At 36.7% G+C, this 72,089-nt stretch overlaps 2 protein-coding genes and 1 long non-coding RNA gene across 6 annotated transcripts in view; 1 reads left to right on the plus strand and 2 right to left on the minus strand.

The window, feature by feature from the left end:
- Positions 1 to 7,200: 7,200 nt before the first annotated feature.
- LOC131155681 (E3 ubiquitin-protein ligase CHIP) lies at positions 7,201 to 39,590 on the minus strand. 4 transcript variants are annotated; one of them, XM_058108983.1, is made up of 8 exons: positions 39,006 to 39,590; positions 38,772 to 38,839; positions 38,578 to 38,641; positions 30,460 to 30,531; positions 8,385 to 8,518; positions 8,087 to 8,231; positions 7,878 to 7,988; positions 7,201 to 7,782 (listed from the first exon to the last, which is right to left on the minus strand). In XM_058108983.1, exons 1-8 carry the CDS (start codon positions 39,120 to 39,122, stop codon positions 7,657 to 7,659), a joined length of 837 nt encoding a protein of 278 aa, XP_057964966.1. In that variant the 5' UTR covers positions 39,123 to 39,590; the 3' UTR covers positions 7,201 to 7,656. The 4 variants fall into 4 exon arrangements, with proteins under 4 accessions (XP_057964966.1, XP_057964965.1, XP_057964969.1 ...); XM_058108982.1 differs by having other exon boundaries at positions 7,201 to 7,988; positions 39,006 to 39,460; XM_058108986.1 differs by lacking the exon at positions 30,460 to 30,531 and having other exon boundaries at positions 39,006 to 39,456.
- Positions 22,101 to 22,957, plus strand: LOC131155682 (uncharacterized). The gene is made up of 2 exons (XR_009136873.1): positions 22,101 to 22,196; positions 22,703 to 22,957. It is a non-coding gene; the product is annotated as an uncharacterized LOC131155682 (long non-coding RNA).
- A 31,624-nt stretch (positions 39,591 to 71,214) lies between the features above and the next one.
- Positions 71,215 to 72,089, minus strand: part of LOC131155982 (uncharacterized) — a 1,866-nt gene continuing 991 nt past the window's right edge. Inside the window, exons 4-5 of the mRNA XM_058109436.1 lie at positions 71,665 to 72,089; positions 71,215 to 71,469 (exon numbers count right to left, since the gene is read on the minus strand). The exon at positions 71,665 to 72,089 is cut by the window's right edge and continues 177 nt beyond it. Coding sequence (XP_057965419.1) covers positions 71,215 to 71,469; positions 71,665 to 72,089 — 680 coding nt within the window. The remainder of the gene's footprint in view (positions 71,470 to 71,664) is intronic.

A 72,089-nucleotide genomic window follows, 5' to 3' on the forward strand; every position in this document is an offset into this window, starting at 1 on the left:
CGTAGAGGACCGAACTTATAATTCATACATACTTGAGGTGCATTGATTAGATATTGTGCGTAGTGGTACATATCCGCTTGTGTAAGAAGCATTTGTTTGTACACCAATTTTTATATTCGTTGTATTCCAGGCGTGGACGTGAAGAGGGAGACTAGCCCTATTGAATAGCCCCGGACTGGTTTAGACCCAGTTAGGAAAGTTAGGTGCTCCATCCTGATAAGGCATGTTGGTTGGGGTCAACCCCTTGAATTGACCTGGTTGTATTAGGTGCCGCTCTACTCATTAAGTGAGCTTTAGTAGAATCCTCGGACTTGCAAGCTAGAGGCGGGGACGTAAGCACAGTTGGCCAAACCCCGATAAAGTATCTGGTATTGATTTTATTTTCCGCAATTTACTTTCTGCACCTATATATTTATGTTTATCATTTAAATATGATTGGGATTGTGAATGCATAGAAAAACCCTAGGTTTGTGAAATACTGCTTGCTAGATTAGTTGAACCTAGGGGAATAATTTTTAATTACTCAATTCAACCCCCCCCCCTTCTTGGGAATACACCAAAGCTAACACATTCTATGATTTTGCTTGTAAATCAGCACTTTCGAGTCTTCATATCTTGACCTGGTCACCCTTTGTGACTACTGGTCGCACCACATGGTCGAACAGGATCATGTTGCTTTAGCTGGATCAAAGCCTTGGAGACTTGGTTGAGCCTTGTGCTTCCCAGTTGCTTCATTGGCTGTTTGCATTGCTTAACTCCTCAGTTTAAGCTCCAATTTCCTGAAACATGAAACACACCACGTGGAACTCCAAACAATGATAAAAATGGATAATTACAAAGAAAATGAGAACATTGCATAGCTAAATAGGAGGCTAAAATAGCACATTTTAGGAACACATCAATCAACTTTCGATCTATAGTTCAAATGTAATTTAGAAATTTTCTTCTTTTTTTATTTTTTCTTTTTCCAAAGTCACATGGTACTTAAAAGCTCAAGGTGAATAAAAAGAACGTGCACTTTATTGATTGAATGAATAGTACATTGTCATCAATATAAGACAAAAATTAAGGATATAACTTCTATATCACATCTAAATTACATGGTTTATCTACAATCCCATTGTCCATATTAGCTAAGATTACTAAACCTCCAGAAAAAGCTTTCTTTACTACATAAAGCTCTTTGTAGTTTGGAGTGAACTTTCTTCTTTGGTCATTTTTGTTGTCTACAATCTTCTTCAACACAAAGTCTCCCTCTTTGAAGGTTCGAGGTCAGACCTTCTTACTATGAGCCTATGCAACCCTTTGTTGGTATAATTTTCTATGGTGTATTGCCTTCAACCTTTTTTCATTGATGAAATTTAATTGATCAAGTCTATTATGAATCCATTCTACTTCTGTTAGCTCAAAGTCCATGAATACTCTGAGAAAGGGTATTTAAGCCCATTTTATGAAATAGTCAATAGCCATTGGGAAGAAACAATGGTCATTTCAAACCTTGGTTGGAATTAGTCAAATTAAATTCATGTTTTACATGGAGAATGGCCAAGGGACCACCATGGAATGTAATGGATCAAATGAAGCTTTTAGCTTATCTACACATATTTGGCACATGTAACATCATCTGACGAAGTCTATGTAATTAGTTTCCACCGTGGTCCAATAGTAACCAACTCTCAAGATTCTTTTTGCTAGAATATGTCCATGTGGGTGTGTTGGCCTTACAAGGCTTAAAATCTTGTTTTGATGATAACAAATCAAAGGAACTTAACATATTTGGTTAAGTGATGATATTTCAAGACTCAATTATGTGAATATAAGGTCAAGTGCTCTCAAGGATCATTGAAAACTTATACTCCAAAGAAAGATGATCAAATGAAGTTTAAAGAATATTAAGGCGTGAATTCAAAGATATCCAAAGATAGCTCAAGCAACATCAACATGAGTAAAGTGTGTGGAAACTTAAAGTTGACTCAAGCTCAAGTCAAAAGGAGCATAAAGCAAAATACCATGGAAGACTTGAAGATTAGAGTTTTAGGCTTTAAGACCATGATGTAAGTACTTCATGTTTAAATATCTCATGAAATATTTTGAAGCTCCTAAAGGGTTAATTATGGACTTAGAGAACTTTATTTCAAATGCCGAAAAAATGTTTCTGAAAAATCAAAACAAGAGAGCAAAAAGATTTTTGAAAACTAAACTAAAAAAACCAGAAAATGGATTGCCCAAAAGACTAAAGTTTCACTTCAGAAGACTAAAGAATAAGTTCAGTCTACTGAAGAATTTCCTATTGAAATACAGAAGAGGCAATACACCCTCAGAAGACTAAAGTGGTCAGCCCAGTCGACTGACCCTGTATCCAGTTAAAATTTTCTGTGTTTTAAAGTACTTTAGAAGACTAAACCCGACACTTTAGTCTACTAAACACTATTAATGGCTAATTTTTTTAAATGTTTTAAAATCCAAATTAAGGTTTCTTGTGCCCCAAATTTTATGAAAACTTGGGAAATACTCCAAGTAATCTTGGGCAACACAAAAATACTTTTATTAGCCTATAAATACATGATTTTAGAAAATCAAACAAACCAAGAATTAAAAAATCAACAATCAAGCTCTCTTTACTTTCAATCTTCAAAGGCTCTCTTGTACGCATCCTTGCTGAAGTTTTGCTACTAAGTATTGTTGAGATTTAATCACTGAAGTTGAGCACAATTCTGAATCTTTCAATCAAAGAAAGAAGATCCCAGTGATAAATTCTTTTAAGCTTCAATCTATTTCAATTTGATATTTGAATATTGAAGTATATAGTGCTTTAAATTGTACTAATTGCTCTTGTGAGAGTGTTATTGTACACAGGGATTGTTTCTTGTTTCCTTGTACTGAATTGATGGTCCAGGTTGTTGGATCGTTGTACCGAGCGTGGGGTATCACTTGGAGAGGCATTGCTCTAACCTATTGAAGGAGTGACTACGCATGGGATATCGCTTGTAACGGTTTGCTCCGCTCAGAAAGGAGTGTTCTAGTGGGAATCCTTAGGTGGTATTGGCCTAAGGCAAGAACATAGGTTGGGGAGAAGTCGAACCTCGTAAAAATCTCGGTGTCATTCTCTACCCTTTCTCTTTACTTTTCAGCATATATAAATTGTGTGGTGTATGCAAAGTGCAGGTTGCTGAAAGTTGAAAACTGAGATTAAATAAGACTCTTAATATAAGAAAGTGCGTTTTTTATTAAACTTTTGCGGAAACCTAAAAGGGAGTACGTTGTTTAATCATTTGCGAAAATCTTAGTTAAAAGAGTGCAAACAAATTTTATTTGCTGCAGGGCTTACATATATTCACAGGGCTACTTACAACTAAATATCTTGAGTTCTTGCAAAAATCTGAGAATTGCCATAGAGCTGAATATTACATTTTGATTGGGTAGTTGATTACTTTAGTTGCTTAATTGGTTGTTTGATTGTTGAAGTATTACTTGTGTTGTGTTGAAGTATTGGTTTATGGATTAAATAAATAACAAAGCTTTTGCTGTGTGTTTCATAAATCAACTAGAGATTAAGAATTCATAAAAAGAATTAAAATAAAATTTTAATAATCCAATTCACTCCCTCCCCCCCCCCCCCCCTCTCTCGGGACAACTCCTTAACTTTCAATTGGTATTAGAGAGGGGTTGTAGCAAATCCTAACTAGAAGCTGCATAAAGATCTATATGGCACACCTAGGAGTAGCTTCCTTTGGAGAGGGTCAATCCTCAACTAGGCATCCCATCTTTTGTGGTTTAAATTATACATCTTGGAAACAAAGAATGATGATATATATTCAAACCATGGATTGGAAAGCATGGAAGGTTGTCACACATGGTGTCTACATTCCTACTAAAATCATAGATGGCAAAGAAGTTCCTAAAGAAGAAAAAGACTTGATCGACATTGATTACAAAATTATGCAAGTAAACTCCAGTACCATGAATGCACTATATTGTGCCTTAGATGTTAATGAGTTTAATAGGGTCATGGCATGTAAGTCAACCAAAGAAATTTGGGACAAGCTAGAAGTAATCTATGAAAGAACTATGGATGTTAGAGATAGTAGAATCAATATGCTCACAAGCGAGTATGACGCTTTCAAGATGAACCTGAATGAAACTATCACTAATATGTACACTAGGTTCACTCACATAATAAACTCTCTCAATGCCTTAAGGAAAAATTACTCAACTTATGAAATGATCCGGAAAATCCTTAGAGGACTTCCTCCAATATGAGAACCTAAAGTTACAGTAATTACGGAAGGAAGAAATCTCAAAAAATAATCCCTAGATGAACTCATAGGATCCCTTTCACGTATGAGATGACTATGAATGAAAGAAGTGGAAAATCTAAAGCTCAAGAATCCATTGTTTTTAAAGCATCGAACGAAAACTCTAATGATGAAGATGAAGATGAAGAATAGATGGATGAAAATGAAATAGCCTTCATATCCAAGAAACTTAAAAAAATTCTTAAAAGGAAGAATAAATTTACAAGAAAAATCTGGAACTCAAAATCAAATGAAGAAGAAGAAAAGGAAATTAGTAAAAAGAAAACAAAGGCTGAACCTCCAACATGTTATAATTGTAAGAAAGTTGGACATATAAAATCAGATTGTCCACAACTTAAGAAAGATTCCAAAAAGAAAAGGAAAAAGGCAATGAAAGCCACTACTTGGGACGTAGGCTGGTTTGGCCAAACCTCGATAACAAATATTATGTTCGCTTTCTCTTCGCTATGCTATTTAATTTCAGCACTTAAATGTCTATATCTTTATTATTGTGAATGATTAGGAAGTACTGAGTTTGCTTTATCTGTTTTATTTATCTGTTCGATTTTATATTATTGGGTAATTGGTATTTGCTTAGACAAACCTCAGGTTATGTAATACTGCTTATGGTTTAACACTAAACATACCTAACCTAGGAAGAATTTTTTAAAATACCCAATTCAACCCTCCTCCCCTTCCAATTCTAACAAAAGTGTTAAGAGGCAATGCTAAGGAGGGTACGCCAAGGATAATGGAGATAAAGATTCATGGCAAGTCACCCAACAATTCCCAAAGTAGTTAAGCGTTGTTGCATACATTTTTCAATATAACATTTGAGCTTTCAATATAAGGTATGATTTAAAGATCTTATACATATGACCTCAACCTTTAACAATTTTAAATAGACATTTTGGGCAATTTAGAATAATAAGGGCGGCAAAGTGTAAGGATAGCATATATTATATAGCATAAAGCAAATAAAAATGATTGTAATTTTTTTTTTCAAAGACATACTTAACCTTGTTTCTAACCCTTCTTAGAATGGATTTAAATATTTTTTCAATTTAACTCACCTATCCAAGGAATCTTATAAAATTTTTAAATATTTTGAAATATTATTTGATAATATTTAACTATTTTCAAACATATATTGTGTTTCTTTCTCATTATAATCTTCTACCCTCCCTTCCTCACACTTAACTAGTCAAAATAGGTTTATGAAAGAATTTAAATTAAAAAAAAAAATAGAAAAAAAACCTATAAGACAAAAAAGTTATGTAACAGTGATGATGAAGCAACCATTGTTACCATGAATAATATACCAACCACCTAATATATAAAATAATAGAGTAGCAAAAAGTGAGAATAGCATATACTATATAGCATAAAGCAAGTAAAAATGACCATAAATTTTGTTTTCAAAATATATATAACCTTCTTTTTAACCCTTCTTAAAATAATTTTAAATATATCAGGTTTCATTCTCTTTATAATCTTCTCCATTCAAACTATGTTTATGAAAGGATTTTAAAAAATGGATAAGAAAAAAAAAACTAAAATGTAATATTTGAGAACATGATTTTTGACCTTTGGATTTGAATTTTGTTGATTTATAAAATATTACATTATATTTTATTCAAATCCAAATAAATACAAATTTAAGACTTCTTCCAAATACCATAAAAAAAAAAATTAAATATATACTCCTATATCCATTGTTGTCATCCCCCTTCACTAGTTATAGCAATCTTTATGTGACGACTATTATGACTATAAAAAGTATGCAACTACTTAGGAAATGTTTGTTTTGCAATATCTTTTAAGACTTTCCGAGATCATGTTTGTTTGAACATAAAAATCTAACATGGCGATCATATTCACAAGAATATAATAATTCTTATGAAAAATGAATACCCTATTCCCCTCTCCCATAGATAAGTTCCATTCTAATCTTATTCTCATAAAAATTTTACTTTTAGACAAAATTGCCCTTAATGTGCCTATATTATAATATAATCACGCTTTGTAATTAGATCTAAAATATTAAAATACTAATAAATTTAATTTAATTTTAAATCTTAAATTTAATTATAAAATATATAAAATATTGATTAAAAATATGAATTATAAAGTTTAAATTAAATTTAATTATTTATTAATTAGGAATTAATTAAAATTGTAACTAGAAAAAATTAAAATGGCAACTAAAAATATTAATATATATTTTCATTGACTTTTAATTAAAAAAACTAAAAAGGTAAATTACAAATATTAATAAAAAAAATTCAATTAATTTTATAACTAGACAATATTTAAATTGTCTATTAGAAATGCTAATATTTATGTTAATTAATATTTGTATTCGTTAAATAAAAGCATTATTATTATTTTATAAAATGGAATATGCTTATTAATATTTAGACTATATCACCTTCAATTAAATTTTTAAAAATAAATTTAATTATTTACATATTCTTAGTAGTTTTTTGTGTTGATAAATAAATTATTCATATAATTGTTACATGCATGTTAGAGTATAATGGTCATCTTAAAATACCTACCAGTACTCCCATGTTAAACTTACAGACATTTCTTAAGATCTTACAACTTAAACCAAATAGAAAACATTTCCATAAAGTGTGCATCCTATTTTCAAAAATGAGATTTCCAAATCAATCATTGCAATGGGAACATTTTTTAATGTCGCAAACCAAACAGACCTTTAAGAGTATGAAGACTGGATAGTTTATTACGTTGGCTACCACAATTTAAAAACATTACATAATTTAAAAGCAATCAATGTAAAGTTTTAGCATGATGTTAGCCTGTATTGGCCTTGGCTAGAGAAAACAGGGGGAGTTCACCCAGCAGCAGAATAAATGGTAAGACCAAAATAAACATAATATTTTCAATTTAGTTGGGCATGTCATTAAATTCCATCAATAAATAAACACAATATATAAAATAAGGCTTACACGGCTGTGAAGGGTAAAAAATGCGACAATCCTAAAGTAAACCGAACAGGGAATCACAGACCAAAGTCGTCAACGGTTCTGGTGCAATACATAAGCTCACATGATTAAACAAAATATCAGTGGCGACTATGCACACCACTGAGCTCAGCAAATAAAATCGTAGCTAATAACTCATTGATGACCACACAAGTAATTTAAAGAAAGGCTGTTTTTCTCCACAACTATGAAATGCAGTTTACTTTCAGCACCTGTACAGTTCGAAGACAGATGAAACTTACATATTATGTACATACATGGAACAAGACCGATGATGCATCAAATGGGCAATCAAAAACGATGGCACGTTGAGCACAACTCTTTCCGACTTCACTACAGAAAACCATCTCTCAATCCATTTTGTATGCCCAGCCATGCTTATCCAAAAATGCGTGGACTGCCTCCTTAATCGCTAAATTTGGTATAAGGTCAGATTCATTGAGAGGTTCACGTGTGACTGGATCAAAGTTGCCCACCTAACTTGTAATAAATGTTGGAGGTCAATGCCAACCCACAAGGGAAATGGAGAGTAACTGAATTTACATATGCAAAAACCAAAAGCAGGCTTCACCTTCTGAAGATGGTTGAGGATCACAAGTCTTTCGTACGTCACTCCACTTGGAGTAATGACAGGATCGCGGAGTATATCAAGTGTAATTTTACAACATAAGTAATCTGGAACCTGAATCAGCATCACAATGAAACACCACCAACCAGCCCCCCAAAAGAAATATTGTTTGCATTAAATTGAAAAAAGAATAGTAAAAGGGTAATGTTCACCTCAGCTGGTATGTCAGTTTCTACAGCTTTTCTGAACACTTGTCCTAGAGCCTCCAATTGCTCCAAATTCGAATTACTGAATTCATCTAAAAATCCTTCAGTCTCAAGTAGATACTTTTCTTTTAGAGCTGTCTCACAAGCTTCTCTGATACAAGCAGAAAAATGACAATAAAAAAGATCATATCACATTGAACATGCTAAGTTGCCCTCAAAATTTCCGAGGAGAACACAAAGATAAAGAAAAATGAAGAGTCCTTCATGGCATAAAAGGCCAAAACTCACAGGAAGTAGCACATACTTCAAGTTCTGCAGTTCCCACGAACGCTTGCTTGATGCATGCTCCCACTCCAGATATTTTGCTTTGGCAAGCTCCTGCCAAATTTCCTCTACCATATAACCTTTAGGGTTTGCACCCCTCCCCAGATCCAAAGCCTATATATAAGAAATTTGTTCAGACTTTAAAAGGTTGTGTTGATTATATTCAAAATGTCATTGCAATCAACATCATGTACTACCTGTAAAACAGAAAAACCATTACTTGCATAAAAAACCATTACTTGCATAACTACAATCAGTCTAGCCTGCCAAATCTAACAAATAATTCATGTCATCCTATGTTCTACAATGTGATTAAGTCCCATATTCTTTCAAAGTTCTTATTCTCCTTGGAATGTAAACAAAATTCCAACAAAATCAAATATTTAATTTTAGCTCAATGAATGCTAATGGGATGAAGTTACATTAGCAAAGGTAAACCAACAAAATCAATTTTAGGGATAATATGCAATACTAGTGTAAATGCGTAAAATTCCATCTGTATTGTGTTCTGAAATTGATCAACGTCAAACTTGCATGTGCATAATAATTAAATTAATTATTAATAACATTTCACTTCCATTCTTGCAAGAGGACAAGATTGGCAGTGCCACCAAGCATGGCAAGGCAATATAAGACAAGAATTAGAATTTAGATATAGAGAGAGAAGAAGAAGAAGAAAGTCAGAATAGAGGCAGAACAGAACAGAAATGGGAGAGAAAGGAAGAAAAAGAAACAACAGCAGCAGAACTTGCATGTGAGAGAGAAGGAAACTGCAGCCTGACTGAATCAATAACTGTACATGCACTTGCATGTCCAGCACTGAAACCACTAATACAACTAACATATATTTACAAATATGACCCAACTAAAGACATAATTACAAATACTAGAGGAAGTCACTATAAAAGTACGAAGAGGTCTTCCATACATTTTTTCCTAAACCTTCTTAAGCCAACGCCTAAAATATGTGTCAAATGGGCGGCCGAAAGGGCTTAGGTGGTCCTCCATCATTCTCCTCCACCTGAAAGGAACTCTGCTTCGCAGAGTGGGACTGCAAATATGAATCCAACAAGTTAGGAGCACTGTCACGAACATCATCCTCGGCAAGTCATGTAGCACCTGACTCTGGACGACCTATCCACTGATCCAAAAAGTGACGAAAGCCACTGTGAGGAGATGTCACAAACTCATCATCCAAGATAGACTCCATTCTTTCCAATGGTTGAGAAATAGAGGGAGGCTCATGAACTGCTGCTGAACCCACGTGGGCATCAAATGGCAAAGCAAGAGGCTCAAAAGTGCCTTGGTAAGGTGTCAAATCCACTACATCAAAGACTGGACTAATGGTCATGAGTAGGTAATCAGGAAAATATGCCTTAGGTCCAAGTTTCTTAAGGATGAGGAAAGGACCAACTGCACAAGTATTGAGCTTTTTAAATGAATTTCTAGGGTAGCTCAAGTCTAGTGTGAACCATGACACTATCTCTCTAGCTCTATGATGCACATTTACAGCAAGTTTATGATCCATATTACTCATAGCAAGTTTTCACCTAACCTCAGCATGCAACTCATGAATGTGACGGACAAAAGACTCAGCAGGATCAGATATATGGGCATCTAGTGGCAAAGGAACAAGATCAATGGGTGTACAGGGTTTGTAACCGAATACACAATCAAAAGGACTCTTACACATGGCCTATTCACAGAATTATTATAAGAAAACTCAACAGCAGTTAACACCAAGTCCCAATTGCCCTGTTTTTCTCCCACAACACACCTAAGCAGGTCGCCAGAGTATGATTCACAACATCAGTCTGACAATTTGTTTGGGGGTGGCAAGCAAAAGAAAACAATGAATCCCACACATTTTCCAAAGTGTGTTCCAAAAGTGGCTGGAGAACTTGATATCATTATCAAACAATATTGAGGTTGGCAACCCCTGAAATTTGACCACCTCCCTAAAGAACAATTTAGCTACACAAGATGCATCAAAAGTCTTATTACATGAAATGAAAGGTGCCATGTTGGAGAATCTGACAACAACAACAAAAAATATGGAATCATGTCTCCAGGCTGTTTTGGGGAGTCCAAGAATAAAAATTCATACTTAGATCTCTCTTGAGGCATGTCTGGCAATGGCAGAAGGGTATAAAGGCTAGTGTTGCGTCCCTAAGAATTGGCTGACTGACAAGTGCGACACTGAGACACTATCCTAGCAACAACAATCCTTAAGGAAGGCCAATAAAACCATTCCTCAACTAAAACAATGCTTTTATCACTCCCCAGGTAATCATCTAACCCTCTAGCATGAAGTTCCCAAACTAAACGATCTTTAAAGGAAGTACAGGGAATGCATAACATAGTATCTCTAAACAGGTATCCCTCCCAGATGATGAAATTTACAAAATCCCTATGATGGCTCTCACTCACCTCTTGAAAGATAATCCCAAAATTAGGAAAAGTTGAGTACTTGTCCTTCAAATTATCAAACCCAATGACCTCGGCTCTCAAGATATGGAGAATAACTATTTTTCTACTAAGGTCATCAGCCACTTTATTCTCAACAGTAAGACAATGCTCAAGAACAAAAGTGTACTCATTGAGGAACTCTACCCAACCAACATGCTTCCCACTCAACTTCTTTTACAAAAGCTTAAATATTATACAGCAAGGTGGTCGGAGAAAGTACAGAGTATAGGGGTAACAATTAGTATCTCCAATATTGGAGAGATCTCACTGTAGCTTTAAAATTATTATCATATGTGCTATATCTCTGTCTGGCATTTGAGAGTTTCACTAAAAAATTCTATAGGATATCCCTCCTAACTCAAGACCCCACTTATACCTATCCTAGAGGCATCACAAGCCACATCAAAAACTCTATAAAATCCCGATTTATAAGTACAGGTGCTTCGGTAATCTTTTATTTGACCTCTCTACAAGCTCTAGCAGCCGATGGGGTCCAATGAAACTCTCTTTTCTTCAAACACTCTATGATAGGATCCATGATGGTGCCAAAATGCCCTATGAATCGCCTATAGAAAGTAGCAAGGACATGAAAGCTACGAACCTTGATAATAGTCCTAGGGTCAGACCACTCTCTAATGGCTCTAGACTCCTCTAAATCAGTGGCTATTCTTTATGCAAAAATCACAAGACCAACCAAGAGCACACTAGACTGTAAGAAGCTGCACTTCTTGAGGTCAGCAAACAACTTCAATTTCCACAAGGTGATGAAGACCTCATGAAGAGAAGAAAACAGCGAGTTCCACATATTTTCCAAGCTGTCTTCCAAAAGTAGCTAGAGAACTTGATATCCTTATCAAACAACTATTGAGGTTTGGAAACCCCTGCAATTTGACCACCTCTCTAAAGAACAATTTAACTACATAAGATGCATCAAAAGTCTTATTTACATGAAATGAAATGTGCCATCTAGGAGAATCTAACAATAACAAAAAATACGAAATCATGTCTCTAGGCTGTTTTGGGGAGTCCAAGAACAAAAATCCATACTTAGGTCTCTCTGAAGCATGTGTGGCAATGGCAAAAGGGTATAAAGGCTAGTGTTATGTCTCTGAGAATTGGCTAACTAACATGTGCAACACTGAGACACTATCCTAGCAACAGCCCTCCTTAGGGAAGGCCAATAAAACCATTCCTCAACTAAATTGTTTTATACCTCCCCAATCAACCATCTAACCCTCTAGCATGCAATTCCCAAACTAGAAGATCTTTAAAGGAAGTACAGGGAATGCATAATGTAGTCCCTCTAACAAGTATCCCTCCCAAATGATGAAAATTTACAAAATCCCTACAATGGCCTCACTCACAAGATATGGAGAATAACTACTCATCTAATACTAAGGCCATCAGCCACTTTATTCTCAACCACTAAAACAATGCTTAAGAACAAAAGTGTACTCATCGAGGAACTCTAACCAACCAACATTCTTTGCACTCAACTTCTTCTACAAGCTTAGATATCGTAAAGCACAGCAGCCAAAGAAAGTACGGAATCTAGGGGTAACAAGTAGTATGTCCACTATTGGAGAGATCCCACTATAGCATAAAATTCTTTATCATATGTGTTATATCTCTATCTGGCATTTGAGAGTTTTTCACTAAAAAATGTTATAGGATGTCCCTCCTAACTCAAGACCCCACTTATACCTATCCTAGAGGGATCACAAGTTACCTCAAAAACTCTAGTAAAGTCTAGATGCCTAAGTACAGGTGCTTCGATAATCTTTTGTTTGACCTCTCTACAAGCTTTAGAAGTTGATGGGGTCCTGAAACTCTCCTTTCTTCAAACTCTATGATAGGATCAGTGATGGTGCCAAAATGTCGTATGAATCGCCTATAGAAAGTAGTGAGGAAATGAAACTATGAACCTCAGTAATATTCCTAGACTCAGGCCACTCTCTAATGGCTCTAGACTTTTCTAGAATAGCGGTTATTCCCTGCGCAGAGATCACAAGACCAAGCAAGAGCACACTAGATTGCAAGAAGATGCACTTCTTAAGGTTAGCAAACAACTTTGATTCCCTCAAGGTGACAAAGACCTCATAAGATTTATCAAGTGCTCCACCCTAGATTTACTATAGACCAACAAATCATCAAAGTAGACTACTAGAATCTTTCCAATGAATGATTGCAGAACATGTGTCATAACCCTCATAAAAGTGCTACGGGCATTAGAAAGTCCAAAGGGTATAACCAACCACTCAAATAAACCATCTTGGGTATTAAAGCCAGCTAGCATGTCAAGCATATCCTCAAGTCTAGGGATAGGCAACCTATACGTGATGATGATTTTGTTGATGGCTTTACCATCCACACACATCCTCCAAGATTCATCCTTTTTCTAAGTTAGGAGAGCTAGTATAGCACATGGACTAAAGCTATGTCTCACAAAGCCCTTGGCAAGGAATTCTCCCACTTGCCTATTCAACTCAGCACACTCTTTAGGGTTCATCCTATAATGTGACAAGTTAGGTAACTGTAAACTTGGAATGAGATCTATGGCATGCTGAATGTATCACACAGGTGGTTGCTTGCTAGGTAAATCACTAGGCACAACATCAGAGAACTCATCTAACAACCCTCTTTCCTTAGGTAGGTACTCACATGAAACTCTCGATCTTCAGAAGGAACCTCTCAAGCAATGACTACTAAAATGCACCTATTGTCTAAGCTCTCTCACCCAAAAGCCCTATGATCAAGCAAGTGAATGTTTTTTTTGAATTGGGACTTGACAGGCTACCTTGTTCCTTAACTTAGGATCTTTGGGAGTGGGCTTGGTTAGGGTCAAAATGAGATTCTTATCACTATGCCTAAACACATAAGTGTTTTCCTACCATAATTGGTTACCTCATGATCAAATAACCATGGTTGCCATAACAAGATGTGGGCCACATCCATCAACAAAATAGACCCTATCCTTATAATCACCTATTTGGATGGGTATAAGAAACCTTTCGATGACTAGTAGATTTGTCTTGTTTACCCAATTCACCCTAAAAGGCTGAGGGTGAGGCTCTCCCTTAAGGTTCAATCTTCCTAGAGCAGCCTTGGAGATCACATTCATGCTACTACCCCCATCAATATCTAGTTTACATGTCCTATCTCCACAAGAAATGAAAGTGTGGAAAATAGTGATTTGTTATCACTTCTCATTATCCATGGTAGTGGATAAGACACACCTAACCACACTAACATGGCGGTCATCCTCCTCAAAATCATCTGCCAAAAAATCATCCACAAGCTCAACCTTATCTCTCGAGTACTCAACAACATCTACAACCTAATCCTCACAATCAAGTAGATCATCAATCTCACGCTCTTAGGCAAAGGCTTGTTGGGGACAAGTAGCAATATGAACTCTACCGTGGCAATGACGACACTGCATAGTTGAGCAACTAGCGTGAGGAATACTATGTCCACTAGAGTGAACAATATGATGCGACTCTATTTGCTTCTCAGAACTCTCTCTAGGGGTAGACTGAGGGATGGTAGGCCTTGGTTGAGGAAAGGATTTGGAATGACATAACTCACACACCTGAGATAAAGACCTACGCAAGCTTTCAAGGTAGTTTCAATGGCAAGAGGTTTTTGATAAGTTCTCTCTAAATACTTTGGAGCGAACAACTCAACCTCTTGCCTAACATCATCCTTAAGACCCTTCGCCACAATGTCAAGTGACCTTCACAATATCACTCCTAAGCATCAGCTCCTCAAATCGATCAATGTAGTTAGCTACAATAGTGGTCTGTTTATGGTTCAAAAGCTCACTAAAAAACCAACTCTTAAAGGAAAAAGGGATGTACTTTCCTTTCAATTGTTGTCTCATCGTTTCCCACCAGGTAATAGGATGTTCACCAACCGCTCATAGGTTTGTCACTTCGTTGCACAATTTGCCAATACTTCTTTGCTAGTCTTACAAGTTTCATCTTGGCAAATCCAACCTTGTCCTCACCCCATATAAGATTTTAATTAAAGAAATCCTCCATCTTCGATGCCCAATTTAAAAAGGAGCTCAAGTCTACTTTCCCATCATAAGCACACAAATCCACCTTAAGCTTTTCTGTCAGCTCCATAGTTCTCCCAACCTTGCCTAGGGGAATGTGGAGCATGCCTCGGAGTAGGTTGGTACCCAACATCATTAAACTCCTCAAAATTTCCCTCAAACCTAAACTCTGGATTAACCTAAGTCTAGAGGGGCTGAACTGGCCTACTCATTTGTTTTGGAGCCCGACTCATATTGTTAGGTGCTAGAAGAACCCCTGGAGTACGAAGGATGCCTTGGGCTGACCCTACTAAATATAGGGACTCATTAGGGTGCCTAACTCATGGCTCTATGTCTTCTACAATAGGGCATTACCTAACATCTTCAAGACTTGGTAAAACTGTTGTGTGAGGTGCTCAAACTTTTGGTCAAAAACTCCTAAAGAGTGTCTAATCACATAGACAAGGATTTGGTGTCACTAGGTGCAAGTTCAATGGGATTGGGGTCAAAGTTTTTGTTGGTAACCATGGTTAATGCAATATGGTGCAGTGATGTTCAGGAAGACTAAACTTGACCACAAATGGTATGAGTCCTCAAATTACTACAATGCACAACTAGAAAACATAATGATATGACTGGATATGGTCACACATGGGCATGAACAAGGATGCAATGATGAGTTTTTTAGGGGAATTTACATGACAAAGGGCAGATTTTTTTTTTTTTTTTTTAAAAAAGGCAACAAGAAACTTGGAATAATGCAATTATAAATTGTCCTAGTCATACAAATGTTAGTCAAGAAAATCTGAACTTTATTACCCCAACAAAGAATTTGAGCACAAATTGAGTTTATAATCAAGTTCTAATGTAAGTCCAGCAATTTCTCAAGTCTCTATCCTCAAGAAACAGCCTTCAAACAGCAGCTGGAGCAGCTGGAACTCAATCTGAATGCTGGCAAGGCCTCAAAATTCTAAAATTTTCTGGGGCAGCCCAAGATTGATACTTCAATACTCACTCAGAAAGCTTCAAAATATCAGGGAAAAATCAAAATTCCCAGAGCAGGAAGCATTTTCTCGCAAATCTAGGAAAAAGAGGGAAGTCCAGAAACTTCCCCATGCGCGTGGCCTGCGTGTGGAGCATGTAAGCAGCTGGAGGGGCTCCTCCGGCGATGATTTTCTGACTGAAGGCAGATCAGGGGCTGGGTAGTTCAGTGGGGGTGGCCGTGTATCAAGGAAACTTCAGGAAATTGGGGACATTGGGGAAAGTCAGCTGGACAATTTTCAGCCGGAGTGTCAGGCTTCTCCAGTGGTTGGACGGCAATGAAACTTCAGCTGGGGTGTTTCGTGGGTGTCTGATTTTGGTGGTAAGGGAAGCATTGTGGTTTGGTTGATGGAAGTTAGGGTTTCAATACAAATGTAATTTTCAGGGAAGTTGCAGATTAACATTGTTCAGTTCTCTGCAATTTTGAATGGCTGCGTGGTGATCATGGTTTGCTCTGATAACAATTTGATGTAGGACAAGAATTAGAATTTAGATATAGAGAGAGAACCGAGAGAATTAGAAAAAGAAGAAGAAGAAGAAGAAAAAGCAGCAGCAGGAGGAAGAAGAGAAAGTCAGAATAGAAGCAGAGCAAAGCAGAGATGGGAGAGAGAGAGAGAGGAAGAATGAAGAAGCAACAGCAGCAGCCAAACCTGCATGAGAGAAAAAGTGAAACTGCAGTTTGAATTTAAATCAATAACTGTGCATCCACTTCCATGTCCAGCACTTAACCCACTAATACAACTAGCAACAAATATGACCCAACTAAACACATAATTACTAATACTAAAGAAAGTTAATAAAAAAGTACAAAGAGGTCCTCCGTAAAAATATTTCCTAAACCTTCTTAAGCCTACGCCTAAAATACGTGCCGAATGGGTCGCCAAGGGAATATTGGTGGTCCTCCATCACAAGGTCTTTACCAATCCTAGTCTAGGGATGTTCTAGAGTCTTGGCTTGGTGGGCTCAAATCAGGGTTCAGCCCCTACCTCTTAGCCTTTTCCCAAGCTGCTCAAGCATCCATGTGTCATTCATGACAGGTGTTTCACTTTATTTTCACCCTAACTATAAGTCATGATCTGATTCGTACAATAATTTATCATTTTTTTTCACTAATTGATAACTAGGCATTCTCTGATGGAGGATGAAGCCTAACACCTTTTTGACTCTCCCCTATATAAATACCTCCCTCCCCTCTCTGCTCTTCTCTCCCACCTCCGCCCACCCCCTCTCTAACCCCCTCACTTTGGATTGGCACTAGTTCAAGGAATCCCTTCAACTATCCATATATCTTCCACGATCCACACTTGAGCTTCTTGGGAATTGTTTAGTTCTCTCTAGCCGTCTTTAGAACATCCATTACTTGTGTGCAACAAAACCCTCCTCCCCTCTTAAAAAATAACCCTCTCCACAACTACCTTGATCAAAAATACAATTTATTAACACTAGAATGCCATACGAAGGAAAAACGGATGAAGTCCTATTCCCCTACTCCACCATCCCCAAGCGAGTAACAAGATAAATGGTACAAAGTAAAAATAGTAAACCATAGAGGTATTGAAAAATAAGAAACCACTAAAAAGAGCAACAAGATATTATCAGTCAAATGCCATATATTTCATAAAATACTTTTTCATTCATAATAAATGAATAATACTTCAATAGTGCTGATTAAATGTAAAGGCATATGAAAGAATAGGGAATAGAAAGGAACTTTGTGAAAATTTTTTCAATATAATGACAAGTTGTACTTTGTAACTAAAAAAATCTATTTTGTTTATTGATTATATGTAATTTTTACTCGTCATTTGATGAAATAGGAGTGATGTGAGAGGGCCTATGGATAGTCTTAGGCAACCACATTCTATTCAAAATTAGAACTACGATATTTTTCTTTAATTCTGGAAATATGGACATTTTAGGATTTTTTTTTTTTTTAATGTAGTTTAGGTGTTATTTTGAATATTATTAGTTACTTTCGACGATTCCCAATCACTTAATGACCAAATGGCTCAACATTTTTCCTTGGAATAAATAATGGGTTTGTAGGGATATGAATAAGGGAGCAAAAATAAGATTTGATGCAAGAAGCAAGGCTATTTCACAAGACAAGTTTATCCAAGGCCTTAAGTTTGCTTATGGCCACTTTTCTTGCGCCCATTTGGCAGGTAACTATCATGAAAATAACAGTAGGATTTATCTTTGAAGATGAGTACTACCATAGGGAGAAAAAAGGGAGTATGATTCCTCCATCATAGTGATGTTTTCTTGGGCCAACGTGAGACTCGCGAAGAGAATTCTTTAGTGGAGGGTGTCTATATCAATCATTGTAAAAATCACTAAAATTTTTAATCCTATTTACCTATTTACCTCCCTCACTAAACAAAAATTGCTTACAAAGGTGTATTGGAAAGAATCTCATTGCTTTGTCATTCACCACATGACTTTATGCTTACTGTTAGAGGTTATTTAGGTCTTTTAGTATTATTATTAAATGTGCCAGTAAGTAATTAGTGAGAGTTCGTAAGGGTATTATTGTCTAAGAATGCATTTAATTTGTATTATAAATAGGGGGAAGCGCCTATCTTCAAGCTAGGTCATTCATTTTAAACAAAATCTTAACATGGTATCAGAGCGTGATCCAACCTAAACCTTATTCCTCTCAACCGTCTCCGGAAAAGCCATTCCCACAGCTGTCCTTCCCACCCACCTCCACCCCTCATTATTTCACAAAACCAATCATATACCCAAAAACAGAACCCTCCGAAGCCTAACCCCACAAAAATCCATCACTAGAGTAGCTCCCATGCGCTGCCACGCACAAGCCAAATTCCAGCAGTGCCAACCCCATGCGCCAGCACGTGAGTTAGTTTTCGGCCACCGTTTTCTTTCTCTCCTCTACCATGTTCTGATTCCTTCTCTAGACACTATTATGAAGCTGTTGGGCCTTTTTTTTTGCTCAAAAATCCAACCTTTTTTGGCCATCCACTCGCAGTACTCCATTAATCTTTGCTTGGGGTTTGTGAAGCCTTCTTTGTGAGTTGTTTGGAGCAGTGGCAGCATTCGTATGTCCAGTTGTGAGGCTGTGGCAGTGCTATATCCGTCGGTGAGTCATTCAGCTTGTCCATGGTGGTGTCGGTGCTTCACATAGTTTGTTGATTGTCCCAATTAGTTTTGATTATTCTTCTTGTTTGACATTGGTGTGGTTGTTGATTTGTGAGTGTTGGGATGGAATCCATGAATCCGAAAAATTTGTTTCCTACATCTCTGCCATAGGTAACAACTCAAAAGTTGGATGGAAAGAACTATGTTCAATGTTCGAAAGCCATTTGGGTTTATTTAACCGGATAAGGAAAATCTAATCACTTCCTCCAATCTGAACCTTTTGATGAGAAGAGAAAAGAAGTGTGGGTTCAAGAAGATGCCTTGATTGTCTCCCTCTTATGGAATTCGATGGAGTCACAGATTGCATGGATGTGAATGCATCTAGATATGTGCAAGGAGATTTGGGATTATGTCAAACTTCTATACTCTAGTAGCATTTCATGTATGTATGATTTATCCAAGAAGTACTTTCAGTTACAACAAGGAGATCGAAGTATTTCAAACTTTCGTGAGATGCCAACTTCACATGAAATTAAGACGTATTCCCAAGAGGGGGGTGAATTGGGTATTTAAAAATTTATTTGCGGAATTTTAATTTACCTTAAACCTTGTTTATTTTAAACTTCCACAATCACACAATCAAGATATCTCAGCATCAACCATACTATACCAATCGGGAATCCTAGATATGTATATGAATATGAAATTACAACCCAAATCCAAACTTTAATAAATTCAATTAATCAAATATCAGAATCAAATTTTCAGCAATACTCAATGATATTTGCAAGATACAATTTCAGTGATTCAATCTAAAATTTTCTTACGACGTGCATCAATAGAATGATTAATCACAAATCCTTTTACCTCAACTTATTCACTCAAAAATTCAGAGATTTATGTTTGTCTGAATTTTCAATCCAACAACACAACCATAGAGCCAATATAGTAATTTTATTCAATCACAACCAAAACCAATATTCAACAAGTTTTAATATTCAGCAAGATCTTGATAATTATAAAAGCATACACGCAGGTTATATCTTGCAAGAATTAAAAGAGTAAGGGAAGAAGAGCTTAACACCGGATTTTTACAATGTTCAGCCAAAACCTACATACTTGCCTCAAGCAACCCGCTTTGAGGATTTCCTTTCCACTTCGTTACCAGGTGAAGTAAACCTCTTTCCAATCAAGGTGGAGCCACCTCTCTAACGAGAAAATCCTCTCGCTAGGCAACGATTCAAAATCCCTAAACCGTCAATCACAAAACAAACAAAGCAAGATTTTTTCTACAAGAAAATACTCCTCAAAAGAGCAGACTAGTACACGTTAGAATCAATATACTTCAAAGAAATCAATAAAGAAGATGAAGCTCGAAAGTTTATCATCAGTAATCTGATTATAGAGTGTGGATTTCAGTAGAACAAATCATATTTCGTGAGTTTCAACAAGAACAACACAGCAGTTCTTTTCAAAAACTTTCAGCAGTATAACTCTAGTCTTTCAATTCATATGTGTGTCGTCTCTTACCCTAATGTGCGAGAATAATACATATATATAGTGCACAAGGGTTTCTAAATGTTTTTCCCAATTTTTCTCTAAGTTTGGAAACTATTCAATCAAATTTGGAAACAAAAACCAGCGCTGTTAACAGTTTAAACATAAACATCAGTCAACTAGACACGATAGGTTAGTCGCCTGAGCTCTTTAAAAATAGCGCATTCTAAAAGTCAGTTTTGGGTCAATCAACTGGTCTTGATAGGTCGGTCGCCTGTTCCTGTTCTGTTTGTTTAAAAACAAGATCAGTAGCATATCACTCACTCGATGATAGAACATCAGTCGCCTGACCACTTGGCCACTTAATGTTCCTCAAAGTTTGGTTCCAAAACTTGGAAAACTTAATTTGGACTTTATGAAAATATTTTCCATGTATAAAAAATAGGTCTCTTAAGTCCATGATATATCCTAAGAGCTTCAATCATCAATATTGAAATTCGAAGTACTTATATGAGACTTTAACAAGATCAATCTATCTAAGTTCCTAAGTCTTCATGTTGTGAAGCTTCCAATATTCTTCTGAGCTTTATTCACTGCTTCAATAAACTTCATGTCCCTTATGACTTGAAGCTTTATATCCATCATGGCTCATAGCTTTAAGTGTAAATATCATTCAAAACTTAACTTAAACAAACATGTTAAGTAACCTTGATTTGTTATCATCAAAACGAGATTAAGTCTTGTTAGGCCAACATCACACCTTTGGGGGCAGTCAATGCAGCCATCACCAAGGGGGTGCCCATGTATAAAAAAGTAAAAAGGGACAAAACAAATATGATGGATGTATAAAAGAGATCAAAAACTAAATTGTGTATCCATACACTGCCCACTAAACTAGCTCAAAATAGTAGTTGTTCCATCAAAAGCACTAGCATTCCCTCCTCACATGATCCAGAAAATAGTGAGAGGGACCAAGGACAAGGCTTTTTCCTTTTTCTATTAGAAGACATACTGTGATAACCATACCCTTTAGGCCATGTTAAATTTAAACTACTTTGATAAATTAGCAAGACTTGCTTTGTTTTGCAATAAACAAGTTCATACTAGCCATGTTATTCATTTATTTGAGTTGCGTTGACTGATATTGGAAATTCCATTTCACTTACTGGTAGAGGGGCTTAGATGAAAGCAAATTATGCAGGTCAAACTAAAACATAAATAGCATTAGAGTTGGTGCAGAGAGAGAGAGAGAAAGAGAAAGAGAAAGAGAAAGAGAAAGAGAGAGAGAAGATGGGGCATGCTGATACCAGGTGACACCTGGCAGCACTTCAAACCAGCAGCAGCCACCTGGCAGTTCTGAAAAACCAGCAGCAGACACCTGGTGCACAGCTGTCAGCCTTGCAGGACCCCTGTTGCCACCAGCTGCTATGATCCTGCCATGTGTCCTGCTGCTGTCTTGACTTTTCCAGCCCTGCAGAGCAGCCTGAACATAGAAAAGAACACCACAAACTCTTGCTTAAAACCTAGTTCTAGGGAGAGAGAGAGAGCTCTGCAGAAAATCAGAAAAAATTCAGAGAAAATCACGAGAAGATACAGGAAATTCAGAGGGAATCTTAGACTAAGTTGAAGAAGCTGAAAATCAAGGTAGGTGTTCTTAATTTTCATTTATTCACCTAGGGATTTTGGTATTTAAAGGAAACAAGGGTAGTTACTTGCTTAAAGTTGAATCCTAATAAGGAAGATTGAAGCTTGTTATCTCTAATTACTTGATATGGCTGCATAATACATATATATTTTCTTTGGTTATCATAGTTGCATATCTTGGTTAGTTGGAAAATCTTCATGTGATAGATATTCATCTTGTAAGGATGATGGTTTTACTTGCAATGGCAAAGCTTGTGTATGCATATGTTGAATTGTTATTGTGTAAAATAGATGACACCATGTGTTGTTGTGGCTGTTTTGTGATGGTCACTTTAGATGAAGTGACGAACAGATTGCCTAGAATAAAGAGTGTGTTCATGCACCTTATGATCATGCATACATGTAAGAAATCCCGCGTTAAGTATTGAAATCCTTATTTGAATAAGGGGGAGTTAAGAATGTCTATTGAGTTTGTGGTTACTCACCCTAGTCCTTAATAATTTCAGGTTCAATCTGAAGGAGAGCTCCACTTGCTAGGTTCTCTAAGATACTACCATTTTGACATGAATTACAGGTTGGCAAGAAGACAATAAGGATACTAAGTGTGTGCTCCGTTTTGGAGCTTATGTAACTAGGGAGTGAGAAATATGCTGTAGTGCATCTCAATGTAAAGAGCTCGTCACTGAATGAAAAACGCTTTTAGTTGCTTATGAAATATATATATATATATATATATATATATGTCTTGTGTTTTCAACAAATGCTCACTCTTAATTCGCAATTTAACTTTGTTCCAAATGATGATTTGTAAAACAAATTCATGCTTGGGCCTAGTGACCCCATTGAATTTTAGATGGAGTCACGGCCAGTCACATGCCAAAAACCAGGGACATGACAAACACCCTTCGAATCCCAGATTTCCTTCCCCAGAGATTCAGCAGTGTCCCAATGCTGCCACATAAAGGCAGCCCAGATTGCAAAAAATCCTGGTCCAGGGGCATGGAAGCAGTAAGTGATCAACAGTTTCAGCATCTTCTTCGCAGAAGTCAGCATCTCTTGACCCAGGTGAAATGCCTTCTCTAAACCAAATGGCCTTTTAAGGGAAATTAAGTCTGGCCTCAGAGGGGCTGTCAATTAGCTTGTAAAATGAGCTGAACAAAAAGTAGCTATTTTTGTTCAGCTTCCATATTTGGTGCAATTTGAGGCCATTTCTATAAATACAGCTGTAAAAATCAGCAAAAGTTCAATCTCCCAATCATGCACATTTCTAACAAAAGGGGTGTTCCAAGCTGGCCCGCTTAAGAGGGCTCCACACACATACTCACTATCGCATCTTTATTACAGGAAAGATTGAAAATTGCAGGAAGTTAAGAACTAAAAGAAGTAAGCCACCCCATCTGTCATGCCAAAAGAAGCTATTGTTCCCATTTCCAGCATGGAAGTGGATGAGAATGAAGAAATCCTCCCATCCATTCCCAACCAATTTCCAAATACTTACCCCATAAGGCTAGCTCTTCGGATGTCCAACCATTGTTATTGAGGCAAAACTTAAGGCACTCATCTTTCTCCTTGGTCGTGAATCTCCACATCCATTTACCCATGACAGCCTTCTTGCAGATCCTGAGAGATTAAAAACCCAATCCAACTTTAGGGATTGGTCACCAAACACCATCCCATTTAATTAAATAAAACTTAAAGACCTCCCCAGTATTTCCCCAGAGAAATCATTTTTGTAACACTTCCAATGTTTCAGCCACAAAACAAGAAATAGTGTCATGGACCGAATATTTCACATCTTGTGAAGGGTTATGCGGCACTAGCAAAGTCTTAAATTTCGATTTCAACTCAAATTTTGAAGCTCCAAAAGTACGGAAATTTCGACGGAAATTTCAATTTCGATTTCAAAAAAATAACAGAAATTAGTAGTAAAGCATGGAATACTTTGTCAAATTTTAGAAATGGTTAATAGACATAATAATGTAAGTTTTAGGACTAATATATTGCAAGTTAAATACATCTATGTTGTGTATGAGGTGGAAAAGTTGTAATATAGTATGTGTTACAAACATATTTGAAAAATAATATACATTAAACATATTCAGTTAAAACAAACGCAAGTCATAAATCATTTAAATATAAATTATTATACAAATAATGATAATTTAGACATGAATGGTTAAATAAAATGTTACCGTAAGTTTATTTTTTCCATATAATTTCAAAAGCACTTGTAATAATCTTTCGTTTTGATAAAAATAAATAAAATAAATAAAGATAGAAATTTCACTCAATCCTAAATCTCTCATTTGAATTTTGAGTGAATTCCAGTGTATAGTTAAAACTTTGACAAGTTTCGCTAAAATATCGAGATTTCGATAAATTTTGGATGATTCGTTGAGATTTCAACGGAAATTCTGCAAGACGAAAATCGACTACCATTTCGATTTTGAGGGTGACAGAAACCAGAAATTTCGACGAAAATTTCAACAATTTCGTGGAAATTTAAGACCATGAGCACTAGCTAAAGCACTCTTGCTTAACTAGTCAGGTAGAGATTTCCGCGATTTACCACAAAACACATTCACAGCAGTTGAATGAGAAATAAGCAGAAGCAAAATGCAATTTAAAAAAGCAAATGACAAGCAAGCGATAAACATTCAAACAACGTAATTCATTAATAACACCTCCATAAGCAATGTGTGTTTAGCGAGGGATGCAAATAGGCTAACACGTTTAACAAATGTTTGTGAGTTTTACAATATTGATGAACACTTATGCTCCCATAAAGAGCTCTATTCTATTTTAGCGTTGGCACTAGGAAACATCAAATTAACCGAGGAGTCATACTCCCACTTTACACTCGACAAGAACATACTCGAAGCATAAAACCTATACTAGTATTTACATGGTGGTAAGCATCCATGCACACAAGGGAAGAGGTCATAGGCAAGCATAATGGCTTAAACAAGCTTGGCTCATGACAAATAGGGATGGGGTACATGAAGTAAACGACAAGGTTAGGGAGGGTTCTTTTGATGAGTGAGTCTGCCACCTCCAGAGAGGTGGTTATGCTTCCAACCAGCCAACTTTTTTTTTTTTTCAAATTTTTCAAAAATAGGTTCCCAAATCCTTTCACCCTTGAACTTTGCACCAAGATGCAGACCAAGGTAGTTCAAAGGAAAAACTCTCCGCCTTACAAGCCAAATACCAGCCAAGAAATAGCCATCATTCACATTTCCAATGGGGATAAGCTCACTCTTTCCCAAATTAACTTTCAAAGCAAAGAAGTAAGCTTCTGAGATTAAGAACTTGATAAGCCTCCTCCACACACATAATCATGATATCATCTGCAAAGAGGAGGTGAGAAACTTCCAGCTCCCAACCATTTCCTTCAATCATACGCCCTTTTTAATATTCTTGCTCTCTAGGCATTTTGCAACACGAGACAGAGAACCTCCATGACAAGGATGAAACAGCAAAGGAGAAAGGGGATCTCCACATTACAATCTTCTAGAGAAAGAACCCTGAAGGGCAGCCATTAAAAAGAATTGAGAAGGAATATGTGCAGTTTTGGTGAGGTACTGCTTAATCCATTTGCACGATAAACTGCCAACACACAATTCCACAATTTCCTTCCTTTCAACCTCTACAGTGATTATCCACAATTTCCAAAGCAACAAGGGCAACCTCCATGATTTGCCTCCCTTCAAAAAAGGCATATTGGTGTTGTCCTGTGACTTGGGCAATCGCTTTCTAAGTCTTTTGGTGAGAACCTTGGATAAAAGCTTGTATACAATGCCCACCAAACTAATCGGTCAAAAATATTTGATGTTAACAGCCTCCGCCTTCTTCTGGATCAATGCAATAAAGGTGGAATTCATGCAGCCCATAAATCTGCCTAAAGAATGGAACTCATCAAAGACCTTGATAACATCCCAACTTTCTTGGAAAAAAACCATGGTGAAGCCATCAAGGCATTGAGCTTTATCTCCATTACAATTCTTTAGAGCACATAGAATTTCTTCCTTGCTGAAAAAACATACCAGCCGCCAAGCTGTGGAGGTGCAAATTCTGTTGAGACCTAACCCCTCAACCTGTGGTATTCAAGGAGAAGGCTCAAAAGTAAAGGGTTTCATTGATGTTCCCTCCTTCATTTAAAGTTCCACCGTGAGTTATAACTATGTTCAAAGTGTTGCATCTCCTATGGGCAATGATTGTGCAATGGAAGAATTCGTGTTACAGTCCCCTTCTTCTAGCCAGGAGGCCCTAAATTTTGGTCTCCAAGCGATTTCTTCGATATTTATAATCTCCGATGGATCTTTTGGCGAGAAGTTCCTTCTTGTTCTACCTTCATCATAAAAACCTTAAGAAAGTTCAGCATTAAGATACTGAATTTTCCTCAAGGTTTCATTACTTCCTTCACATGGATATCCCCAAAATTGTTTGTATTCCACCTTATGAATTTTCCTTTCACTTGGACATAAGAACGAAATATGCAAATCCTTCAAGGTGGAGAGTAGACCACACTTCTTGATGAGCATCCCAAAACCTTCTTGTTTAAGCCACATGTTTTCAAAGTCGAAAGGAGTTGGTCCCCACTTTACTCCTGTAATGTCCAACAAAATGGAGAAGTGGTCAAAAGTAGGACTAGGGAGGAACTTCTGGGTAACCTTGGGAAAATTCTCCTCCCAGCTGTCAAGATTAAAAGCTTGTCGATTCTCAATAAAGAGGGGCTCTCTCTTTAATTGGACCAAGTAAATTCCCCCCAATAAGACAGGGAGGTAGTAAGAGCATTCGCATGAAGCAAGTCCCTGAATTTTTTCATGCTTGCGTTCTGTGAAGTTTCCTTGCTCTTTTTTCATGCAGAAAAAGTACCATGAAAGTCCCCTCCCATAACCCAAGGAGCATCCGATTTTGTTCTAACTTCATAGAGCTTATTTTGCAGTAAATGTCCGGACTGATTTTCACAGTTGGCTCGAGAGAATTGGTCATTCAACTTCCTGAAGAGAAAGAACATTGAGAAGGCTCCAGTTGTGTGCTCAACTAGTTCAATTGCATTTTCCTTCCCAAAAAGCAGGATATCCCCAGCACTGCCATCAATCCTAAGGTGAATCCCGCTGTTGTTGTTGTGTCCCAAGACACTGATAGTGAGACTCTTCTCAAGAGTATTCAACTTAGAATCACATCCCCTTTCCAATATTTTTCAGGAAGCACTTCACAACAGGGCTTTTAGCTTTGTCATCGAGGTCCCTGACATTCCAAGAGATAAATATTAAGGTTATAAGTCTAGCAAATAACCCACTGCAGAACTCCCATTCTTATCACAGTTAACAGAAAAAATTCCAGTCTTTTCAGCTCCCTGATCTTATCTTTCTTCTTGTTGTTCTTGGTATTACTCTTAAGGTTTTGCTTGCTCTCCTATCTCCTTTTCTTTCTCTTATCTCCTTAAATAAGCTCATAGATTTGTCCTCCAAGCCATCAAAAAGAGACTCCAATGGCCTTGCTCACTGTCTTAACCTTCCACAAAACCCAGTTAGACACATGGTGCTTGAACTCATCGCCATCACTGTCAATGCATCTGAATTCCTCAAAAGTTTGGTGATTCTGTGTTCACTGATTTGTTGTCTAAGAGTGCATTGTCACTCACTAGGATCAAGGCTACATTTGGGTAGGGTTGCTGTGAATCGGGGAATTTTCAAAACAATCCTGAACATTAGCCAAACACCTTGGAGAAACTTCTAAGTTGGTCTACATTCTTTCTTGGTTTTGGGTTGGGAGAGCGAAAGGAAGTTTTGGGGCCTAAGGAGAGGCTCTTGCCAAAAACTCTAAAGCAGTTGAAATCCTTGGGACTGGGGGAGGACATCCCACTATTTTCAAAATTGAACCAAGGGGATCCATCTGCTGTCCATCAAGTCCCCCATGACCATTCAAGCAAAAGAGTGCATGGGTTCACCCATTATCTTCAAGCTCACCATTGTGCAAAGATCTTCCTGAGGGAGATGCTAATGCAGTGGCTGAAGTGGCAGCAAGAGCCCACTGTCACCATAGACTAAGATTGGTTTCTTCAATATATGAAGAGTCCTTCATTATGAAAAAGGCAAAGCAATAAGAGGTCTTTGCCGAAAAATAGATTCATTGGCTCTTTCCTCAAGCCTGGGAAGGGTTCATCAACCAAACTCCTCTGCACCTGTAGAGATCCTATGCCACCCTTAGAAGTCGAAGCCTTCTAGAATGGCAATGTGCCTCCACCACCTGCGCCAGTTTCTGTCACAGTGAGCAGCCTGCTGAATATGATCTTTTCGAATAGGAGAACTAGGGTTTTCTCCCCATTCCTCTTCCTCCTAAACCAAGACGGAGGTTTGTTGCTGGCCCAAAAGTCAGCGCAAGATTTAAGAAAGCAGTCCACCTCTTCTAGATGGAACTCCTTCGCACTTAAATTATATTCGGTGATTCTGAGCAGATCGATTCGTTTCCATCAACAATTTCCTTTCCATGACCACCACAAGTGACATACACACACACACACACAAAGAGGGAGAGAACTAGAGATTGACTATGTGTAAAGTCAGAGAAGCCTGCAGGCTGTTGGTGGCAGCAGCAAGGTCTGAGGGTGGAGATGCATATAATTTTCTTATGTACCTGTCCCCTTATCATGAAGATGAAATCTTGAAGACCAAAGAGACTCTAGAGTGAGTTCCCATCAACTAAGGAATATTAATGCAGAAGGAATCAAAAAAAACTTTAAAAAGTGGGGGGCTAAAATTATACAACAACAACAACAAAACCAAGCCTTAGTCCCACTAAGTGGGGTCAGCTATATGAATCATTTTCTGCCAATTTATGCAATCATGGACCATTTCTTAGATCAAGTAAAATCCTGTGCTCAATCCTCAGCAGAATGTAATATGACACAGGAACGTGAAATTAATCTGGAATATGAGCCCAATCAGACTTGGTGTAGTTCCAATGTCATAAATTACAGCATTTGGGTTGTTATTTGACATCTTAATGATTTAGATTCCTAAAACACCAAAAGGAATGCAATTTGATGGTTTCTGGAGCAAGTCAAGACCTTTTATCTAAAGAGCATATGATTTGCAGTTGATGTTAAATAGAGTTTTTAAAGAGTCACTCGTTTTTAAATGTAATAAACTTTGTTATTTATATATGAATTTATGTATTATTTTTTTGTAATAAGGAGAACATTATTTTGAATGAGATTGCAACCTTTGGCTTCCCTACTTTGGCGGATTCCATTGAGTAGTAAACTATTATGTTCACTCCATATCTCTAAGGTGGTTATTTTCTGTATCGCTGGAGCAGCCCTCACTCATGTTTTTACTTCGGCTATTTTCTGTATCCTTAGAGCAGCCTTCGCTTATGTTTTTTACTTTCATCCCCACCTCATCTTGCATCAATTGATGCTCAACTTGGTTCCTCAAAAGGAAAGATGGACAATTGGTCATACAACAACTTCGACTTTATCTGCTCTTCTCATCCATTTTCTCAAAAAAGCAAACTAGGCATAAAAGTTCTAACTTAAGCTTATCTAAGAACCAATTTAATTATAGCTCAACCAACTGGTAGCATTACTCCATGGCTCTATCACAACCCAGGCATCATGGGCTTGAATTGCAAAAAGAGCCTCTCAAGGCTGTGGCTGGAGGTGACTCGAGGAATGACGAAGGAGAACAAATGGCAGGTTTGGTTTCAATCATCATGTCTACTTTGCCAGCTGAGGATGTTAGTTCAATCCAACCCAAGGTCTAAGGTTGCAATATAACATCTTCAAGACGGAGTTTTAAAGAACCCATCCATATTCTCAGCTGGTCCATTGTTGCAAGGAGGTCATTTCTAAGGATTGGAATGTCAGCATTGCCAGTTTCTACAGGAAATGCAATTTGGTAGCAAAGTCTTCATGCATTCATATAGCTTTCCCCAGAAATATCAATTGCATTTCAATTTCATGAGAACTTCAATGTCTCTCGGTTTGTTAGCCCTCTTTTAAACCTATATCAAAGGAGTCCCTCCAACACCCTGCATTAGCAGGAGCGTCATGCACTGGGCTGCCCTTTAATTTTAATTCTAGCTCAACCAAAACTGTAATGCTGGAAGAGAAATAATAACCAAGGTACTTAGTCCAAAATCCAAATATAATTTATACCCATACAACATTAGTTACGGAGGCACAACAGTTATAAAATGCTTAAAACTGACAAAAACTACCAAGAATAATAAATACATAGGATAGATCACTTCATACTTTTTCCAGTTCCCTCACTCCTTCAGCGTATTCTTCCTTCTGTAACAATGCGAGTCCTAATATATAATGGGCCTGTCAAGTAGCAAAACATGTTTGTAGCTAGTGACGGCATAATTCAAAAGATATAACCATACAACAAAACATGTTATTATTTAAATGCAATGAGGCGATGCAACCAGTCACCATACATAAACCTTGACTTCAAACACTAGCCTTAGAAATCAAGAAATTTCGTTGTGAACACTTAGAAACAAAGAAAATTTCTTCTTTTATCACCAGCCTGCTCATGAAGCTACAACCAACTATGTAATACTGATATTCCAAAAATATATGTTAGCACACTATTGGGTCGCCTTTGGCTACTTGGACCATTCATTATAGTGACTTTAGACTTCTTGAAAGAAATAATACAATCAAATTCTGTGCAGAATTTTTTTTTTTTCTTTTTTTTTAAGAGGGTGAACTGGGCAGCATATTAGCATCCTGCCAAAGCAAATAGGTATGGGGCAAGGACCAGGCTAGTCAACACATGCTTTAGAAAGTGCCCAACCTGGTCCTGAGGACCTACGCTAATTTCCGTGCCCATAGCTATACTCATCCGATAAAAATCTGAATGTGCACTAATCCTAAGCCATTTTATTAAGATAAACATAAGATAGTCCAAATTCTAAACTTTCTTTTAAAAAAAATTCACATAGAAATCTACAGCATTCTCTTATCTCAAAACACAGATGCTACACACTCAAGAAAGCTTTGAAAGTTGAGTTAAAATAAAAGTATAAATCACAATGTATTCCAATCTCGGCCATCAATGACAAAAAAAAAGATTAAATTGCGAGTTTTTAATAAATCCAATATGATATTAACAGTTTTCTCTCATCTCAAGCAACATGCCAATCATTGAAAAATGCTTTTGAAAACCCATGACAGAAGAAAACAAGCAAGCAAGTGTCCAGCTTCTTAGAAGAGGATATGTTATTTTAGTAATTAGGTGGTGCGAGTGGGGGTATTTTTTCCTCTTCATGTCCTATTATCAATAAATAAGAGGGCAGAGCTGGGAGTATGCTCTAGGAAACTGCCAACTTATCTTTCTACCTTTCTTCTCTTGTTCTCTTCTTTCTTCATCTCTAACACTACCTGCTGTATTTTTTTCCTTGAATCTTCAATTTATCATTTGCAACATGGTATCAGAGCAATAAATTTCTCTGAACCTGATTAATCTGACATAGTTACAGCCCTCATCTTCCTCTCCTTTTCTCGCCCTAGTTGACTCTTACCTTGTGCTTGGGAGCATGGATTTCAACCTTTGAATTTGGATTTGTCTGGATTTCGACAAAACGTAATACAAAATTGTATCAAATTTTCTCCAAACCCACACTAATCCAAATCCAAGGTACAAAATCCATGCTCCCAAACACTACCTTAAAGTATATGTTATTTTCTGGTTTGAGAGTCAGTCAGGGTTTCTTATCCTTCTCCTCTCAGCCGCAAGTCACTTTTGCAGGTGTTTGTGTGGCTTGTGGTAGTCTGCTCAGTAAAGACATCAACCTAGTGTTTCTTGTGGACAGCTGTTGCTGACTGGTCAAGTGATATACTCTTATGATGTTGTGAAAGCTGTTTTCATGCCAGCATATGTTTATAGCTGCTGCCAGGTTGTTTGTTAAGTGCCTGCACTGCTGTTTGAGTGTTTGGTGGTGCCTCATTGTGGTCTGCCTCTTCTGTGTGGTCAAAGTGTGGTGTACTCCGTTCCATGTGGTCAAAGCCAACTTTGACAGGGTGAGCAAGAGACTATTTGCGTCTGTGATTCCTCCCAGGCTGTTGCTGTTAGGATTCTGAAGTATCTCAAAGGCTCTCCCAGGTTTCATATATAAATGTAATAGAAACTATGAGGAGCCATGGCTCATACTGTGAGTGAGATTTGAGGGAGCTTGAGAAGTTGAATCTCTCACCCCTCCCCCCATTGGGGGTTTGGCTTGCAGAATCAGGGCTGGAATGGAATTGAAATTCTGACAGACACTCATTCCCATGTTTGCTTTTCAAAAATGAGGATGGAATCACATTCTTCAAAGGAATAGTGACTCCCCATTCAATGGAATGGTGATTCCGCTTATAGGCAGGAATTACGACTCCATTCTTGACTCCTTGTTTTAAAGACAATTATAATCATCTTTAGATAGTAAATTCTAAAAAACACAAATTGACTATCTCTCAACCGTTCCACCGTAGCAACAATAATAATAATTATTATTTATTTTAATTATTATAATAATGTTCTTTATAAGGATAATAATTATTAAATTATTGTAAAAATAATTATTATTATAAAAATAATAATAACGACAAAAATAATAAGAATAATAATAGTTATCATTATAAAATACTAAAAAAAATAACAAAAAATAATGACAAAAATAATAAAAATTATATTCAAACAACAAAAACAAATAGTAATAGTGCAAGTTATTGTCATAAAAGTAATTCAAAATAATAATAAAAAAAGTAATATGAATAATAATTACAATAGCATAATCATAAAAACAATAAAATAATAACAAAAATAATAACAAATCAATGACAAAATATAATTATTTCTATTTAAAGAATAATAATTATTATAAAAATAATGAAATAATAATAACAAAAACAACAAAGATAATAATAATCACGCTAATAATAATAATTATAAAAACAATAAAAATATAACAACAAAAATAATAATAACAAGAAGAAGAATAACAACAAAAATAATAATAATTTATAATTATCATTATTGTTATTGTTGTTGTTTACTTTTGAAAAGTAACAAGAAAATCCATACAAGAATATTATTTATTATTATGAAAAAATATAAAATTGTATTATGATCTAAAAAAATGCGAAAAAAAAAAAAAAAACATCAATAATATTGAAATGAACTCATATATTTGAGAAATTTCAAAATTAAATAATTTTATTTTAGGGGTACCATTATAGCAACCATTGAAGATACCAAACATTGGAAAGGGATTGAAACTACAATGGTCATTCCATGTTACATGTGTATTAATTGCATTCCTAAAGCGATTCTATTCCTATCTTGATTCCATTCCTCCCTTGATTCCTTTTCTGCGTCAATTCCATTCCACAAACAAAACAAGAGGTTGTATCAAAGATTGGATTCTTAATAACAAAGCATAGATATGTTTTGTGATAATCAAGCTGCCATTTATATTGCTAGCAACCTAGTGTTTCACTAGATGATAAAACACATTGAAGTTAACAATCATTTGTGAGGGACGCTATGTTGAAGAATCTTGTGAGAACTCCATTTGTGAAATCTATGAATCAATTAGGCAATGTGTCAGGGTCTTAGAGTCTTGCGACCATAACACATGGTTTTGGAGTATGACTCGAACTTGGAGAGAACTTGGTTAATGTGGATTCGACTATAAAGATGTCATGGGGATGTTTCGGTATGTCTCAGTGACGTTGTAGTGGATCTAAATAGTACTTGAGGTGGTGATCTCAAACTTAAGATATATGATCATAGATCCCTAGTGGTTACTCGTATTTGAATAGGAATCCTTCGAAGACATTACTTTTGGTAGAACACTAAGCGAGCGGCCTACCTCCATTGATATCCTATTGCGTTCTGAATGAGCACCCTGAGGATCACTTAAGGGCGAACTCTCTAACATCCTCGAGGGGTGTCTTGGGCTTTCATGTGGGATTGGGAGCCCCATGGTCGATCCATTTGAGAATGAGGTCGCACAATACTCTTATCCCAAAGGTTGCAGAGTGCGCCCTTCTTGGTCATCAGATATACAGTTAGGCGGTGTCATCCAAGACCCAAACTGGACTATCGAGGGTGCTAATCCTTCATGTGTCCTCCTCGAGTACTGTACGGTATCACTTCCCCTCATTCCAGCTAGTGGGTGGAAGGTGAAATATACTCTGACACAATGATTGTGCTAGCTGGATGAGAGTAACCCTCAATGCTTAGTGGAATGTGAGTTTAACTCGCTTAAAGTTCGAGCCTAGATTCCTCAATAATGACCTCAGTTGGATCAAGGGTTTTCAACGTGTGAGACTTGACCACTGGGTTAAACATTTGAATGTTTCCTTGGATGAGGATGTGTATGGTTGGGTGCACTTGGTGTAGACTTGCCACCACATTGGCATGACTCCTTGACACTTTAGGAAAATTTTAGCAAGGTAATTTCTTTTGGCCTTAGGAATCTACAAGTTCATAACACAATGCTTTCACAAAGGTTATTTAAGCTTAGCAGGTATGATAGTTGAACGATGCTAGGGTTAGGGATATTTAAATATTTATGCACCTCTAGCTAAAGGGAATGTGTTAAAGAGAATGCCATTTTAGTAATTAGGTGATGTGAGTTGGGGTATTTTTGTCCTTTGTGATAACCTCTCGAACTCCTTTGTGTCTGCATTCTAAGAATTCTTCATATCAACTCCCTACTACACCTCAACTTTCTCCAATCACATCTCGAAGATATTGTAAAGAGCCATTATTGACTCTTTCATATAAGTTCTATTAGTGAGAGCCTAAGAGGAACCAAAAGCAGTGATTTTAAAGAATGTTGGTTATAATGCCAGGGTTAAGCTAGAGATACTGATGGCCCTGGAGAGGAAGAGCATGACAAGGAAAGGTCTATTAAAGTGTATTCTTGGCAGGTTGGGGTGCAGCAGGGAGTTGATGTGAAGAATTCTCAGCATCTGGAAGCAGATACAAAGGAGTTTGAGAGGTTTTGTGAGGAGAAAAAAAAAAGTCAGAGAGAGACTATTTTAGTAAGTGGTTGGCTTAAGTGGGGTACTTTTTCCTTTCAATTCTTTTTTTGTCATTAATATATAAGAGGGAAGACCTGGAGCTAAATGAAATGCTCCAGGAAACTGTCATCTCCTTTTTCCCTTTCTTGCTTTCCTCTCTTCTTTTCTTCTTTTCTTCTTTTTTCTTCTATTTTTTCTTCTTCTCTCCTCCATCGCTAACTTTACAACATGGTATCAGAGCATTAATCTCCTCTATATCTGAGTTATTTTTTAGAAACCGTTTTTCCCGATTTTTTCTAATCCTCCCCTCATCAGTCTCTAATTTTCTGGTTGGTTTGAGAGTTGTCTAAGGACATGTTTCATCTCAGTTTGCCTGTGCAACATCCTTGGTAGGATGCTGTGTGCATTCATGGTGATTTGCTGATGTGAAGTGAGTGATACTCTGTTTCTGGAACAGTGCTGTTGCTGTTATGCTCTTCACTGGTTGGGTGTGGATGATGATGCTGTGTGGTCGTGATTGATTGCTTGCAATCTTGTATCAGTTGCTGGTTGTTTTGATTGGTGTTCAATGACTATTTCTTGTTCTTGCCAGCACTCACTCCTACTTGTTGCCAACCATCATACATGTAGCCTCAGTGCTGCCAGATTTTTTATCAAGTGCCTGTGGTGCTTCTTGTGGTCTGCCCACTTCGACATGGTCAAGGAAGGATATTGTGACATCAGTTCCAAGGTCAAGGCAGCCTCTTTGAAGTTCTGAAGTTCTTCTCTGTGCTTATGCATTCTACCTAATTTCACATTGTTGTTGTGCTGTTCATTCCTGATACTGGTCTTGACTTATTGAAGTATATTGGGTGAGGTTTTCATGGCCTCTACAGAGAGAGCTTCAAATGGTACTGTTTTTTTCATAGAAAAAAGAAAATTTCATTAAGGTGGTGTTTGGTAATTGGGAATTAACTCTAGGAGTCAGAATCGGAATGGTTGATTCCCATTCCTAATGTTCGTTTTACGGTAATCTCATTCCAATTCTCATTCCATGCAGGAATGAGATTCCTCCTTTTACTTACATTTTGATTTCTGACTTTTACTCTTAAATCAAATCCTAATTCCTAGGAAACACAGTATTTACTATAATATGATAATTTACATAATATAATATATATTGCATAAATTTAAAAATAATATGTAATATTATGATATCATTATTAATATTTAAAACATTATTACATATTTTAATATAAATATTAAACCCTCATTATTAATATTTTTTATTTTCTATAATAACATTATAACATATAAAAATTAATAGAACAATATTATATGTTAAAATATACAATATGCTATTGGTATGACTATTGACTTATTATACTATTATTTATAATTTTAAAAAAAATAAATAAATAAAATATTTATTATTATCATCAATCATAAGTATGTAATAATAAAATTTAATAATGATTAGTATAGAAAAAAAATATAATACTATTGTATATTTAATACACGCAGGCACATATATATTATAATGTAATATTATATATAATATAACCTTTATGAAATATATTTATATACCTTGTGTTTTCAACAAATATTCACTCTTAATTGGTTCCTAACTTGTTTTCAAATGATAGTTTCACAAAACAAATTCTTGCCTAGGCCTATTGACTCCACTGGATTTTAGATGGAGTCACAGCAGGTCACGAGCCAAAAGTATGGATGTTATATGCACGAGAAGAAGCAAACGTGAATGTTTAAAATGAACCAGAAAAGCATCTTGCGTTCAGTCCTGAAGGTCTCTCGTAAGGCTAGCTTATTCACTCATCGTGGCTTATAATAAAATTAAAGCTTGGGCTGGAAAAGCTTGGTTAAAAAACTCAAACCTGGCACCCAACAGGAAAAAAGGAGAGTTGACGGGAGGAGTAGCAGGCCCCATCTAAGTGCCTGCATCTGTCTTGCACTGAAATTTTTTTGAAACACAAGGAGGGCTGTAACTAGCAGTGGTTTGACTTTCCAATATCTGCTGTGGCAAAAAGAAGCAACGCCACCAATACTAAACAACAATCAAATTTACCCCATCAGGTAATAATCCCCCAGAGGTTGGACTATATCAGTGATGAAGGCAAAAGGCCAGTTCAGATCAAACACCAATGCAGAGGACAGATTAGAGGAGGGTTCTGAGATAGATGCTTCTGACCACCTGATAGGGTCTAAGAACAAGCTGGGCTGCTTTCTTCCTGAACATGATCAGAAACTTGATGAAATTTATAAAGAGCAAAAAAATTTACCTAAACCCCTATTGTTGCCTTGTTGGGACTGGCTGATTCTGAATCAATTGATGAAGGCAGTCTCTTGATGGAGAAGAATGTGTGCTGGCAGAGAAAGAGGATTCAGACATGGGTACAGGGGCTTTTTCTGACTCTTCTAAATCTGGGAAGGCTATAATTTATTTAGTAAGGACTGAAAAGGTAAGTAAACCTTGAGGGAAATGTAGCCAGTCTTCTTCATGCTAGTCTAAGGTTCACTTCTTGTGCTGCTAATAGCATGAATGAGTTTTCAGGTGCTCAAGGGGATGATTTAAACTCTGACAAAGACAATTTTCCTCGTACCTGTCAATGTTATAAATGAAAAGAATTATCCATTTATGGAAGAGAGATACGCTGTGAAGAAGAGGTTGTGATCCTAGAATCCCTGAAGTGAAGGGAGTCCTTAACTGGATTAGTACTAGTGATTTGTTATAGATAACAAGGTTCAATAAAGTGTTTTCTCCAGATGCATGTGCGCTCTACTATCAGAGTGGTAATGCGGCTACTCAAATTTTATTGCATAGTCCTTTCTCTAGGAGCATTTTGAATCAGCTGTTTTGGAGTTTTTGGCTAGCATTAAGGTGCATCCTTCTTCTTTAGAGGATTTTTTTTCCCTCAGAAGTTTTATTGGTTGTTGTAAAGAGGGGAAGAGGCTTTGGATGTGTGCTTAATGCTCCTAAATGCAGGAACTTTCTCCACAATTGGACTTGGTTTCAAAATTAAAAAATACGGCTTTCTCACCTTGTTATGATGTTCTTATGGTCTTTTTAGAAACTGCATCTGTTTCATTGCAAAGTGAAGGCAGCCTTTGTTTTATTAGCAGTCCTTTTTAAGTTTTTGTTGTTAGTTCAGGGATGAATGAAAGTGAAAGCTTACTCAAAGAGTAATCCTGAGTGCAACTAAAGCAATTGGAGAAAAAAGAAAAAAAAGGAATGCTTTAGTTTAAAGAACTAGAGTAATCACAAACCAAAGAACAAGACAAAGGAAAATTTCATCAGGAAAACAATAAAAAAGGGCAAAAAACAGAAGAAACTGAAAACCGTTGAACATATACCTTGACAGAATTGCAATCAAGCTGAAGAGCTCTCTTACAGTCCTCCTCAACTTTTGTCCAATCGCTGAAAAACAGCAAGAATAAGTGAAATCAGAAAACAAGAAGACCAAAGCAGCAAGATAGTGGACAATGGAGGCGAGAAAATGAAAAATCAGGCGAAAATGCAGAGGGGTCTATTTCCCGATCTTACATACTTGCGTTTCCTATGACATAGCGCACGGTTCGTCCAATACACAGGAACATTTGGGCATAGAGTAATAGCCTAAGAAACCCCGCAGACAAAAAGATTAGACAAAGTATAGAAAAACAAAAAGGGTATGAGATGAAGATCCTCACTTACACAACTGAGCAGCAAGATCCTCTAGTTTAAGGGGATAAAATCGAATTCAGGGAGAGAGAAAGGGAGGGAGGGAGGGAGGGATAAATACCTCGGTATAAGCATCGATAGCGGCTCCAAATCGATCTTTCTTGAAGTAATTGTTGCCGTCTTTCCTCAGCAGTTCCGCTTGTTTAGCCACCGACGACGGAACCACCGTCGGAGACATTTCCTCCCTCCTCCCCTCTTTTGTCGAATTCTCTCCACCAAAACCCCGTCAGTCAAACCCCCCTCTCAACTCTCTCTCCTACGGACAGGGCATGAACTTGACGAGCACTCCAAAGCGAAGTGAGCAGGAAAAACTCTGAAAAGCATCGATCAATAAATTAGGAATGAAAAAAGAGAACCACGAAGAAAAAAGATGGAGTTCCTTTTATTTTTATTTTAAAACAATATATTAAATAATGTTCTATTTGAAAAAATAATTTTAAAAATAACTCTAATATAATTTCACTATTCGATTTATTTAGATATCGTTCGATCGAGTAGCGAGATTTAAAATGCCAAGACAATAAGGATGGCAACACATGACAAGGAAATCTTGCTCGAGTTTGTAGCTACATCCATTCCCTTGACTGTATGTTAACCCATTCATGTGCACCATTAATTATATGACAAGACATTTGCCTAGAGTGATAGTTGTTTGCTTCTTTTGCCCGCTCTTTATTGATTTTTTATTTTAACTTATATGAGGCTTTTGGGGAGCATCCGCCATCTCTTAACAGGCTGCAAAAAAATAAAAAATAAAAAATCAAGACCTGTTTTCTTGCATTTGCTTTATATCAAGTTAATGACCCCTTCATTTCGTTGGAGGTTAACTGAACCAACTCGTAAAAAAATATTTTCAATTTTAGATGTGATGTGAGTTTCCATTAATAAAAAAAAAAATAATCATTCAATGGAAGTGGTCATGCTGTTTTGCATGCAAGAAAGCGGCAGCAGGCTAGGCAGATTTTACGCTCACCACTTTGTTCTCACAAACTCCTCACCTTCTTTAAATTTGTTAAAAAACATCTTCATTCCTCATGTATATGTTAAAGCTTCTTCAATAAAAAAAACATGTTCCTTAGTTTCTTCATGTTTGATTTTTATATTCAGGCCACCCCATACCTTAGCTTTCATCCTTTCCTTCATACATTCAATCACAAAAATGGAGAAGGGAAAGATTGTTATGTTTGCTCTTTCTTCTCTATTTCTATTTTTTGCGGCAGCGGCAACAGTCGAGAGCTTTGATTTCGGCGAGGAGGACTTGGCTTCAGAGGAGAGCCTCTAGGGGTTGTACGAGCGATGGGGCAGCCACCACGAGGTGTCCCGCGAGCACGCCGAGAAGTCGGCGAGATTTGCCTGAAAATAGAATGGCAAAGTAACAGTAGCTGCAGTAAGTAAGCCAGCAAGGGAGGCGGCGAGGTAACAATAGTCGCGATGATTAACTAGTGAGGGAGGCAGTGACGGCTAGTGAGCACTGGCGAGGCGTCGCGGGGGCTGCCCAGGCATTGCGACGAGGGAGAGACTTAGGAACGCCACGTAAGTGCAACATAACCATGGGATAAGCCTGAGGGAGGCTTTGGGGGACATCAGCATTCACCATGGTAAGGATTGAGCTCTGGAACAAGAAAATTGATTATGCAAACACTTCTAGCACCAGCTCTTCTATATATAGGAACTCCAAAATTTTTAAATAATTTTAGATGAGCAAGAACCTTTTGAAGAGAGCCACGTGGAGGAGATGATTCAATGCTTCATGGGTAAGGGTTCTGTAGAATCGGGATTGTTCTGGAATGGCATAGCTGCCGACTACCATCCACGAGAGGATAAGGAACAGCTACTTGGGCACCAAGTATGTCACCGATTCCAATGTTAGCATGGATATGATTTTCATGCAAACGCCCTACTTTGATTTTTAGGCAAATCTCACTGGATGGTCCAGGGAGATTTGCTTCCCACGTGTCATATCTCCACTGTAGTGAGATTACATCAGAATCATTTTGGGAAATGTTTTCCTAAACAAGGTATTATTCAATATATTATTTTAAAATAAAGATAAAATGGGAAAAAACTCAAGAAAGATGCCCGTGTCACTCTCTCAAGCACACAGAAAGATAGACTCGAGTTTAGAAGTCTTGAGGTAACTGTCTAAGCACCAATGATAGACCTACGCGTGTAGACATCCCGGCAGGTTACTCGACAATTTGATTGGACAATGTTCGACTGAATTTACCGCAGGTGAAACTTTAGAGTTTTTTTGGTTTTTTTATATGAAAATATTTAATAAACGAAAAACTTTTAACTCCCAGTTTGATGTTTCCTAAAAGTCGCTGGATGTTTTAGCGTTTTTTAAGCAAAAGGTGTAGGACCATCCAACGTCTTTCAAATAAGAAAATTTGTCCGTTAGTTGACGCGTGACAGCCAAAAGACAATAGACTGTCCAACATCTTTTGCTTAAAAAATGTTAGACCATCCAACATTTTTTACATTGCCCATGCAATGTGAAACTCATAATTTTTTTTATTAGAATTATTTAGATCTATAGACATTGGACTCTCCGGCATCTTTGGCTTAGAAAACGTTAGACCATCTAGCGTTTTTTACACTGGCCATGCAATGTGAAACTCATAATTTTTTTTATTAAAATTATTTGGATCTATAGATTTCTATTTCAACTAATTTCATTGAATACAATGAATGATCAAAAGAAAATTTGAATAAAAATTTTTATCACTTAGTTTCAAACTTTTCGGGAATATATTACCCTTTTTAAACTTTTCAGGAATATATTACCCGATAAATTAGTAATTGTTGTTTTTGTTTCTTTAATACCTTTAGTAGTTCCTATACCCGTTATGTTCCTTTGATTATTTACAAGCGGTATTCAAACTCTTATTTTTGCAACTTTAACCATGGTTTATATAAGCAAATCTATTGAGGGTTATCATTAACTCATTTTTGTTTTTGAAGTAGTCTTTTTTTTTTTAGTTTAGGCCAACGCAATGTATGCGCAGTTCAAGATAATGTACTTGGGTAACATAAATATAAAAATACAAAGCGGTCTATACGATCTAGAATAATAACAACAAAGATAAAAAAGAAAGAGATCTAAAAATTTTAGCAAATTACACATTCACAATACATCAAATTACTATAAAAAATTTCAGCAGAGTCTTCTCTTAAAATTGAGTATATCCATCCATGCTTACACTTGTTCAAAGAAAATAATTTTTATCGGCAATCGATACTAGTATTTTCAAAACTTTCATACACTACTATAGACATTCACACTACTATAAAAATTATGCCAATCAATAACAGTATTTCACAACTTTCATACACAATTGCATACATTGAGACTATGCAAGCAGTAGTTTCCAATTACATATACATATTAAGGAATAACAAATAAACATCCCCAATTATACAAAAATAATGCAACGAAGCTATACAAATGAAATCAAAAGAATTAGACTACTTTATAACACAATATAGGTTGTAAAGTACATATACAACAAATGACTACTCAAGTGCCACACGAAGGTGGTCTCTGGTGTTGGGGTGGCTATCGTCTGCATCCGCCCTCTCCTTGCTGGTCATCTCCATCCAGTATCCTACCCCGTCATCATCTCGTAGGTCTATCATCTCCACCCTAAGGTATTGCATCATCATCATCGATATGAAGCGAATGGGAAGATGACTCATACAATAATGTTGGACAGAAATGAGGTGGCATGACTGGTGCATCCATGTCCTCAGCATTTAAACTGTTGTCAAACAGGAATGACATGGATGAGCTAGTAGGAGAGTCGAGCGACCTGAAGGCCTAAAGGATGAAAGGACATCTGTAGTATACGGTTTGCTACTGGATGGCTTCGCAATATCAACTCCCATCGAACATGCATAGGGTACTCATGGGACAAACACGTACTCAGTTTGTACAACAGGCGGCTCACCGAGGTGGCTTTATGAACCACTATTCGCACTCGAAGCATGTCCTTCTCGTACTGGAGCTCCTCAACCTCCTCAGGTAGGTGGTTCAGGTCGAGGTACATGGGTCTGTCGTCTATCCTCATGGACAATCCGTAATCCAGATCTCACCAATCCATGTACTACAGGATCTAGAAAGATCAAATCTACTTCTTACAGTATATCAATCTGCAATATATGTTGACCTTATAGGTCATACCCAGTTTTGATAATGACAAATACTCTTGGTATTTGGTAACTTTCAAGTTTGTGTGCAGGATCATACTAAGCTGGATCACATTGATAGCATGCAGCAACTAGAAGAAATAAGAAGACTCCGACACATTTTTTGTAACGACCTAGGAAATTTTAAATATTTAAAATAATAAGAAGGATAATAAGGAAAAAAGGGGAAATAGAAGAGAGGGGAAAAGAAATTTTAAGGGTAATAGCACGCGCTCGTCGACGAGCTGGTCTTTCTCATTGACGAGAAAACTATAGAGCCTCGTCGTCGAGTATGCATGTCTTGTCGATGAAGGTTTACCGAGAGAGGGCTTTTCAATACCTGAATTTTGTCGACGAGCTCCCGGGATCATCGACGAATCCAATCATCTCATTGACGAGGCCATGTGGCAAGTTGCTTATAAATAGGGAGAAATTAGTTTTCAGCGGAGGAAATTTTATTTTCTTCAATTTCTCTCTCTAAGCCACGGCTCCTCTATCTTCTCTCTTCAATTTCGGGGTAGATCTAGCTTGATTCGACAATTGGAAGCTACTAGAAGACTCTTGAGAAGATTCTCTGCAATATAGGCAGAGCAGATTTTTGATTTGAGAAGTTTGGGAAACATCCCAAAACTAGGGTAAGTGAAATAATTTAAGGTATTATTATTATTATTTTGAGGTATTTGGAGCCTAGAGGGTGTTTTAGTAAGATTTGAGGAATTTGGAATTTTTGGAATACAGGGTCTCGTTTTGTTGATTTTAGGCTGAATCCTAAGGAGCAGGTAAAGGGAAATATTTTATAATAGCTTTTTGATAATTTTAAAATGACTAATTTTGGGTATAATTTCTACATATTCAGGTATAATTTTTATGAACCATGCTGGTATTGAAAATGCTGTTTTTAAATATATATATTATATTGGGAAAAATCATGTGGTTGAAACCATTTTTGTTAATTAAATGGTTTTGAGTACTATGGAATGATAAATCATGGTGATTGCAAATATTGTTGGGTTGTGGACTTTGTTTGGTTGAAAATACTAGATGATTGTGTATACTGTGGTAATTGTGTGGATGTGATTGAACGGTTGATTTGTTGTTGACTTGTGTTGTGGTTCATGTAAATTGTGATATAGCGTTGACAGTGGTATGAGGAGGTCGTTATATTGTACGTAGTATAACTGTCGTATAACATTGGTAGTGGTATGAGGAGGTCGTTATATGAGCGTTTATATTGGGAGGTAAACATTGGCAGTGGTATGAGGAGGTTGTTTACCTATTTACCATGAATAGAGTGTTTGTTTTGTACCTTTATGGATTGATTAGTCCTATATGGACCAATCCTGTGTGGACATATATGATATGTGATTGGTTTGTCCTATGTGGACCATGTAATATGTGTGATGGGTTTGTCCTGTGTGGACCATGTAATATGTGTGATTGGTTAGTCTTGTGTGGACCAGTCATGTGTGGACATGTATATGTAATTGACAGTCCTGTGTCGATGTGTATGATGTGTGTGTTAGAGTCCTGTGTGGTCGAATACATATTGTGTGGTTGTAGACCCTGTGTGGGTATGATTGAAGATTGTATGATTATCCTATGTAGATTGATTTGGATATGCATATATGTGTGGAGTTCTGTAAACGAATATTGTTGGCTGCATGTGACTAAAATTAATTAAGTATTTATGGTAAAGTAGATTATTCCACCCAAGAGCTTACTGAGGAAGGCGAGTACTTTGGTAATTATTTGTGGATACCAGAGTAGAGGGAAGCCACTTGTATGGGCGGGTGACCTTCCCCATTCTCGGTGACTTTACCTGAATACATAACCTGAGGGTTTACTGAGGAAGGTGAGTGTCCTGGTGTTACCATTAAAGTAGAGGGAATCTACTTATATGGGTGGGTGGACTTCCTTATTCTCGGGAATTATTAGTAAAATATTTGTGTGTATGTGGGCATGTGATTGGATGACAAAGATGTTGAACATGGTGTGCTTATGAACGAGTTTCTTTAGCTGCTAGTGGATTGTGAACACGTTTAAATGTATATGTTAATTATATATTAAACACTTCAACCACACACTATTATAAATTATTTCTTCCTTACTGAGAGGTGTCTCACCCCGTCGTTGATTAAATCTTTTCAGGTTATTCAGGAGATCGAGCTTAGATAGCTCTAGGGCGGGGTAGTTTTGCGAGTGGTATCAAAACAATTGTGTTTTTAGTTTTTATATTTACATGGTGGGTTCGAAGCATTACATTTATTATTTTTTGTAAAATTATTAGGTATATAATAATTTCAATTCAAATGGGTTTGTAATAATCTGCATATCATGCATATAGGTCTATAAGCTCAATACCATAGATGGACCTTAGGGATCAGTCAACCGATGCCTGATTTTTTTAGTCGGCTCTCAAAGGCCCTAGACTGACCATAGAACCCATAATTATGCATAAAAAAGTTCCCTATTGACATAGAACTGATTATCATGTGATTAGGGACATTGCATAAAAGAAATAGGACCGAAATGTCCAAAGTTGGCATGTTCAGTCGATCGAACTCTAATACATAGAGGACTTTGGTCGACCGAATTTCCCCAGGGTCAACAGTTTGACCCTTCGGTCGACCGACCTCAAAATGAGCTACAATGCTCTGGTCGACCGAACCAGCACGTGGGAAACCCTAATGCCCTAATCGACCGAACATTTAAGTTCAAAATGACTTGGTTGACAGAAGTATATGATGTTTAGTCAATCAAACTAAGTTCGGTCGACCGAACCTCAAAGGGTTCAAAATCACCTTTGGATGGTCGATCGAATTTATAGTTCAAAAATCCCCCAGTCGACCGAACTTAGTGAGACGGTCGACCGAACCTTAAAAATGGTCGATCGATTCTCTCGGGTTGTCAAAATTTTTACCTATTTAAATGGGGTTAATTTTCCTAAATAGTTTTTAAAAAAAATTTAATAATTACCCCTATGTCCCCAACGGTCAAAATTTTCGACATCTCTATATATATGTCCTCATTTGCCCAGATTAAGCGTTGATTAGCAAATAGGATTAACCAAAAATCCTTTCAACTTTCCTAAGCCCTATTTGTTCATTCAAACCCTATACACTCATATACTCCCACTCTTTCGAGAAATCAAGCTTTGTGAGTGTTTATATATTGTTTGTTATTGCTTGAAACTCTCATTTCATTTGTTGTTATTTGTTTTTCATATTAAGAGTTAAGTAAAGATTTTTCCTCCGATTTTATTTGATAAATCTTTGTGTGGGAAAAATCTTATAGCTAAGTGAGTCTTCGCATTATTATTGCAAGACTCATTAGAGCTTGTATTTTTGTGTGTGCAAAAATATTTTTACAAAGCTCTTACTTGAATATCTCTTTGTACTTTGATATTGAGAAAATTATTTTTGAGATATTCTAAATTTCCATCGATACAAATCTTTGAAACCCTAAACCTTGATTGAGATTTATCTTTACTTAGTTTCAAAGATTAGCTTGCTAATACACTCTTGTGTTTGATTGAACATTGATATTAGATTGAGTGTTATTGCACACGTATTGCATTGAGCTTATAGTTCCTATCTGTTTGAGGTGCATTAATTTGTGCTTGTGTGTAGTGGTACATATCTGCTTGTGTAAGAAACATTTGTGTAACGACCTGCTAATTAAATATATATTTTTTATATAATATTCATCTATACTGAAACCTACTCTACTCTGATACCTGCTAACTCAAGTATAGCTGACAACCTAAGCGGCAAGAAGCTAAAAATATATTAAATCCACAACCATATATTTTAAATACAATACCAAAGTACTAGATCATTCCCAAAATACACATATACACTAAACAAAGGCCACACAAAAATACTCTCCTCCCTAAAAGACTCACCCTACTAACAGGGCAGCTTTGTAGCCCCTCTACCTGCGAGTCTGGTTTGCTCACCTAACTAGATCACTTGAAAAATGTCAATTTAATAGGATGAGACGACGCTCAGTAAGACGAAATATGCTATTGCTAGTGTATGGCAAATGATTTATAATTCTATAAAAGTCTGATTCTATATAATCAGGTATAACTGAATCTGTAAATATGGTACAAATAATATAAACCACCACCTATATCCATGTTACTTAACATATTTGTATTTTAGGTTTCTACTCATAATACTTCTAATGTACATAAGTATATTCTCTGTTTCTGTAAAATTGTATATACATAATAATAACTGAAAAACTTCCCTGGATGGATAGCTCTATGTCATGATTTAACCCCTCATGATTGGGTTGTGCAGCCCATAGGCCGACTTTATCACTGGCTAGCCTACCAGGATAAACCACTATACTCCTTCAGTCAAATCGGTCCTCCTCGACCCATATCTGATGGGGAGCTTGTCCACAACATAGGCACGGTCGACTTATCTACCACATATTATCTGAATATATGGTTGCACTCTGAACTGTATATAGCTACGGTACCGTGGTATCTGTAATAGTCCGTTAGGGTCTGATACTATATAGTATGTTTTTGTATATAACTATCCGTTTTACCATGATTCTGTAATAATTATATTAACCATGATACTGTAATGAACTGTGTCTATATCAACTGTGTTTCTAAAATAAACTGTAAATATGTATGTCATGGTACTGTAAAAACTGTATAATCATGGTATACCGTAAAGCATATTCCCTGTCTGTATATTTTGTAAAACATAATCCTGAAAATACTGTAAAATATGTTTTTGTATAAATACTATAAAACATGATTTTGCACTATATTTATATTCTCATGTCATACGGTAATTTAAAACATCTTAAACATAACCGATAAACTGTATAAATTCATGCTCTAAATAATAAACTGATAAAACATATAATTTATATTGAAATCATACTAAAATTGTCTAGCATAGCATATTTTCCTTACCTGATTCCCGCTAGAATCCCCTACTGTGATGGGTCCTACACCTGCAGGATTCTCCACTCAACACCCCGAAAACCATAAATACCAGAACAAAATATCATTATTTCCTTGCGTACTACATTTCCTACAACTGCTGAAAAACCAAACTTTGGCAAAAAGACCTTACCCTGAATCTGGGATGAAATCCAACTTCGTTCCACCGACGATCCGCTTTGGCAGATTTAGGGAGAACTTCCCCAGGAGCGTTCAAATGCTAAATACACACATAGGAAATAAGTGGTTTGTCATAATCAAAACGAGATCGGACTAAAAAAGTCAACAATCTTCCTTTTTTTGATAATGACAAATACACATAAGAGCAAAATGGGCTAAGCCTCAAAATGCTCCCACTAATAATATGCATAACTTAAAAGATAAGCAGTGTCACTCAAGCATATCAAAAGATAGAAGACATTTCAAATAACCATACATTTAGTTTTAGCATTAAAGCATAATAAAGCTCAGATATTTACCCCATTTAAAAAAAAAAATTGCCATATAAAAAATTCTTCCCCTTTGGCATGAAGTCATTTATCATTTTGCTCATAAAATTCTCCCCCTTTTGGCATAAAAAAAGGGCTAAGCTAACTATAAAAACAAATTGAGCATTAAAAAAAATTAGCTTAAAAGTGAACTCCCCCTTCTTGGTGTAAAACTTGGGCATAAAAATTTATAGCTTGTAAAAAAAATTTGCAATTTTATACATAAAAATGGTATAATTGGCCATTTAAAAGTTTTTGAAAAAAAAACATGTTAAACATGGTCAGACTAGAATTATTCACAAACCATTTCAATTCACACATATCATAAGACCTGTAAAAGAATTGAGTTCAAAGCATGCGATATATGATAGCAAGTGTAGGTTTGATCATAAGATCGGTCTAACTAGTTAGCTTGCATTTTTATATATAATCAATGAACCAGTTATGCAAATGCCAAATATATATATATATATATATATATATATATATATATATATATATATAAACTTCATGACATAAAAATTTGTATAAACATCCTAATAACATATGTCATGAATGCATTTAATCATATAGGCAAGAGATAAGAAACATCCTAATTTGAAAAACTTCTTGCCATAAAAAAAATTTCCACTTTGAAAGTATTATCAATAAAGACAGGGGATTATGCTTGCTGAAAAAGAAACTTTAGACATCATGCAAGCTTAATTTTTCTGGTAGTCATTTAAGCACATAATCAAAATATGACCAAGATAATACTACCATATAAATCTTAAGGATGTGGCAATTTAAATCAAGATCATAAGACTACACATTTGATTGTGGTAAACAACATATTTTAAATTAATATTTCTATAAGATCATCACAATTTAGCACATGCCACACAAAATTCAAAATAGATCTAAGTTAAAAATGTTGGTGAGCATAACAAGATGAAAATTTATTTTTAGATGCTCCCCCTTTCGATTTGAATCCTGGCTTAGATGAAGTGAATTACTTATACCTTTTTGAATTGATTTCTCAAAGAATACCGATCAATATAAGTAATTATCTTAAATTTCTTAAACTAACTATATTGAATATTTATTAAGCATATTTATCATTTGAATAGTATAGTCATCCCTATTGACTACAAATGCATCAGAGAAAAGATATTAAGGCATGATTTCGTGCTCATAACCAAGAATCATCCATATCTAATCATAGAGCTTTAAGAGCCGAAGATGATGTTCCAGGTTTTTTACAAAAGCTTCAATATTCAAAAAGCGAGACATGATGCACATGAGTCCTTTATGCCTTTTCTCTAAGAATGGAGCTTAGCTCCCCTATATGTTCTCATGCATGCATTTTCAATATAAGGATGAAGATTAGATATCCATTCACTACATAGTCATCTTTAAAATAAAGTCTAGCATGCAACATATTACGACGGTTCGACACATGGTTACTGTATATTGCATTTTATTTAGCACTTGATAGCCAACAAGGCTATACTTAGATAATTATATAATAATTATGCAGTTTACACAAGTATGCACCAAATCATAATCGTTTAAGCACATGATCTGTGGATTTTGATTATTTTGGGAAAATTCTAACGAAATTTCGACAGTATGCTGTCTGTAAATAGAACATTTTCCTATCAAAACTTGGTTTTTTTTCAGCAAGTAATTCACATAAAGCATGCAACAACCTAGATCCACTACCAACATGCAATTCACAATATTGCATCAGCCATGCAGTTGGCCTTATAGTTTAAGCATGCAATCTAGTAGTCAAAAGCAATTAAACAAAATTAACTATCCATCAGACAGTATAAGCATTAAGCAAGAATGGATAGAAAAAGTTCAGTGTAGTGATCAAAACTAACTATCCATCAAATGATTTATGGATAGTATGCTACAGTGGTTTTCTTATTAAGGCATACGGGTATAAAAATATAATCATGAGAGCATTTATATAGTTATGAAATTACAGAGAGAAATGCTCCCCCTAAGTTATGCATTCTACTCATTATTATCTTATGCCTTTTTCATCTTTTCAAATTATTAGCCAAGTGCTTTAGATTTTCAATGATTTAAACTTGGCATTACATGCTTAGGCTTAAAGGACCAAAAAATCACAATGAATATTTCTTTAAGTGTACTAAGCCAATTTTGCATCTTATCTTATGAATCTTAACGTGTGAGGTTCCCAAGTTTGAATGACTTTCTCTTTTAACCGCTCGAGCATAGGTTTCTTTGAATTTTTGTTCCTTCATCTAGATTGAAACCTAGTGTTATCTTCTTAGCCATTTGAAACCAATCTATGGAAATGAAGCGCTAAATGATTTGATTTTTATTTGAGAGCTTATGAAGGAATACTCTTAAAAATTAATTTACTAAAAAGGTCAGAAGAGTATTAAAAAAAGTAGGACAATATTCAAAGTATTTTCGTGATAGCTAATGTGTCCAAATTGTTTAGGTGAGGAGCATTTAGGAGATTATGAACTTTCTTGAACAATGCTCTTGGGTGACTTCAGATATTTAACAATTGAAAAGTATCCTTTGAATATGATCACAAAGTAGAGCAAGGATACTACTAAATGAATGGATGATATTTTATATATGATACATTTTCTAAAGCTCAGTCTTATGCAATGGATAGAGTATGCTTAACTTAAGGTTTTCATATCTAGCAAGGGTTAAGGATTTAGAATTATTTACTCAGTGAAATTACCTTTGTCTATTCGAAAGTGACTTTACTTTAGCATGCTTCTGAGATATTATGCAATAATGAATTTTATGTTAATCATCTTAGAAATGAAAGGTTCTAGATATTATAACTATTTAAGCCCTTGACCTTTATTTTGAACATTCTGAAGGAAATATATGAATAATGTGGAAACTAACATCCACTCAAGTAAGGATTAACTCATTCCTTTTCAGTTCAAAGCTTCCATGCTTTAGCCAATAATTTCATATTTAACCAATTATGATGATGCATATGCATTAAGTTCACACTAGATATTTTACTTGAGATTTCATATTGGCTTGATTATCTAAGATTCTTAGTATTACAAAATAGTATAGTGAAAGCATATACTAAGAATTTTCATTTTAAGCACACACCACTCCCCAAGCCTTTTAGCCATCTTTACCCCTAAACCTAGGAACTAAGGAAGGATTTAAACAATCATGTAATTCCAGTTGGAATCCAGTCTTCCCCAGGTCCTAAGGAGTTTGTTTTAATGACAACCCACTTTGTTTCTTTATCCATGCCTCTGAAACCTCTAAATGAACTAGTATATCTAGTGTGCCCTTTCTTTTCACAGAATAAGCGGGTTTTGATTTTATGTGAAGGATTTTGCTTATTTATCTTATTATTGTCCAAGGAGGCAAGAAAACGACTACGAGTTTTTAAAAATGAACCCTTTTTGAAAGATATATTTCTTTTTAACTCTTAAGGGTTTATCGGAGTTATATTTTTCACTCGTGGATTTGAAAATCATTCTAGAGTAATTTTCAATTTTTCTTTGTAAGCAAATGATTATCAAAACCTTCACAATATTTTCTTTTCTAAGGTGGCATGATATTCTCTTAGATTTTCTAATTGTCTTGGCCACCTTTTATTCTCATTTTTCAAGAATGTTTTCTTGTAAGACATGTTAACTAGAAGCTTATGTATTTCAAATGAAGTATTTTCTAGTTTATAGTAAGGAGGTATGCTAGCATCATTTAATTCATTACATGATTTAGTACAAAATTTTTCACAATAATTATCACATGAATCACTGCGCGAATTATTAGCAAGGACATCACATGTTCCAACAGATGATTCATCACAAGATATATCGCACCATTTTTTATGAGAATCATTGCATTCATCACTAATAGAACTATCACAAAATTCAATAGATGATTCAACACATGATTCATCACAGCATTTGACATAAGAATCATCAATTGAGGTAGAGTAAGAATCATATACCTCCTTTTTTGTTAATCCCATTACCCCATGATATACCACATCCTGATCATTTGAGCTTGACACTTCAGGAGTGGTAGTCTTTTTTTCTTAGGTCTCTCCATATTTCTTTTCGAGCTCTTCCCAAATATCTCTTGCACAATTACATGCCATAATTTCATAAAAAATATTAGAATCTGCAGTGCAATATAATATATCCATGGCATTTGTATTTGCATGCATATCATTTTCATTCATTGGCATACGAATTCCTTTAACAATTGCTTGCCAAGCCCTCCAATCTAAAGATTTTAAAAAAAATATTCATTTTTAATTTCCAAACTAAAAAATTTTCACCAAAAAAAATTGGAGGCGTAGAACAAGACTATCCCTCATCGAATGGGGATACACCAATACGAGCCATTGTGATCTTTAAGACAAGCGGTTAAGTTTTTTGCAACGAGACTTTGATATCAATTGATGTGAATGGTGTATTCCCAAGAGGAGGGAGATGAATTGGATATTTAAAAATCTCCCTAGGTTAGGTGTGTTTAATTTTAAAAACCACAATCAGTATAGCGCAACCTAGGGTATTTCTAATTAATCTCGGCTTCCTAAAATATTAATGTATGCAAATATTTAAAGCAAATAAATCATAACAATTTAAGCATAAGCATACAAGTGCAGAAAGTAAAGAGTATAGGGAAAGAGAATCACACAGTTATTTTTATCGAGGTTCAGCCAATCCTGCCTACATCCCCACCTCAAGCCTCAGCTCAACGATTCCATTATTTACTTACTTAACTAGGTTACATTACTCCTTACAAGGCGAAGTCTCCTCAGCTCACTTACGGGCGAAGCCAAACCAGTTCTCCTTACGAGGCGGAGTCTCCTCAGTTCACTTACCGGGCGAAACAAAACCTCTTCTTATAGGGCGGAGTCTTCCCAACTAACCTAACAGGTCTTGAGCTAAACCGGTACACCTTACATGACGATGTATTCCTCTTCCGACGATAACACACACTGGGAATACAAAGGTATGACAATGAAATTTGCGTACAAAGACATGCTTCTCAAATAAGCAGATGTGTTCAAATTTAAAGCTCTAAAATGCACTCTCTAATGATATGATTTATGCTCACTATTGTATAGGTGTTTTTCTCAAAATAATTTTATAATCTTTGAAAATGATGTATATGAGAAAAATACTTCAAAGATTTAACTCCAAAAATATTTCTCCAAAATTATTTTTCAATGAAGTGTAGGAGAACCTAGGGTTTGCTTTCGAAGGGATTTTTGCACAAATGAAAATATAGGATCTTTGATTTAAAAAATAGAGTATGCAATTCAAAGATCTTAAACCCTCAAGAAGTTTCCCAAATAATGATATTTTTTAAAAAATATACAGTTCAAGGGAAGTTAGAGTTTTTAGCTCAAAGAGATTTTCGCAAATAAATACAAGTGAGCTTTTGAATCTTACAATGAATGTGCAAAAAGATTCACAAGCTACAAAAGTTCCCCCAAAAATATTTATCAAGAAAATATATGGGAGAAACTCAAGGATTATTCTCAAGATGATTTTCAAAAATTAAAGGCTTAGGTAAGAGTAACTCCTTTTGATATAATAGAAATAAATGGCCAAATGAATCTTTCTTTTAATCAACCCTCAAATGCAATCAAGGTGCAAATGAAAAAAGTGAAAGAAAATATTAAAACTCTCTTAGAAATGATTTTTGAAAGGAAAAACAAAGAGAGTATGAAATTAAAGCACTAAAAAATTGAGAGAATTTTTGGGATGATCAGAAGTGCTAATCAAGCTTATGATAAGGGTATATATAGAATTTCCCAAAAATCTTACCATTAGGGACATAGAGGGTATTTTTAAAATATTTAATTAAAAATTTTGTTGACTCTATGAGCCTAATCCCGTTTTGATAATGACAAATTACATAGTATCTTGTCTGTGCATTGAGATTGTGAACAAGATCATTACTTAGCATGCATGGAAGGTAATGATGTCATGGAAGTCATGAGGTACTTAAAACATATACAACCTGGCACACTTCATGATATTAGAAAAGCAAAAGGATGAAGAAGCTTCAAGTTTTCAATTGTAATTGGTATTTAGTATTACTTGTATTTACATATCTCATATGACTAGTTGGAAGCTCAAAAAGACACTAGACTTACCTTAGGACTCGTGCATTTCATGAAAAATCTATTTACATTAGTTCTAGTTTAGATGGACACTTTAGAGGCAAAATGATAAAATTAGAGGCCTCGTCGATGAACGTCCTAGTCTTATCGATGAATGATTGAAGGCCCCTCGTTGCCGAACGATTTGTTCTCATCAACGAGAAAATATTGAGAGCTTAAAAATCTCAGACAGTCCACCTATCGACGAACCCATGCTCCCATCGACGAACCCATGCTCCCGTCGACGAATGAGTGTTGAAAACTTGTCGACGAAGGTGTCCAACTTGTCGACGAATCCGTGGTGGAGAACAGCGCTTCAGTGTAGAAACACATGAAAATTTCTTAATTAAATGATCCAACAGTTGAAATCTAATCAAAGGCTGAAAATACTTATATATACCAAACCCTAAACCCTAAAGAACAACTCTTGAACACTCTTGCCTACACTCTATCACATTCAAACTCTTTTGGGATAGTCTCTACGTTGATTTTGAAGATCAAAGGGCATTCATTCATATTGTTGCAATTAAGATTGTGTTCTTGGAAGTTTGGTAAATGAAGTATTGTGTTTTGATATTCAATCTTATTCTCAAAGCTTTTATTCTCTCACAAACTGATTGTTAAATATTATTTGAGAGCCAGATCTTGAGTTCTTATATATATATATATATATATATATATATGTTATGTGAAGATTTTTTTTAAGAAAAGGATTTGCTAAAGTTCTAAATCTTTGAAAACTATCACGTTTATTCTTTATTCAAAGATTTCATCTCAGCTTTATTGTTGTTAAATATATTTGATCTTTGGAAAAAACTTATTGTATAAATATTTTTATAAAGATCAAATATTTGATTTAGATCTTTGCAGAAAACTCATCGTATAAATCTTTTTACAAAGATCATAAATTTGACTTAGACCTTTGAAGCATATTTATCATATATATTCTTTATACAAAGATCATATAATTGTTATTGCAAAAGACTTTATTGATCATGTTGCATACATTACATTAAGCTTTAGGTTATGTTATCTGAGTATGTATTAGGATTTCAATTGTACTTATTAGCTTGTTAAGGAGTATTTGAGTTTGCATAAAATTGTAATCATATTATTGTATTGACGGTTCGGGTTGTGAATTAGGGCGAGGAGGAAGCTACGCCTGCTGTAAGCAGCGAACTGTAAAGGAAAGCTATGTCCCAGTTAAAGGAGCGGATTAGTAGAATCCTAGAGTGGGTTGCTCAAGGCGAGGACGTAGGCCGGGGTAGGCCAAACCTTGTAAAAATATGAGTTTGCATCTCTCTTTCCTTTAACTCTTTTAATTTCCGCCCGCACTTATTTATCTGTTTGTGGTGTATGTTAGGTAATCGGGTAATTCAGTTTGTTTAATTAAGTCACACATTAAATTGATAAGTTGAGAAATACTGAATTGCTTGTCATCTAGGTTGTACGTGTATGGTTGTAAGTTTTCAAAATCAGGACTTGAGTGACCTAGATTTTAAAATACCCAATTCACCCCACTTTTGGCATTACACCTAAATTAACAAATTTAATTACATTGGTCGGTCGACCAAGGGCTTCGTCGGTCGGCTGGCCTTTATTAAAATTCAAATTTTCTATGTTGGTCGGTCAATCGTGGAAGGCACCAGTCAGCTAGCCAGCCTTTCGTTAATTCAATCGGCTAACCTCAAGAGCCGATCGGCCGAGTGAACAGTGATAATTGACTGGGTGTTTTTAAAGCATATGGCTTGGTCGGTTGAGGCTTTATAACACATGCCAAAATACTATAGTTGGTCGACTGGGCTATTCATGAGTAAAAGTGGTCGATCGATCGAGAGTTTAAAAAATAGGCTAAGATAAAGGGTCAGTCGACTGAGGTGTTTTTTACATGAGGAGGTCGGTCGACCAAGGTCAGTTAAAATCAAAGGTTATAGCCTTATTTTGACCCCAAAAGTATTTTAAAAACCTTTGTGAGATTTTAGTCTTTTAAAAGAGGTTTTCCGATGACAGGTCAGGTCCCGTAAGGTATGTCTATGGTCATTTGAGTTTTGAATCACACCATGCAAGCCATGCATTATTATAGACATTTCTAAATGCAATTACAAATAAGAAACATGTGTTCATCTTCTTTTGCTCTTCATTTTCCCATGGAATACGCTAGGAGTATGAGCTTTAAGTCCTTCATTGGCTTCCATGTTCAGTCCCCTTATGTGTGTGTCAAATAATAGACCTGTTCAAATGCTAAATACACACATAAGATATAAGTGGTTTGTCATAATCAAAACAGGATCAAACTCGAAAAGTTAACACTATACCACCTAAAGTATGGGTCATCCAGACGTAAAGGATTGTGCTCCAGCTCCATTGGGATGATGTGCTCTCTCTGATGTTGCCATGCATCCACATACATCCTGTGGAAAGTCATCCAGTCAATCACCCCTCGACCATGTTCGTCAACTACATGGAGGTCATATGCTTTAGATGTACCTCCAATATCGATAAGGGGTCGAGAATGCCCTGTCGATAGCCAAACTAATGCAAAACTCAGCTAAGGAGATACCACTCCACAATATGAAAGCATATGAGTGGCATTCGGGCTCCCCCAAGTCACTCCTTATGTGATAATCAACGGATAAGTCGGTTATAACCTTATCAGTGTACAACGTCCATATGAACTGCACATAAGCAGGGAAAAAAAATTAAGTAGACTATACATATCTTCTACATAAAAAAAATGTGTTTTGTTAAAGTTGAATACCTCATGCTCTCAATGCATGCCCAACTCGAACCTGTACCAGGGCAATGTATGTTGTGCAACTGATAGAACCCTCATGTCATCCCTCTACCTGTACAAAATGAAAACTTAAATATTAGAATGTAACAAAGCAGTAAGTACTTCTTCGTAGTACTTCGAGTACAACTCCATTGTAATAGATGTTGTTACTAATTGGTATACCAATGGTACTCGGTCAATTGGAAGATTGTTTGCATCCTTCGTGATTTACAGCATACCTAGGTGCGAAGGAGCTTAGGGAGGGGGGCATCTTTCCCATGGCCAGATCTGTAGTAAATGAATAGGGCTGGAGATCTCCCTCCTCGACGGGTGTGTGGTGCGACACATCTCTCTGTCCAGCCACGCCAAAGTTGCAGATCCCTAACAATAGGAACTAATCTGTGTGTGGTCCTCTAATAGTGGTAGGAACATCAAGTGGGCATAATTTCCTGACAAGTCGCAAGATAATGTCCCACATATTAACCGTAAAATGTGGGCTCGTGCGAAGAATACTACAATTTAAACATTCACATCTGCTGGTAAATGACTGAACTGCTCTTGTAGACAGTGCATGTGGATGCATACACCATGGATCACGGTGTCAAGTGGCAAAACCCCTAAAAACAAGAGGCACATACACCGCAGTGTCACTCATCATTGCTGGTTTGCATCACCTTCTACTGGTCCACACATATGACCAGGTACGGGCCTTCTGTCAATGGGCAGGTTGAACAAGATTTTGACGTCCTGTAATGTGGTCGTCGTCTCACCATGGGGTAGGTGGAACGTATGTGTCTTCGGCCTGCATCGCTCCATGAAGGTTGTGAGTAAATGTCAATCCAATTGGATATGGCCAATATGGTAAATACTGTAAAATCCTGTCATCCGAATCCATGCAATGATGCGGTCATCCGCATCGAATAAGTGCTCCAAAAAATGTGTGCCCCTTCAGTAGTACAAGGGCTCCTCGTGATCGGTGGCCCATTCTCAAGTTGATCAGTGTTGCTCAATCAACTTCAAAATGAAGCAATCGATTGGCCCAAGATCAATGCTACAAAATGGTAAAGTTGAATATAGTCACTAACTAAATCAAATAATATAAGGTCCTAACATATTTTATAAAATGAGACTTGCATAGATGGGATCAGTCAATATGATGGGCCAGCTCCATCCCCAAGTAAGATCCTTATCGGACACCTTGTGTGGTTACCTCCACATTCATGGCATATGCTGTACATGTTCTTCTTTTTACCTTCCCTTACGTCCATCTCATTACGTAGACGTGAGCTCTTAGGCTGACCTTTATACCGAATCGGGTTAAATTCGGTTACGTATGTCACATAGTATTTTCCAGTGCTATAGTAGGGGTGAACAAACCTGACAGTGTTCAGTCATGTCTCAGCACATCCAAATAATAGGTAGGAGTAGGGAAAGTGTAAATCTTGTCACTTTCTACATGGGCATTGACGTTCATTGATGCTCAAAGTTTGAACATTATTTCCTTTTTGGGGCCCTTGTTATGCCGTTGTTAGGCTAAATGTACCAGTCGACTTGTTGAACATCGTGACTTGATGTCCAATCGCCTTAAGCTTCCCTCTTTCCATGGCTAATAGTATATGTGGAGTAAATGCATTTCCTCTAGAAATTGCCTTACGAGGGTTGTTGAAATAATGTGCAATGTAATAAAATATTATTTGCACAATGGTTGTTATTAGGAGATTATGAGATCTTTTCAGGACAACATTGAAACACTCCACAAAACTAGTGGTCATGTTCCCATACCTTTATCCACAGTTATGGTTATGAGTCCACGTATGAGGAGGGATCTGGTTAAAAAATAACTTTGCTGGTTCTCCACCTTCATCAGTTGTTCTCTCCATCCACTTGTCAAGTTTTCTTACCTGATGCTCCTTTCCCACTCGCTCTACCATACACTTTAGATTGACATTTTCTACTTTAGTATTGAAGTTACTTACTACGTGCCAAAGGCAGAATCTGTGGTGGGCACGAGGCTGTTGCCAATCACAATTTCGTTGCATGGTAGCAAGGATGCTTTGATGCCTATCTGATGTCAGGAAAATGTCATCCCTATCAGTAACGGAATGACGACAACATAAAAACCAATTCCTTGTGTGAAAGCCTTCCTCTTGGAAAATGGCAAATTCAAGGGGATACATTTGCCTATTTGCATCCGGGGACGTCACAGTAAGGAGTTTACCTTTACACTTACTATACAAGTGTGTCCCATCTACACAAATAATAGGAGGGAAATGATAGTAACCCTCAATGGATGCTGCAAACGACCAAAATAAAGATACCAACATTGCAGTGTTTTCGTATATCTTCCTATCTTCAACAATATTCAACACTAAAGTTGTCGTATTTGTTTTTAGCTTTCCATTGATACCAAGATCGCGCTATTTGGAGTTCTTTAGCAAACGTTATACTCCAAATAATGAAGGGTGTTTTAGGAAAATCGCAGCTAAAATTTCCTAGAAACTCGGGTGACCAAACCAGGCAATTCGGGCGATCGAATTGCTATTGACTTGCACAAATTCCATCTCTAGGCCATTTAGGCAACCGAGTCCCCAATTCAGTCGACCGAACCCTACATAAGAAAGCCGCAACAGTTAGAAAATGGCTAGTTTTCAAAATGATTAATTATTTTTAAAGCCCAACGGCCATAAAACGGTTGGTAGACCATCTTACCTATAAATACAAGGACTCTAACTTGTTTTTGTAAGAAGAAAAAAAAAAGAGATACATAGGGAGACAACTCCACCTATTGAAGGAGAGAGGCAACTCCGCCTAAGTAAAGGAGAGAGACATCTCTGCCTAGTGACGGAGAGAGGTAACTCCGCCTATTGAAAGAGGGATTGTAAAGGCTTCTCCGCCTACTAAAAGAGAGAGGTTTCTTCACTTATAGAAGGAGAGAACATGGTGGAATCTTCAAGTAGGTTGCTTGATACAAGAATGTAGGCAAGGATGGTCGAACCTTGTAAAAATACGGGTTTTATTCTCTCTTCCCTAATCTCTTTAAATTAAGCACATTTACATTTGTTCTTATTTGTTATGAATATTGATTGCATTTGATCATTTAGATCATGTGCTTAAATTGTGATTATAATTGTCAAAGTATTTGTATAAATTATTAAATACCCAATTCACCCCCCCTTGGGACTACTCCTTTTCTAGCAATTGGTATCACAGCTTGGTTACAATAAGCTTAACTGATGAGTCCTTAAAATTTATTATTTTAGGCCCTCATTTACCTTTGTTTATCCTCATTTATCTTGCATGTAACCCTTTGTTAACATGGTTAAGAGTTATGCAAGGTTTGTTCGTGTTTTAGGAAATACAAGTTAAAACCAAGGAGTTAGGCATTACAAGAAGCCAAGGGAGTATTTGGGATACTTAGAGCTCAAATCCAATGTTTAGCTAAGCTCCTCAAGCCTCAACACACATAAAAAAGAGAAGACATTGTTTGACCATGTGATGCGACTGGAAACACAAGGGGGTGACAAGGTTTCAAGCTGCAAATTCTATGTAACGACTCGAAGAATAATGGTATTTAAATAATAAAAGAAAGAGAAATGGAAACTGAAAACAGAAGGAGGCAGTTGACTTGCGTTCGTCGACGACATTGCATTTTGGAAAGGATAAATCCTAGGAATTTTTTAGCTCCTCGTCAATGAATACAGCGGACTTGTCGACGAGGGTATAACAGGAGCTCGTCGATGAGGATGGGATTCGTCAACGAAAATATTATTGGGCTCATCGACAAGGAAATACAGAGGGGGTGATTTTGGGATTCCTGAATTTCGTCGACGAAGGGGACAGTTCATCGATGAATTTTGTATTGACCTCGTCGACGAGGTGACGTGACTCGTCGACGAAGGCCACAATTTAAATAGACTTAAAACTCATTTTTGGCCGAAATTTATTGCGCAGCACCTCTCTCTCTTTCTCTCCTACCCTTCGGTCCCTCCTCCTTCTCTCTTTGATTTTGGGTCAGATTTCTGCTGGTTCGACGATTTGAAGCCACCACGACGCTCTTGGAAAAGTTCTCTACAAGCCTGCCAGAGTGGATGGTCGGTGGGGCTGAAGTGAAAACCATCCCAAATCCAGGATAAGGCTTTCTACTCAATATTTGGATTTTTGACAGTTGTAAAAAGTGTTATACGTGTAGAAATACTGAACTTTAGTTCTGGGAAATGTTGTTTCAAGGGTGTTGAGTTTGGAATCCTGCGGGTGTGGGATAGATTTTCTTAGGGGCTTTTTGGGGAATCAGGTAAGGGGATAAACTAAACTAGTTCTTTTTTAGAATTGTATGTATATATATAGCATTTGATTTCAGGAAAGTAAATATGTTCATATATATGATTTATATTTGAGAAAACACTGTTGAAAATAATGGTATGTTGAATATATGAAAAACCTGTTTAGTGTGGCATGAGTAGAAATTGTTATGAAATACTGTTTTCTGGAAATGTGATTATAATACAGATTTTAATAATGGAAAACCAGCGTACGGGCCAAGATTTTTATATGTTTTGTCGGTGTAGGGGTCGTGCTATGTATATGATTTGCCAGTGTACGGGCTGAATTATGGATATATTTTGCCAGCGTACGGGCCGAGGTATGGATGTGATTTGCCAGCGTACGAGCTGAGCTATGGATATATTTTGCCGGCATATGGGCCGATCTATGGATATGATTCGCCAGTGTATGGGCTGTGCTATGATATGATTTGCAGGCGTACGGGCTGAGCTATGGATGTGATTTGCCAGCGTACGGGTGTGCTATGATTTGCTGGTGTACAGGCCGAATTATGATAAAATGTGTAATACCGGCGTACGGGCCGATGATTTTCATGATATACATATATATGCAAAATGATATGATTGATTTGATAATTAATGATATGAAATATCCATGTATCACAGTTTCAGTATATGTTATATGATATCAAAACCTGGTTGGCTTGGTCTAGGCTAACACTTGCATGGTATCGTTGCTATGTATCCACGGTCATCATGATCATGATATCTGTGTTAACGCCGCTGTATGGAGTGATGTGAGATTGGATGGTTGATGTGGTTTTTTAAGAAGTGTGTGAGCGCCCCTGGTGTACGGACCAGGTCTGGCAGACCCATTAGACTTACAAACTGTACTTTTGACTTGGCAGTGGTCGACCAACCATTGTCAGATCCCGCCTTTGGGCCACACAACCCAGTCATGTGGGGGTAATACATGACAACAGCTAGTTAACCTACTAGGAATGTTTTGTGTTATTATTATTATATGAGATGAAATATATTTATGAAAATGCAGTATGCTCTGCCATTTTTTGATGATATATATGTTTTCCCAGACTTGACAAAACAGTTACGGAATATGTTTTGTATAGTATATGTATAACACGGAATACTCATGTTGTTACACACTAGTATTAGTTTATTTTTCTTACTGAGAGGTGTCTCACCCCAAAATTTTATAAATATTTCAGGAGTCCCTGATAGGAGAGCGGGTGAAGCCCCGCTGATCTAGTACGGTAGATCTACCCTTCCAGAAGGGTAAGTATTTTGATAGGGTCGGATGAATTTTGTGGAAATGGCCTTAAGACATCTTTTTGAGTTGAGTGTTGTGTATATATGTATACAATGATTGTAGTAACTCTGGTATTGTGATGTATGATATAATGATATGTTTATGATTGTATGTTTCCTGCTACTTAGGCTTTCATTTTGTGTTCTGATGTATCCCTGGTACCCAGGCTTCCATTTTGTGTTCTGATGTATCCCTGGTACCCACGAGTCCATGTGGATTATGATCTGCTGAGTTGGGATTTGTGATATTGATTTTATTATATAAAAAAATGTGCAAATTAAGTAGGTCGTCACACTCTAAGGTTCATACTGAAGAAGAATTACAGCAAGGTTCGACTATGTGGCCCTCAAGGGCGACCAGGTCGAGATACTGAAGATTATTGATCCCAAAAATACCAAGAGTATCAATGAAGTGGTCGACCAAGAGAACTTGAATGGCGACTATGTCAAGTTCCTGAGATTTCTTAAAGTTCGAGATCCTGCAAGTCTCGACCACAACTCAACCAGCAAGACCCTATGGTGCGATAAGGTCGAAGATGCTGAAGATTCAAATCCCTAATTTCCCTCGAGTCTCGACCAAGTGTGACCAAGTTAAAGCATGGGTGTGACTTGGTCGACAACAATGATCTTCTGCCCAAGATTTTGGCAGAACTTTCCTATTTTGAAATTCAAACCTTGTAAACCCTAATGGGTATAAATAATAGCTACAAACATGTTCTCTAGGTTCCTTTTTGGCTGATTTTGGGTTAGTGATAGACCTAAAATGCCATTGAGAGGAAAACTATATTAGATTTACTGCTTTCAATTTACGAAGTCATCTCTATTGCTTTCAACTTTACATGCTTTGATTTAATTGCTTTCCTTTACTACTTTGATTGTGAAAAAGTCTTAGAGATAGGATAACACTATGACCGATTCAGTCAGATATACGTAGTAGGCTATGGATACTAAATAGGTTTTGCGTGGTTGCTAAGATAGGGTATACTTCGGTTCCCGATCGTGCTTTGGACGATTGGTGCACCCTTGCTACCCTATGCCTTCGAATGGTTCCTCTCACCGTTCAACCTAATACGGATAGCTGACCAAATGGATTTACGCACACAACAACCTAAGTCTGATTTATCAATTGAACACTGCTTTGTAGGAGTAAAGATAATATAGATTTTACATGCTTTCATTAGGATGTTAGAAAAACCCCACCTTTACACTCTCTCTTTACCCAAGGCTATAATAAACTAGATTGGAAACTGTTGATAACTACACTTTAGTCCTTGTGAATCGATACCCGACTTCCCCACTTTCTACAGAACTTGAGATTAGTTAGGTTATATAGATATTATTTTTGGTAGTTAAAGACCTAAGCATTGGCGAGCCTACCATTAATTGTTTTTGTATAAAGATCATATGGAACATATTGGTGTAACCCCGTTTTGTGAGGGACAGACCTCTACAAGGCCTCCAATGTTTTGTGGTGTAAATTAAACCTACTAGAAACAAAGAATGGGCATTTTTATCCAAACAATGGATTGGAGAGCTTGGAGAGTAATTGTTCAAGGGAACTATGTGCCAATGAAAATTATTAATAATTGTGAAGTTCCCAAACTAGAAAATGAAGTAGATGATAATAACATTAAATTAATGCAAATCAATTTTAGTGCCATGAATATTTATAATGTGCTTTAGATACTAATGAATATAATAGAATCATGGCATGTCAAAGTGCTAAAGAAATTTGGGAAGAACTAGAAAATATATATGAAGAATCCAAAGAGAAGAAGGCTACCACTTGGGATTATTCAGACTTAAGTGATCAAGAAGCATCAAATGGTTGCTTGATAGCATTAGACGTTGAAGAGGTACATGTCTCTCCTTCTACCTCATTTAATGATTCTTGTGATGAATTCTGTGATAAATCATGTGATGAATCCTGTGATGAATCTAGTGGTGAAAGCATGTTATATTATGAGGAACTACAAAAGGAGTTATTTAAGGTTCATACAATTCTAGTAAAATGTCAAAAAGGAACATAACTTTGAAAAATGAAAATAAAAATTTGACAAAACTATTAGAAGATTTAAAAGAATCCTGTGCTACCTTAGAAAAAGAAAAGGATTTGAAAATCACTAGTTTAGAGGGAAAGGTGGAAGATTATTCTAGAATAATCTCCAAATTTACAAGTGAAAAGGATAACTAAAATAAATCCTTAGGAGTTAAAAAAGACATATAATTTTTTTCAAAAAGGATTCGGGTTCCTCTTCTAAATCCTATGGTTATAATTATTTTTATAAAAATAGGATTAACAAGCCAAATCCCTCAAACAAAACATGTCTATATTGTCAAAGAAAAGACCACATATATTACACTTGCCATTTAGAGGTGCTAGAGGCAAAGAAAGGAAGATGGTGTGGGGAGTCAAGAAAACAAACCCATTAAGACCCAAGGAAGAATGGGTACAAAAAAAAATTACACAATTTTTTTTTGAATAGTTCTTCCTTAGATCTTAAGATTAGTTATTAAGAATTAAGTAGATTTAAGCATACCTAAATGAAAAGGGGATAGTGATCACTAAGTGATCGGATAGTGGATAGTGCTTAAAATGTCAAACCCCATTATATGCATTTACTATACTGCGAACTTTAGAGAATTAATCCAATATGAGAAATTCAAATGATAAATCCAATATGATATTTTAACTGCAAATATTATTGTTGATTGATTAATATATAAAAGTATTGGCTATAACTCAAAGGATGAGATAGCATGCTAGCTTAGGACTAGAAAGGAGTGAAACATCATTTGCTTGAATGGGACATTAGTCTCCACACAAATCCATATCATTCCTCCAAAATTTCCAAAATAAAGGTTAAAGGCTTAACTAGCCTATTTAAGGATTACAATAGGAAATTCTTTTTGGAACCTTATATTTTTGAGATGAATAACATAGATCATCTACTTTTGAATAAAATCTCAGAAGCATGCTCTAGAAAATCCACTTTCAATGCACAAAGGTGTCTTCCTTAGTTAGATAATTAAAACTGTAAAGCCCCGACCCTTTATACGGACCCAGAGTGCTACTGCGCATACGTTATATCTATATCTGATAACATACATAAACAACCCGCCCTAAACAGGGACAAACGAGTGTATCTCATACATATTTGTATTCATGCACAGCGGAAAACATAAACATTCTTATGAGATTCTATTAGACATAAACCAGAGTTCTATCTGTATTCTTCAGCACATAAGATCCATACTTAAAACATAAACTGTATTACATCCTCTCACATTCAACCGGGCTAACAACTCAGTACTCATACAAAAACTTATGTCTACTAACAAGACTCTATGCGCCAAAGCTCCTCTAGAAGACTAGGATTGACGTCCTTTAGGACCTGAAACAAAGGTTGTAAGATTGGGGTGAGACACTTCTCAGTAAGGTGGAATATATTACATCAGCACGTGACTACATGAGTTTATTCCAATTAGAAATAGTTGCACAATTTCACATTCACAATACTATACTATAGAAGATATATAAACAAAATTCTGCATCATTACAAGCAAGAGTTCCTGAGGTTAGGGTAGGGTACAGGACCATACACTATACAATCCCTCCACACGGTACTTAACCCTGTGACTTTGCCCATTTTAGTTTTTAAATCATGTATATGAATATTCAGAACAACGACCAGTTTTGAAACTTTATAAATATGCGTAATTACCCCGTGGCACGGGTTGTGCACTAATAAACTCTGACAGAGCCTTGTTTGTGCAAGCACTGTCAAGCATCAAATATATAGTTCGACTGCCCCACCTGGTCCATTATTTCATCAGTGGCCCCATACACTTTTGCAAGCCGATTATCTCAATACCCACACTGATTCACATGTGTGGTTGCACTGTACCTTCAGTAGCAATGGAACCACGCCTCAAGCTATTTAAAGCTTCATATAACCTAGAGTGTCTTTCAACTCCTTTAGAGTGTCTTTCAATTCCTTTAGTAACAAGTTGTGGTCCCAATTTATCATATATATAATTTACAATGAAAACATAACAACCTGTGCAATTTCAGTAATTTCACAATCACAATCTTGCAATCTTTCATGCTCTCTTTCTTTCTTTCTTTCAAACTGTGGTTTTAATCGGCGCAAACGCTTTCGGTTCAACCCTTTTTACATATAAAGTTCGGTGATTAATTGGCACCTATTTTCCACATTTTCAGATAACGGAATGGAACTTTAGTTCTCACAGTTCATTTACAAGTATAATAGTTCAGTATATTCCACTTTATATCATATGTCACGCTTGTTTTGTCAAACCCGCTATATATAGTGTATAACTCGAAAAATACCATTTAGACCGCACACATGGGTATCAAGCAGCTCCTACCTTAGTTTTGAAACAATAAAGTAGTTTTGGAAAGTTTAGAGTTCATATACCAAAACCTCATTTTTGTTAAAAATCGTAGGAAACAACATTTATGCCCCGTAAAACTTTACAAATAACCAGTCAAAATGTGCATAAAGACATAAACTAACTTTCTAACAGTTTAGTTTTCTAAAAATACTGATGTAAACAAATCCCTTTACCTTTATCCTAAAAACTGAATCCCGAGCTTGTTGATCCCAAAACTACGACACGGGATCCTCAAAACCTAAAAACCAAAGAACAATACTTCAGTATTATTCAATCTACTATAGCTCTACCGTAAATGAAAACGAATTTAGATCCTTACCTCGATTTTAGGGAAAAACCCAAAAATATTCAAAACAATGATCTGATCCACTACAATTGAAGAGATTCTCCTTATGTTCCACGCAGAAACCTCTGATCATTGAAACGGATGATGAACGACGAAGAATCGTAGAGAGAGAGAGAGAGAGAGAGAGAGAGAGAGAGAGAGCTTTTGGGTTTTCTTCACCTTTAAGTAATGAAAGATAATATTTATAGGGTCTTTGACCGAGTCAACTTTGTCGATGAAGTGGCACCTTCGTCGACCAACCAGCCACGCAATTCGTGGACGAAGCTCTACCAAGGTCGACGAACCCCATCCGGATATTTTCTTTAGTTTAACTCGGTATCTCTTCATCGACAACGCTTTGAATTTCAGCGACGAAGAACTGAAGGGACTTCGTCGACGAACATACTGCCTTCATCAATGAACCTTGTTGTAATTCCCTTTTTACCCATTTCATTATTTATTTTTCCTTATTTTACGGGTTTGGGTCTCTACAATCTCCCTTCCTTATAAGAATTTTGTCCTCGAAATTCACCAACCGATACCAAGCATACTCTACTTTACGTTGGAGACCTACAGAAAAGTCGGTAGCTACCCACAAGCAGCTCCGGCCCGAATTTATTACCTACCCTCACTTATGGTAGAGGAATACTATGGTTACAACATGATGTTTCGAAAGATTACATAGATTACATACACATACAAAACTCTCCCAAAGACTGTACTATTTAATCTGAACCACCTATTTTACTATACAAACATACGTACCATAAAGTAACTGCGGGTACTTTTGGCATATCTCTATCTAATATGATAAAGCATCACTGATCTCTAGAGTTTCATAACTCAACATGTGTGATGGATCTGACACGTACTTCCTCAGCACTGACACATGGAACACATCATAGACTCTGGATAGTGTTGGGGGTAACGCCACTCGATAAGCAACTGAACCTATCCTTTCCAGGATCTTGAAAGGCCCAATATACGGAGGACTTAGCTTTCCCTTCCTTCTGAACCTCATTACCCTTTTCTTAAAAAACACCATATCTCTTACCTCAAACTCTAGCTCTTGTCAACGAGAATCAGCATAATTCTTTTGCCAACTCTGAGCTGTCCTGATTCTCTCCCTGATTAACTCAACCTTTGAAAGGCTTGTTGAATCAGTTCTAGACCCAGTACTGTCGCTCACCTACTTGATCCCAGTACAACGAAGATCGACACTGATGACCATAAAATACCTCGTTAGGTGTCATCTTTATGTTGTCCTGGTAACTGTTGTTATACGCAAACTTGACAAGCGGTAGATACTGTATCCAGCTGTCACCAAAATTTAGTACACATGCCCGCAGCATATCCTCCAACATCTGAATAGTCCTCTTAGTCTGTCCATCTATTTGTGGGTAAGAAGATGTACTGAACTTCAGTTATGATCCCAAGGCATCATGTAGACTCTTCCAGAAACGAGACGTAAAACGTGGATCTCAATTTGAAACAACAGAAACAGGGACACCATGGAGTGGTACAATCTCTTGCATATACAACTCTGCCAGCCAATTCAGAGAATAGTTGACTTTGATTGGAATGAAATGTGCAGTCTTTGTCAGCTAATCAACTACAACCCATATGGTGTTCTATTCGAGCACTGCTGTAGGTAACCTTGTCACAAAATCCAATGAAATGTGTTCTCACTTCGACTTGGGAATGTCAGGTGGTTGAAGTGGTCCTGCTGGCCTCTAGTGCTCTGCCTTGACCTACTGACATGTTAGACACTACTCTACGAATCGAGCGATCTCTCTTTTCATGTTTGACCACTAGAAAGATTCCCTCAGATTTCGATATATCTTCGTACTGCCAGGATGTATGGTGTAGAGTGATCGGTGTGCCTCCTCCAGAATGACTCGTTTAATCTCAACGTCCTCTGGTACGCATACCATGTTATGGAATCTCAAAATCCCATCACCAAAGATACTAAAATTTGTCTTTAAACCAGTCTGGATTCCTTCCATAACCTTAACAAGCTCTGGATCCTCCTTCTACATTGCTTGGATCCTCTCCTACAAGGTCGGCTGTACCACTAAGCTAAAAGAACAGCATGATGATTTCCTTCCATTACCTCCAAGCCCAACCTTTCCAGGTCCATACATATTTGATGTTGAACTCCCACTTCTGAGACTGACGCCTCAACAGACTTCCAACTTAGAGCATCAGCTACCACATTTACTTTTTCGGGGTGATAGCTAATGATACAATCGTAATCCTTTATCAATTCAAGCCATCTACGCTATCTCATGTTCAGCTCCTTTTGGGTGAAAATGTACTTAAGAATTTTGTGATCAGTAAAAATCTCATACCTTTCACCATACAAGTAGTGCCTCTAGATTTTCAATGCAAACACTACAACTGCCAATTCTATATCATGTGTCAGGTAGTTCTTCTCGTACTCTTTAAGTTGACGAGAAGCATAAGCAACCACCCTTCCCTGCTACATTAGAACCTAGCCAAGACCTTTCTTAGAGGCGTCACTATAGATAAAAAATCTACCATCCTCGAAGGGAATGGTTAGAACTGGAGCAGTAACCAGTTGCCATTTCAACTCATGGAAACTTAGCTCGCATTCATCAGTCCAATTGTACCTCACGTTCTTCCTCATGAGTCACGTCAAATGACCTGCTAAGCTGGTGAACCCTTGTACGAACTGTCGGTAGTAACCTGCAAGACCTAGAAAACTTCTAACCTCCTGAACATTCTTCATTTTTGCCCAGTCCACTACTTCCTCTATCTTACTCAGATCCACGTATACTCCTTCTTTGGACACTACGTGCCCTAGAAATGCAATTTGTTCCAGCCAGAACTCGCACTTCTTCAGTTTTGCAAATAACTTCTTCTCCCTAAGCATTTGCAACACCAATTTCAAATGAACTTCATGCTCTACAGCACTCATAGAATACACAAGGATGTTATCGATAAATACCATGACGAATTGGTCTAAGTATTCGTGAAAGACCCTGTTCATCAAATCCATAAATGCTGTAGTTGCATTAGTTAAGCTGAATGACATAACTGTAAATTCGTAATGGTTGTACCGAGTTCGGAAAGTCATTTTTGGAACATCCTCCGTTTTCACCTTTAATTGGTGATACCCAGATCGTAGATCGATCTTAGAGAAAATTCGCGTGCCCTATAGCTGGTCAAACAGATCATCGATCCTGGGTAACATGTATTTGTTCTTTATCCTCACCTTGTTAAGTTCTCTATAGTCGATGCACATCCTCATTGACCCATCCTTCTTCTTCACAAATAACACAGGTCCTCCAAAGAAGAAATACTCGGTTGAATGTACCCCTTATCTAGCAGCTCCTAAAGCTGTTCTTTCAACTCTCTCAATTCAGCTGGAGCCATACGATACAGAGCTTTCAATATTAAAGTCACACCTGGAGCTAATTTTATAACAAATTCCACTTCACGGTCTGGGGGTAATCCTGTGAAGTCCTCTAGAAACACTTCAGGGAACTCGCGCACTACAGGAATCGCCTCCAGTTTACGTTCTTCTACTGGCTTGTCTTTCACAAACACTAGATACCCTTGGAATCCCTCTCGGAGCAATCTACTAGCCTATAAGGCTGAAAGGATCCGTGGTGCAGAATGCACACACGACCCTATAAATTTGAATTCCTACTCCTCTGGAGGTCTAAACATCACTTCTTTCCTATGGCAGTCGATACTGGCATAACTAGAAGACAACTAGTCCATCCCTAGAATGATATCGAAGCCATACATGTCAAATACTATTAGGCTAACTGGTAGTACCCTTCCCTGGATCACTATTGGAAAATCACTGATTACTTTACTACATACAATTGCCAACCCCGATGGCGTAGCCATTACCAGTTCATAACCCAACTGTGGCATCTCTAATCCACATAGTTTAACAAATCCCCGGGAGATAAAGGAGTGAGTTGCTCCCGAGTCAAATAATATAGCAAATTTATTGGACAACATGTAAATATTACCTATTACCACATCTTCAACATTTTCTACATCACTAGGAGTCAAGGAATACACCCTAGCCTGGGCAGTAACCCCTTGCTGTCCACTTCGTGGTGTCTGTACACCACCTTTGAAAGGCTGCTGTGGAGCTCTGTCGTACCTCGGAAGGTTAGAATCCCTCGCATGATGTCCCATCTTACCACATCGTAAAGAAGCCCCCATAGCCCTCCAACACTGCCCTGCAT

Source organism: Malania oleifera, chromosome 5 (genome assembly GCF_029873635.1).
Source record: "Malania oleifera isolate guangnan ecotype guangnan chromosome 5, ASM2987363v1, whole genome shotgun sequence".
Classification (NCBI taxonomy): Eukaryota; Viridiplantae; Streptophyta; class Magnoliopsida; order Santalales; family Ximeniaceae; genus Malania; species Malania oleifera.

Coding starts and splice junctions, on each gene's coding strand:
- LOC131155681 (XM_058108982.1), bottom strand. CDS start 39,122: ATGTCTCCGACGGTGGTTCCGTCGTCGGTGGCTAAACAAGCGGAACTG. Junction 38,642..38,771: donor CTATGTCATAGGAAACGCAA/GTATGTAAGATC, acceptor GCTGTTTTTCAG/CGATTGGACAAAAGTTGAGG. Junction 8,232..8,384: donor TGGGAACTGCAGAACTTGAA/GTATGTGCTACT, acceptor TGCTTGTATCAG/AGAAGCTTGTGAGACAGCTC.